General features: G+C 39.3%; 1 protein-coding gene across 2 annotated transcripts; it reads right to left on the reverse strand.

Moving 5' to 3' along the window:
• Positions 1 to 31,159: 31,159 nt before the first annotated feature.
• ZNF326 (zinc finger protein 326) lies at positions 31,160 to 58,445 on the reverse strand. Of its 2 annotated transcripts, XM_082054858.1 has the most exons (13): positions 58,291 to 58,445; positions 57,726 to 57,800; positions 50,714 to 50,840; positions 48,239 to 48,644; positions 45,379 to 45,577; positions 43,582 to 43,616; positions 42,543 to 42,630; positions 41,739 to 41,853; positions 39,831 to 39,978; positions 39,406 to 39,505; positions 37,919 to 38,049; positions 37,027 to 37,122; positions 31,160 to 31,945 (listed from the first exon to the last, which is right to left on the reverse strand). In XM_082054858.1, exons 1-13 carry the CDS (start codon positions 58,304 to 58,306, stop codon positions 31,709 to 31,711), a joined length of 1,773 nt encoding a protein of 590 aa, XP_081910984.1. In that variant the 5' UTR covers positions 58,307 to 58,445; the 3' UTR covers positions 31,160 to 31,708. The 2 variants fall into 2 exon arrangements, with proteins under 2 accessions (XP_081910984.1, XP_081910985.1); XM_082054859.1 differs by lacking the exon at positions 57,726 to 57,800 and having other exon boundaries at positions 58,291 to 58,444.
• Positions 58,446 to 67,527: the final 9,082 nt, after the last annotated feature.

A 67,527-nucleotide genomic window follows, 5' to 3' on the forward strand; every position in this document is an offset into this window, starting at 1 on the left:
GACAAATTAGTTTGAAGCCTCATCCTTCAATCCATGTTAGTAACATATCGATTCATAAGATGGGAGGTATCAGCATTCTGTGCATGGGAAATAGCCAGATCTTGACAGCTGCTGGGATTTTTTTTTCTTCTTCCACACTACCAACACGTCTGAAGATTTTCACTGCAAAGGAAAACGATGCCAAAGAATGGTAAGACTTCAGAAGAGCTGGCACCAGTTCTCAGTGGCTACACTCATACAGCTTTAAGAGACATCACTTCTGGAAGATGCTTAGGATTTACCTCTTTAAAAATAGTCTCCTTTCAAGCTTCTGAAATGACAAACTACAGACAGAGATGCATGGTGCCAGGGCACATTTTTTAAACTGCTGCTCTGACTCTTTTGGTTTTATCCTCATAACTACATCTAAAAAAAAAGCCTGAAGTGGTGGGAAAAAAAAAAAAAAGCTGGGAGAAAACAAGAAAATATTATATTTAAGCAAATGCAAAATTAAAGTCTCGGTTCTGATTATTTTGTGCAGAATATAAATCCTTAACACATAAAATTATCTTATAGGTTTTTCAAAATCAGGGCTTTATATCATGCAAGTAGATGTTAAATGTGCTGTGCAGAAATGCTGCACTGAGAGCAGCTGCTCATTCATAACCTGCATGGGCCACTCAGTCCTTAGACATTTGACGTGACCTGGTTGAGGGGATTTTTCACGGGAGTGTGCAGGAACACAGCTGCATGACTGGAATTAAAGCCAGTAGCATAGAAAGAGAAAAGATAGACCAAAATACTACCCAAATACAGAACATTTCAATTATCTATTTTATGTTTCTATAAGAGTGCAAAGCAAGCGCAGTAATCATTTTCAATTTTGGCAAAAGATTGCATTTGCCTTCCTCTCATCCTACCTTCTAGGGAACAAGACAGTTTTCAGTAACACTCCATCCCCAAAATGACAGTTTGCTCACTCTCCTGTGAACGTGTATATGACCAGGATTCAAGGGACAAAGCTGGCTAGATCATTAACTCTGCTTGGTAAAGCCCAGTCTGGCAGGGAGAGCAAGGAAAACACTGATCCATTGCTCCCCAAACACCCACTAACAGGAATCCATACACCACACTGTAGACTTAACCAGACTTAATTATGGCATATGAAGATTAATGAACTCCATAATTTGTGTAATGTGGAAAGTACTAGCATCCTGCACAATGAAGCAAATCTGAATGAAGAGGGCTTTGCTCTTGCAGAAAGATCCTCAGTGCTATGGGATGGGATGGAACCAGCCCTGACTGCATCTTACCCACCTCAGCAGCTGAGTACAACTTGAGCAACACAATATGCAAGGCAACTAATCCTTAGTGCCAGTTCCTGTGATTTTATTCCAAATCACATTAGTTTTAGATAAATTCTAGCCTGTGGTTCTCTGTCAACATGTAGGGGTCTTACGGAGACTGTATTAGTGCTGAAACAAGGGCTGTTCTGGAAATGATTCTGCCCAGCTTGTGAGGTAGCTCACTGAAACCTGCCTCCAGCAACCTACAGCCCCACAGTGCTCACTCTGCTGCCCGGGCTGCGCGACTCAGGTCTGCCGTTCCCCCTGCCCAGCCATGCATGGATCTGCCACTGCTCGTGGAACCTGGTGTCACCAGTCTGACAGCAGGGCCCTGGGCAGCACCGCACACCCAGCTCCGACAGTCGCCCTCCTCCTGGAGTTTGCAGAGCCGCAGAGCGAGCTGGGGAGGTGCAAGGGCTCCTCAGTCCTCCGTTCTCCCTGCACAGTTCCTATCTGACTAGCACAGAAGTTAAAAACCCAGTTCGTTCTGGGCTCCTGTGCTAGGTAGACACCTGAGGATTACATTGTCTCCTTGTCCGCATCAACTTCACTGGAGCTGGAGAGATTTTTCCTTCCTAAGTGACACCAGTTAGGAGTTATGCAACTGCTCACAGAACACTAATTAGAGTTCACAGAGGAAGTTCCTTCCACACAACCAAGCGTTCAGCTGCTTTGCATGTTTGGAGGGAGCACATCACAACAGCGCTGGATGCAGTTTAACCCAGCTTAAGTTCTCATCAGCAGCCACAAAGTAGATTCATTTTTCTAAACACTTCATTGAGAAGAGTGTCAAATGAAACATTTCTCCACCTGCACAAAGACAACCCCCATCCTGACAGCTCCGCAGCACAACTCAGATGGGGCTAAGAACTATCTTCTTCCAAGACCTACTGTGCATCTGAACTGCACATCCCAGGTCTTTCAAGTCTCATGTCTACACAAGACTCCTTAACTAATCTGTTTATCCCTGTAAACACTGGAGATAAAACTTCCTAATCCAAGTGAATTTGAGAAACAAGAGGTCAAATCAGGGGTTAAACTATCTCCTAAATATTTAGGTCAGAGATCAAATACATCAAAAATTACTTTCTGCATACCATTGCCAAAGTTTGTTTTGTTTGTAAGAAAAAAAAAATCCATTATGCCATTAGCCAGTCGAAAGTCTTGATCGCTCCTCTTCATATGTGGTGGATTTTCAGTAATGTTACATGTAGGCATGTGCTTTGTACAATTCATCACTGACACTACACTTCCACATCTGCTCAGCTGCTGTTGCCTACTCTTCACAATGGAAATCCACGATACACCTCACAACTGGCAGCATTCTGGCAGGCACTGCCCACACTTGGCACCATTTGGAGCCGAGTTCCTCTCATCCATCAGGGTCACACGCTTTTCTTCACCTTAATTTACACATGCATATGGACCAGCTCTATTCAGACTTGACTTTAGGTTGCACAGCTGACATGTATTTGTAAATATGTACACATGTGCACGTTTGCAATCTATTTAAGTAATATAAAAAATCCTGTATAAAGTCTTTATCTCCTGCAAAAGGACATCTAAATAATAGCCATGCAAATATCTATTTAAGTAAATGCTGAGATACCAGAATCATCATGATAAAATAGCTACCAAGAAAAGTACGCAATCCTATTTGCCCTCCAAACGGAGAGAAAAGTCCCCTTGATTTCAGTAGAAGAAGTTCTGACATCTAAACAGCCACTGTCCCTCATTGTCCTGTTAATATTTTGCAATTAAAAAAGAAGTAAAATATTATGAAAAGGCCAATCCTATTACAGGCTCTTCTCAGCTTTGCTTACTGCTCGCCATTATTTCCCAAGACTGTCATGAAAATAGAAGCTTTTGAAGCCAGTAGCCATATGTCAATTGTTGTCCTACTTTTACCACAGGCAAATACAGATTTCTTTGAAAATTTACTTTAAAAATGCTCCCAGGTTAAGACCTTGCATGCCAAGTTTCAGCCCAGGGAGAATTTTTATGGCCGAGTTCTAAACCCTTGAAAATAGGAAACTAATACTGCAAGGATTTAAAATAATAGAAAATGTTTCACATAATATAAATCTATAAGCAGAGTATTATATTTAAGTCTTAATATCTACATACTTGGATTATCTTATATCTTGACAATCACACTAAGTAATCTTGCCTCCTTTCCCCTTCCTTTGATTCAGTGTTTCATTCTTATGCATTAACAATGCTCTGGGCCATAAAATACTGTATTAATATTAGTTTGTCACAGTAGACTAAATTTAGAACAACTCATTAATATGGGAGAGTAAAAGGCATTCTGCCAGGAGTGCGAGTGACTCTATAAGCTCTTAAGGCTATAAGTTATGCAGATATGCCACTTGAACTAGAGAGCTAGCAATTCTTTTCGTTAGTAATAAGAGATTATTTTAGTTGAAGCCAATTCTATTTCTAATTAAGAAATGTGGGAAAAGACAATTTTACCATGGGATGCATCTCTGATGCGTAGCCAGAATAAGCCATACACCATCTTTCTCTGCTTTCTGGTTGGACAGGATTAGCGGCACATGCACAGAATGAATTTTCCCCTACAGTATAAAGGAAAAAACAACTTCGCTGTAGTATTTCATTTGGTACAATCATAATCTGTGTATCCAGAAGAAAGTCCAGCAATCAAAGCTATTTCAAAATAAATCTCAATGTTTAGAATTGCCCCAGTGAAGAAAGTTTTCATTTTTCACAAATATAGTCTTTCATTCGTGTAGTTTCATGCCAGTAATGCCTTCTCAAAGGTTGTCAAATATTAATTTTTTTAAATTTAGTCCCTTGCTATGCTACAAATATTCATGTTTAACACCAAGTAGCAGTTCAGGGGCTGACAACAGTATGTACCTTTTGAATGATGCATAGAAAGCAGCAGTTAGCACAAAGACAAAGCCACCAGATTGGTCTCAGGGAAACCCAGTGTCTGAATTTTTCATGATTCCTCTAGCACTTAAAGAATAAGAAACTGGCTACTACTGTTGGGAGATCAGCATTGTGAAGGTCAGAGCCCAAAAACATGCAAGTGAATCAGGTTTTGCCTGGGGAAAGTGAAAAGGGATTTAAGCTGCTTAAGAGAATTACGAAGATTTTTTTAATGTATTTTACAAACACTGTAGTCGCTAAACAATAGCTATAAAAATGAGGAGAGAATCATATCCACCTGCTATTCATTGCTTATAAGTGTCAAAAGACAGAGAAAAGACCTTTTCTTTATGTCTGAAGGCTTAAACTTCCAGGGATCATTCTTTTTCTTATAGACTTCCCATTACCCTTCTTTTGCCTTTTAAGAACTGCAACTACTTCAAAAGAAAATTGATAAATGGGAAGTGTAAAATAAGTCCAATAATTTCTCCATGCTTACAAAAAATGCAACTGCAGAAAAGTGATGTCTTAATTACTCCACAGTCCAGTGGCTTATGTATGTGTTTACTTTCCATAGCAGACAAACTTTAATTGAGCTCATAATTATTTCTAGAAAGTATAAATTCATTCCAGGGGGAAAAAAAAAATAACAGAAACTGCTTAGAAAAACATTACACTGTTTAAGGAACTGATGGCTTCACCTGTCATCATCTAGTTAAGCTCTTAATGAGTTATTTTCTATTCTTGGTCACATCTGATTTTTTTTTAATATAAGTCCCTTTGAACAGCTGGGAGTTACAGCATCCTTTGATCATGGTATTCTGAATTTTCAGTCAAAACGAGGACATTTTTGTCCTTACTTGGGCTATTTTTACAAGTGTATTTCTTCAAGTATGTTTTTGGGCATTACTTTGCAGGCATTCAAGGAAGCTGAACAATTAATGTATACATTTTTACATAAATGTTTATAAATTTAGTAAAGGGAGAAAGCTTTGCCACAAGAAACCTCAGCTCTTTTGAAGGCAGTTTTCTAATGATGACCCTTGGCATGCTAGCCCACATGGGATTCCTCTGAGAAGAGTCTGATGAAAATTAGTCTATTCTCATTTCAAACAGAATTTTGCTGAAGTCCTGATCAGAGCATCAGCATGGAGTCCAGGGAGACAACACACGCTACTTGATTCACTCCGCAGCCTCCCTCTCCTGGTAATTGTTGCAGGAACGCACAGTGACAAGACTATAGGATGTGAGGGGTCTGGATGTACTCAGGCTGTTACTCTCTGTTTAAAGATTTAAACCATCAGGGTATGATAAGGCTTTTTGATGTTCATTGAACATGGAGCTTGGGTACAGAAGAAGGGGAAAGGGCTTCACCGGAAGGCAATCATCTTTCAGAGCCACAGTAAGACAGAGAGAGGTGGGAAAATCTCAGTCTCAGCATAGACATGGAACAAAGGGAGATGAAAGGGCTCGGGTGAAGACGGGGCCAGATCTGGCTGTGAGGCAGAACTTGCACTAAAAGATAGTTCGATGCCTTAAAAAGCAGAAAAAACATTTAGTGTTCTTGCTCCATTAACATACACTTTTGGCTAAAATTTAACTATTCTGCACATTTTTTTACAGTTTATGTTGACACTAGGTTTAAACAATGCCTCTGGCTTGTTTTGAAATTAATTAATGAATGTACTTTGTCAGATGAACATCATTTCCTAATTATACAGAAAAGTATTAAATGATGAGCTATTTTAAAGAGTGGATACAATCTTTTCTTTCCTAAGGGACAAACCAGCTGGTGCCATACATTGCTGTATTGTGTGTGATGTTGGGGGAAGAAAGAGGGGACACAGAAATTTTCCTTGTCTTGACAAAGCAAGACCCATAGCTAGGTGTCTCAAACATGGAGGGAGAGATGTGACCGTCACCGGGTAAGGCCAATACGCCACCATTTCGTCACCCAGGAGGGAATGACTATTTCCAAGGATAATAAAGGGCCTAATCCTGCACCATGAATGGTGATGAGCACTTTTGACTCTCATTAGCTTTAAAAGCAGATGAGAGGAATCAGTGGGTCAGAGGATCAGGCTCTAAAATGAGAGAGAGATTTGAAGGAGTCGTCCACACAATTTCATACACCAGGAGGAGGAGAAAGACAGTTTGATCTGAGTATCACTCCTACGCTCTGGGAGTTTCACAGCACCTCCACTGTACAGCACTGTAATTTTGTAGGTCCAATAGGCATTTGCCAGCATTAGCTGCTCTGAAATAAGAGAGAAGGTAAAGGATTCACACAGAAAGCTGAGTGTTAAGCTGATCAAAGTTAGAGTTACAGGGATTTATATGCACCTTTCTAGCTAAGAAACACTGTCTGCTTTTTTATACTAATCTCAGTGGGCCAAATTTATCCTGATGTAACTCAAAGCATATCAGAAGAATTACTGCAGAGAAACTGGACCCAGTCTCCCTGTGATGTTATTTATAATCTGTATGTTTTGCTCTATAATAGCATATATAGTCAGAGGGTTGCCTGACTACACTCGCTTACAAGGGTGCAGAAGTCTATTGACATCAGCAAAGTTAATTCTGAGTTTAAGGAAGGAGATTTCACATCAAAGGAGTAACAAGGGCTATTCCTAAAAATCATTCCTATATATTCACTGGTGTTCTCAACTTGGCATTAAAAGTTATATTAGTACTCACATTAGGCTGTGCATTGTCCCTCAAATCTGAAGTTTGACACCCTTTTTCTAAGAGATAAAAGCCTTATAAGCGTCTGTTGTGAAACAACTCAGTCCTGCAGTCTGTCTTGTGAAAGCGCTCAGCATGTATGTTTGGTATCCAAGGTTGGCTTTCAAATCCAAGGATGACATTTTCAGAAGCATTCATGAAACTTAAGTGTGTAAGTCCTACTGGAAGTCAATGAGACAAGTCGTCTAAATCAGTTAGGTTTTCGGAACACTGGATCCTATTGCATTTCAGCAAGAGTTGGCTGCCTCCCAGCTAAGGCTTTGAAAAAAAATCTAGCCAACAAAATAACACTACCACAAATTGACACAAACAACAGACACAAGCTGTGTAAATGGAGTCTTTCTGTGCTCAGCCTACTTAGAAAATGGGAAGATTTCTAAAAAGTGATTCCTCTCTGTCCAGGATCCTCTCCAGATTTCATCTGAGGAAAGGGACACTGCAGTTAATGCAGACATGCCCCATGTCACAGCCCAGAAAAGGCCCACTTTACTGGCCACTGTCTTGGCCAACATCCACTCAGAAAGGAATGGGACTTTTTTTGGTGCCATTATCCAGAGAGGCATATGTACTAACTTGTCCGTCATCTTCTATGATTATTTGTTATTAAAATTTTGCTTCATTCGGAGAAAGAAAGGAAGTATATTCATCACCTGTCATTATTCTGAACAGCGCAAATTGAACAGTAAACCTAAGTACCTTCCAGGAAGCTACAGAGAAGACCAGAAGATGCTGCTACGCCATCCAAGTCTCCGTGGGCATATTTGATGTGGTGTTTAGTTGCAGGAAACAGAAGCTGAAGAACAGTTTGTTTGTTTGGGTTTTTTTAAAAAAAAAAAAAGTATTCCCTTTCTTTCATTTCCTTTAGTTGCTGCCATACAACATATTCATCTGCAGCCACCAAAGAAATCATGCATAGAACAGTAGCTCACCCAACCTCCTGTGGCTTCAGTCAACACTTCAGAAGCTGGGATCCAAAACACAGTCCCAGATCATGGATGTTCTAGTTTTTCCATACAGCGCCCATTCCTCAGACAAGTTAAAATGCAAGTTTGTAAGAATTGACAACCAACAGCGCTGAAAAGGGCCAAAGTTTGCATGATGAATTGCAGTCACCACAGGTACAAAATTTATAGAACAAAAAAAGCCACAGTGGGATTGACAACTTCAGCCCAGGGCTGCAGGAAGCAAGTTCTGGAAACACAAATTTAACCTGATTTCTTCTGACACAGTCAATTGTGGAATAAGTGCTATAATAGACAGACATTGTAACAAGAACAAAAATTGCACCAGTTGCTTTCATGTTATTATACTTCCGGGTGCTCTCACAAAAACTTTCCCCAGAAAATCAATAAAGCAGATTGTGCCCTGCAGTCACCCATTACAGAATTAAATCCATATGCCAACACAAAACAATGAAGAAAACAAAACTAACAAGGGATCCATTTGGCTTTGTTTGACTTTGCCTGCCAGAGAATGAGAATGCAAGGCTGGGTGTAATTTAATGCAAACCTTGGCCTATCCTGGTCATGCATATGACTGACCCTCAGGGCAAGACCATCAATTTTCTATTAAAGATCAGAGAGTTGACATATCAAAGTCAACATCGAGCTGAATAACTGCAGTAACTTGATAATAATTCTTTTGTGGATTTCAGAGTGGCTTTTCGGTAAAGTATCAGAAAGGTAGCAGTTTTCAATCCTGACCCAACAAGATCTGAATATGAAATAAAGGATTTGAGCTTGATCTCCCCATGATGTGAGGATGAATGTTCTGGTAAATGTTAACTTAGTGCTCTGAATAGCTCAGTAATAGATGGGTTTAGGCGGTAATAGGTTTAAAATGTCAACTTATTGAATAATAATTTCATGTTGTACAAATAGTACGTGTACAAAGGGATTCGTTTTGCAAATTTTGAAATAAATGAATGGATTTGTGATGTCCTTCACTGTTCTGGTCAGAATGTTATACAAGAACAGAAATTAGTTTTGCTTCAATAACTGTCCCTCATTGTTTCCCTGCATTATTCTGAGTATGTGTCGTAACTCATGAGTCTTGTTTACTTCTTACCCTTAAGTAGGTTGATGTAGGTTTTGGCCCCCATGACAAGAACGGTAATTATTCATTGTGCAAATAAATAATAAGATAGAAAAAAATAGACCTTAACAGATTTTTCTTACAAGTCTGCCACGCAAACTAAGCAGGACGATGTTAAAGCATCATTCCATCACTTACATCCAAACAATTCCTACCAAACTCTTACTGAAGCAATATCCAACACGGCCATCAGGTTCTGTAGCAATGACAATCCAAAGCATCCAAGCTGCTCCCTTTTTCACCTCACGATATTTCAGCCATTGTCTCCTGTGGAGTACTGCAAGCATACTCCAGAAGATGATGCCAAGCAAATGACCATATGGCATTTTGGAATACAAAAGCATTCCGGGAGACTTTTAATCTTTTAATTATATTTTTATTTACTTATTCGCAGCGTGCTTCCACCCAAATCTTGCACTGAACTGCTATCTATGTACACTTTCACACTTAAGCTAAAATGAGAATCACTTATGTAAGTTTTAATCCACTACGCTTCAACTGATACCGAATCACCTGCAACTGAATCCTACAAGTTTCATTTTTCTAACTGACCCTGAAACCATTAGTTCATCTTTAACTTATTAATCAAGAACCAAATATATAAACTGAGCCAAAACAGTTCAGAAAGTCATTCTTTATGAATCAGGAAGAGATGTGATAATGAGGAGGATTAGCTAAGCTTAGTTATTCCTTGTACTTCCTCTTGAGGAGTGCCTATAGCTGCATGGCTCATTCCCCAGCAAAAACTCACACCTCACACAGCTCGAAGCCTGGTCTTCCAGACTGGCTGGAGGACTGGTGGTTGCACCTGCTGTACTCAATTATTCCATGATCTATTTTGCACAAATAGCTTCATGCATTCAGATTGATTTAAATCTCCCAAAAAAAGCACGGGACTTCACGTCATTGGGCAAATAACCTTGTATGAATTTCAGATCGTGACTTCAGACAGTCAAGAGATTAGGGCACACTTCAGTTAGGCATGATGCTGTTCTTTGCTTCTTGACCCCAAGCTGTTGAGTAGCACGGCGACAAGGTTAAATAAGTTTTATGTTTCAGCCCAGAAAAAGCTGCTGTCATGGGCAAAGTGATTCTATCTAAATTGTCCTATGCTGAGAGAAAGAACCAAGAGCCTAAATTCCTGAGGAGATGTGTCCCAACCACACCCCTGTGGAAACGGCAGCTTGAAAGGCAGATCCTACTCAGAGACAAGGGTCGGGAGCATCCAGCCATTTCTATGGGAACCGGCTGCAATATCATAAAACAGAGAGTGATGATTTCTGTACAAGATCAGGCACAAAGAGGAGGGGAGAGGCTGGGCTGTGGAAAGCCATTCTTCACTCTCATACAAATATCTTAGAGAACAATATAGGGATTACAGGAAATCACAAGCCAAGTAAACTGCTTTTTGGATAAGTATTTTCCGCTTACAAGGCTGCCCCAAGGCAAAAGTTGCTCTTTAAACAGAATTTTATTTTAAGGGCAAATTTACAATTATAATTAGCTGCAATGAGCCGCCAAACCCAGAGGGAGGGCTGCGTTCAGGTCCTAAGCACAGTTCCTGGTGGCCTGGCAGCATGTTGCAGAGCCTCCACCTTGTCCCCTGCCCCCAAGAACACCCTCCAGACAGCTATGGGTTGTGCTCCTAAAAGAAACAGGGAGGGGAGCTGGGGACGCCGGTCAGAAACAAGTACATAAATAAAGCATTTTGAGGCTGATGACAGGGCTGACTAAGATTTCAAAGAAACTAGCAGCACAGAGTAACCTGAAAAGTTAACAGGATGAACCCCCAACTCTTGCTTCAGCTTTGCCTGAAGTCTTCCAAATTCAATTCATACGTATAGCACTTCAAACTGGCAGAAAAGAAGGGGAGGAAAAAAAAACCAAAACACAACCGAAAACCCAAGCAACAAAATACTATAGAGCAACCCCGACAGACTCGCGGAGGGGTCAGTTTTGAGAAGACAATACAATTTTAGCCTAAGATGTGCCAAGCTATACCTTAAGTTATGACTTTGCAAAGAACAAGATGACATGGGAGACCAATAAGTATCTTCAGCATGAACTAAAGAGTGGGAAGAAGCTTGAATTAGTGCCACTGGCACTAGGAGCTTCAGCACCAGAAGAACTCAAGGGAGATATCATCATTCCTGCGAGTGGGACGTTTGCTTTGTTATTACTTTGGTATCACCCTTTCCTAAAATGTTGTAGCTTGTTTCTGTTTCCTGCTTACATTAAATGCTAAAATCTGAGACAGTAAAACCAGAGCCTCCTTCCTGTAAGCTACACATTGGAGCCTTATTCAGGACTACAGCAAGACCACACGGTAAACTGAACAGTTTGACCCTGTCCCATAAGTGGGCTGACAGCGTGGAGAGTTCAAATGTCAAGCACATGGTGAAGTTCCATCCCCACAGCAGTTTACATCAAACAAACAGGATGTTAGATTTAGGTTGGGAGACATTATATCTGAATCCAGTCACCATTAGAGCCAAAAAAACTCATGGTGTACAGTGAACTAACTAGTGGTGCTGAGGACCCTGCTCATCCCTGGCTGCCCACTGACTTCATTATCTGTTATGAGCACAAGTGTGCTTAGATTTTATCCAAAATGATCGAATATACACTAGAAGTTCAAAAACAGACCAGGAAAAAGAAAAAAATAAGGAAAATTCAGCTTTCTTGGGGAATACGGGACCAAAAGAACTTTCTCAAAACCCATGTCTCCATAATCTGATCAGAAACTGTGGTGGTTACATTTTTCATTGGAGCTTCCAGTTGGAAATACGGAAGCATTTATAAAATCTCTCCTAAGAGCACTATCAGTGAAACCTTTCTCTCCAGACTCTCTGCCTGCTCTAAAAGAGCAGTTTGGCCAGGTAACATAAATGGTCTTCCTGAAGCCATCACCACCCTCCACATAAAAATACAACTTGTAAGAGCACACGGCTCCCCTCAGGTCACTGGCCTGCAGGAAACACAGCTACTGCTTGCGCATTCAGACAAATGCTTCCTGCCTCACTCCACAAAAGAATCGAAAGGTTCAGATCCTCCACAAAATGAGGGCTAAGCTGGTATTATTGGTGGAAATAAAGTAAAGGTTTCACCTTCTTTCCTGAAATATATCGAAGTCAAGCTTCTAGACAGATACCATCACTGAAGAGTGAGGCTACTTGGAAATGCCACAAGAAGCTGAAAAGCTTTTTGCACCAGAGCAGCCTCCCACTCGAAGGGTAGTTATTAGTATCCAAAGGCCTCCCCGTATTGTTCGTATTACATATGCAGGTCTCATCCTTTGGCAGAATCTAACCTTTATTTTTTCCAACCTTGGGAATAAAGCTTATGTCACGGGGGCAAAGCCTGCGGTGGCATCTTCCTCCTCCCCCCCTGCCATATACACAGCCTGGGGCCGCGCGGGCCGAGTCGAGGATGTGCCCTCGCAAGGAGAAGCACTGTGGCTGCTGTAAGGCCGCCCCAGGGATGTGCGTGTGCGGTCACGAGCACAAGTTTGGACACATCTGCCTGGGCCCTGGGACAGTGAAGCTACAAGGCTAGCGTTTAGCCTGTTTCTTTAAACAATCCAAGGACATTAAACAGCATCCTTGATGGTATATGAAAAGCAGGTGTTTTTCATACCAAGTAGTACAGAATTTATAGAGGGATGTTACACAGATACCAAAAGAACATTCAAGATACAGAACATAAATTGCACAGCTGAAATCACCAAGCTATATTTTTTAGCTGCAAACTTCTTAAACCCACATTCATTTGCCTCCACCAAAATATTTCATTCTCTTTGATTAACAAATTTTTCTTAAATGAGGTTTAGTCCTCCACAAATGTAAAATGGATGTGTGTTTTTTAAAGCACTGAAACTGATTTGCATTTCAGCACATCAATCTATCTGTAGGACAACTTTAATAAAAAGGCTCAGCTCTTTCAGATTATTTGGTCTCTGTGTTGGTTTTGCTGGTGCATATCAAGTTATCTTAAAAAACTAAGACAAACCATGGATCCATAGGTAATCTAAAAAGCACAACATTCATTCTTGTTTATATCAGTATTTTCAGCTAGTACATATCCATGATTTATTTGCAAACAAATTAATTAATGTTTCAGCAGCTGTTTGCAGCCAGTCTGTGATCTAGTTTAAACAGAGATGACACTTTTTTTTTTATTCCACAGGGGTAATTTCAAGTACTCATAGATTATATTCTTACTATCAGTCCAAATGATAAAAGAGTAGTGAATCCTGAAACAGCATGGCTGACTTTATAAGATCAGTGTGCTTCCACACATCCACTTATTCCCTAATGCCATCTTTCCTGTGTTATCTTTTAATTAAGGCTGCATAATGCCAGTTTATAAACAAATCTCTAAGTAAGATCAAAAACTGACATATTTTAAATGTTTTTCATTCTCTAGTTTGTGGTCTCCTGGGGGTGTTATTCTAAAATGTACATCTCTGTATGAAATGAGTTTTTTATTGTGTTATGTATAATGAAAAGAAATGTTCGAATATTGTTCTGTAACCTGACAACGAACAAACAAATGAAAGAACAAATGCTGGGTAGTATAAAGATAAGCATAGTATACAGTAGGTAGATCACTGCAGAAAACATTACTACACTTTGTGATTTTATTTCTCTGGTTAAAAAAAAAAAAAAAAAACAACAAAAAACAACAAACGAAAACACACTACAAGACAAAAATCCCCAAAGCCTCACTAGGCTAAATTTCCTCCTACTTCTTTGAAGAGACTACACAGATTTTGTTGACTAATTGAGATCAAACCCAGTTGTAAATCGCCTTGCTATCCTACAGCTTTAATTAAGCTACCAGAGGGAGCTGTTTATCAATTAACACTTGTTACAAATTATTAGTAATTATATGGACTTTGCATATATACTTTAGCCAGTAAACACTACACCACACTTCCCTGTGACAAATTAATTCAGATATAGCATATAACATTTTTCTTACAAAACCCAATCAGCACAAAAATATAAGGAATTTAGATTGGTCTGGGAAGACCTACAATAAGCCACAGTATTACTTTTAACTAAATGCAACAAATTTTAACATCTCTCATGCATAAATGTAGATAATTAAACCAAGTGAATGAAGTTAGTCAAACTCTTTTTAAACAATAGTAGCGTTCTTTAATGGGTTGCATGCATTTCCTTTTTAAGTAACAAACATCTTAAATAAGGAACATTAGGTAAAAGTTGATAATGTATTCAAACATTAAAGCTACCTATTGCTCTGTGCACTACATTCTGTGATAATTTTAATTGGCTTAATTGAGATGCACAAGTCTGATTAATGTTTAATTCCTTTATATTAAAAAAGAGAGAGTCAAGTAGTTCGACATTTCTTCAATTATGTTAGATCTTTCTAGACTTCAAAGGAATGTTACAGTAGACAGCCAGATACTGGATGAACTGATTAAAGAATAAAGACTGCTCATTATAATCTAAGAGCACAAAATCGGTTTGTGTAGCCTTTGAAAGTTGAAATTAAGAGCTGTTGAGCTAAAACTCAAGCTACAGTAATTAACCCAATTTATAGCCATCTTCACTTACCTGGTTGAGTAAGATTAGTCATTTGAAATGATCCAGTAGATTCACCAGCTCATTTATAATTCATTCTATGACCAATGAGATGCAACTTCACCCTACTGAAACCTTCATTTATGAGACAAAGATTTAGTGCCTCTACTTAATTTGTTTTTAATTACTTAGGACAGAACCTTTCTTTCTTATTCAGTTATGAGTAGAGACCTGTTCAAAATCTGCCTTTTTTTTCTACTTCCTCTTTTTGACTATGTAAGTAGTAAGAAGTGAAAGATTACAAAATATTTTGGAATTGCACCAGTGTTGCATTATAAAAATAAGCACCTTACAGTAAATTTTACATGAGTACCACAGCTGCTCTTCACTAATATAGTTTACTGTCAGGCAGAAAAGGAAAAAGGAAAGTCTGTTCCTGTAGACTGTGTATGGATAAAGCAAAACTACCAGGCATGAAAGGGATAACTGAACTTCTACTGTAATATTAGAGAAGGGGGCAGAGAAGTTTCTTTCTGTAAAATTAGCCTGTATTGGCAGAAGTTTTGAAGTTTGTCTCTATTGGCAATAAACACTGAATCGACCAATTTGAAAAGATCCTTGTCTTTTGACCAGAATAACAACTTGAAAAGCAAAGGCACTGCACTTGACTGAAGACGGACTCACCCAGGTCTCAATTATTTACTATCTGCAAGGCTTCATAATGAGAAAGAAGAAAATCTACCAAATTTTATAATAATGAATGAGCTTAAGAATAAAACTACACTGCTAAATTATTCACAGAAAGTAGAACACAAGCACTAAAAGAGGAGTCAGAAAAGCAAATAGATTGCCTGTTTTGCCAAATGATATCAACTGTGTTACAGAGTATATTTGATAGTCATGGTAATGACTTGATCCAAACCATTCTACACTTGGGCCTACATGGGAGCCCTACAGGCCAGCAACAGGCATATGAACTATATGAAAACACTCCCCTAACTAACCAACCTAAAGGTCTGCAAAACCAAAAATGACAGAAGAGTAAAAGAAGATTTTCAGGTGGAAGCAGTACAGTGGGCTAAAGGCATGTCAGAATGCAGTCAAACCTTTTAATACAATATTTTTTGACAATAGCTGCTCAATGTAACTGAACATGAAAAGATGTCAACACTTGATAGTTTCTCATCTGATGAAAACTCTCAGAGTTCTACTGACATTAGTTGGGACAATGATAATTTTCATATTCCAAGAAGATTCACCCAGCTGTTTGTAGCACCTTACTAGTACTTTGTTACATTAGGGGTTTAATTATAGAGAGATGCTGCCTTGTAATTACCTGTTCACCACAGGCAAAAGGGATTTTGCTTCTCTCCTTTTCCATATTAAAACAGAGGCCACTGCTCAGATAGCAAGCAGCCTCTTTCTATAATAGCGTAAGGTCCCTTTCTGTGGACTAGCAGATTTATAGTTGATTAATAAAAATTAAATGCAAACAATTACAGCATCAGACTTGCAACCATCTATCATGTCATTACAAATACTTAATCAAATTTGTGTAGGAATGCAAATGCCAGCTGATATAACCCTTAAAAAGAAGGTTACCTTCATTTCTGCAGGAAAATACATCAGTACTGAGGCAGACTGACAGCCCCAAATCTCAACAAAAATGCTATGGGACATGATTACTTAAATGAGATGATCTCTACACCAGAGCTAGAAGGAAATACTTTTGACAGATAAATTACTTCAGATAAGTTTTCTGTAACCTCTGGGAAGGAAAAAAAAAAGAAAAAAAGATGGAAAATTACTAAAACCTTATATCTTGTCTGCATCCAGCTACAGCAGCACTGAACAAGGAAATCAGCACATTCAGGAATCAGCTGTTCCTGCTGGAACACCGTCCATCCTACCACCACACTGCTTGAGGCTTTGTCTAGAATGTCTGACATACCCATTCCAGTGTAGTTCTGCAAAGGAAAGCCAGGAAGGCTCTGAAAACCTTTTCCCATAATGCTCTGTCTACATATGCAAGGCAAAGATTTTTGTATACATTTTTATGTCGTGTTCCTATGGCATAGATAGTACCTTATTAAATTACACAACAAGAGCAGGGTTTATATTTTTGCATAATACTCTTAGTTCTTTGGATGCACTGTGAGAGTTACTGAAGCACAGTAATACCCATTCTTGCTCTGTCAGTGTCCTTTGCTGGCCTAATCTCTCCTTCCCTTTAGGTAAGGACTACAATCAGGCCTTCACCCTGACACTCTGCTTCAGATCTTACAAATCAGGCAGAGCAAGGGGAGCAACGTTCATATGAGAGACCTCTGTGTCCAGGGAATAGTGAAAGAAGTATTGGTTAATCCAGAGAAGGCCATCATCTTCCTGCAACAAAGCTGCAACTCGCCTTTTAACAATTTTCTCACAATGTCTTTTGGACATGAAGCAGAACATAAAGACTGTTTCCCAACTGTGATTAAATAAAATGTTTTTATATTACTATTCCTGACTGTCAGTGCATCCTCTTACAGAGATACCATCTTTCATCCTAGAGGCAGCTACATTTTATTGATGGGTGATACCCAGTACAAAATTTTTTAAAGCACTAGGTATCCTTTGGTGGTAAGATATTATTTAAACAAGCTCATCAGCGTCTACCCTTGTTTTGTCACTGCCTGATCTGCCAAATTACATGTTGCAAGAACAGAAGGAGCAGACAAACTTAAAGTACCTTCCCACCTATCCTGTATGTTCAGCAGATGACAGGAAGTGCTTACAGCCATAGGAACACTCACATGGATATACGGTAGAGAACAAGCAGCCGAGGTTACAAGTTCTGCACTCACCCACCTGCGGCAGAGCTCTATCAGATTTCACATCTAATTGTGAAGCTTCCTTATCTGCTCAAAAATGTTCCTGAACTACACAGTACCTTTGAATTTTCATCGTTGGCTGAATCTGACAAAACTCTTGGTATCATATCTCCCTCTCACTCATCTTGAGCAGATCTTGTTAGTGCAGATTAGAACTTGTTAAAGATTAATTCTTAAAGCATCCTCAAGCTTTCTTTTCCAACAAAGGAAACATCAATTATAGGCTCACACATAAACTTTGCCCCTATCTTGAATACTGGCTGCCCTTTATAAATCTTAGATTTCTTCCCCTTGTGTGTGTTCAAAGGAGAGATTTTATTGCCTCCAGGGGTTGTTAAACTGATTGCAATACCACGTATTTAGAGCAGTTCAGTGGGAATTAAGCTGGTTCAATGCTGTCAGACCCAGAATATAGCTGTCAAATAGCATTACAAGTAAAACACCCTTGATAAGAAATAATGACCAAATGTCAATCTGTTTTTTACCAGCAGCACAACAGACTTAGCTCGCCAATGAAAAATGCAATATTTTGCACATTATAGTAGCTATGCTTTTGTGATGCTACATAGCAAAGGGTGTTTCAGTCTTTCAATTGAGCTTATTTTTGGATTATACAATTTGATCACAAAAATGTGTCTCAGACCTACCTTGGATTCAAAGCAGCAACGCTGAAAGTCTTGCTTTAACCTCCTCACTCTCTTTTGAAAAAAAAAAAAAAAAAAAAAGAGATGAACACCCCCCCAGACACACAAAACCTAACCAACAAACAAAAAAACCCCAAACCAAACCACATGCATTACAAATTTATTAATCTTATTTCCTAAATGTTAGCCATGCAGAAATTAAAAGAGCCAATTTGGCTTAGAGCTGCTCTGTGCTGTTACAACATAGAGGCTCAAGTTTTGGATTTCTGTGATTTTACACTACAATACAACCCATTAGGTACTGTTATTTTTCTGACTTATGGATTGTTGTTTTTTTAGTGGCAATATTAGGTACAAAATCACTACAATTCTTACGATTTATTTTGCAAATACAAATATTTGTCGCTTACATGAAAAATTAACATTCCATAAATAAATATTTTAATACTTAAATACTCACTATTCCTATTCCAATACTTAAATACTTACTACTCCAACACTTAAATCATCAGGGTACAATACAGCATTTACAAATATATATTCATTTTTGGTAATGCTAAAAACTTATACAAAATTGTTCCCATATATAAACAATGAGACTCTAAAACCTAAAATACAAAATTATCTGGACCTACCTTCAGACTCATCCAGATGTGATAGGGTTCAAAGTAATGTGCCTGAAAACTTGGTTTAGATTAAGCAGGAGATATTTCAAAATGTCTTCAATAATTTGAGGTTGCAGTTTCAGCCAGACTAAGCATTTCAAGATTTTGTCTGGGAGAGATGCATGAGGAATGATATACAAAGGAAGGACAATGAAAATCCAATGTAACGAATGAACAAACAACTGAGGGAAAACAAAATACAATCCAAACACTAAAGTACAGTAATACTAAAATGGGGAAGTCAAATTGTGGCATTGCATTCAGAAAGGGCACCTGTTGACAGCAGTGAACACCCCTGTACACAAGACAAAATTAATGCAATAGGTTTAAAACATTATTAGTACTTTGACAGAAACCTACAAAAATACAAAAAAAATAGTAAAACTTACAAGGAATGTTTCCTAGTTTAAACATCCAAAATATTTTCTACCTCTGAAATAAGTGGTCAGAGGACAGACAGCATCTTTGTGTTTACTGCCTTCAAACTTGGACCTGATTTTTCCATTTAGTAAACCTTTGCCCAATATTTTATCAATTTGCTATGAACGAAGAAGCCGAATTAATAAGCAGCTGACATGTAACTGAAAGAAACTTGCACAGGACTGCAAGTGTGCGTTTCAAGCATAGATGTAGAGGACAAAGAGGACAATACCAAGGACAGCTTCAATCAGGCTGTACAAAATCTCAATATTTCAGAGCTGGTGAACCACTACAAGTCCTTGCACACCTGCTCAATTCCCCATCTTCAGTGAATCTATGATATGAAAGTTAACTCTGAAAACAGGCCAGAATATTTGAGTAGAGGTTTTGGGGTTTGGTTTGCTGGAGTTTTTTGGGTTTGTTTTTGCTTTTTTTTTGACAGATATGTTTTAGAACAGAATGTCATAGTAAAGCACTTATGCCAGCTTCAGACTCTGATTTACCTTATCAGTCCAGGGCTTTGAGTTCAAACTCTCCCCTAAACTCCATATTCATTGTACATTAATAGGCAATACTAGTACCAAGCAACAGCACTAGCAACATTATAACCATCCTAAACAATAAAATATATGTTCCAACGTATTTAACGAAGTAAATTCTACTTTCTGCATTAATGATCAACATTCATTATTAACGGCTGAAGTACTGCACAGGGTATTCCCTTTTGGATGGATTCATAAGAATTAACTTCCACTTACACTTGCCTCTTTGCTTTAATGCTTTTTGTGTTCCTTTTGTGAAATGTTTACAGCTCACGCACTGATGCTGGAGGAGTAACTGATTTCAAACTCAATGTCATCATTTCATAACTACACTTAAGGAATCACAGGGGAATAGAGTGTCACCACTGAGTGATATGAATAATTTCACATTGTGAGATAAATGACGTGAAAATAGGGCATTTATCCAAAAATCAATCCAGAGCCACAGCAAGACTCCCTTTCATTTTTTACTTCCTTAATTGGAGTGAGAGAGATCTGGGTATGATTTCATTTTGTTTCCATTTACACAATGCAGTATGAAGTCTGTAATTATAGATTTTGGCATAAAACAGTACAAGTTTCTCACTATAGATGTTGAAAAGCTGTCCTTCAATTGGGTTCGTAAATGATTTTTTTTTCCTGTATTGCAGCTATGCCACAGCCAGTTAAACTGTACTGCAGGCAAGGTTTATTTAAACTTATTTGCATTTTAGTAAATATTTTTTCTTAATTGAAAACTTTATATTGATTTTGAATCATTGAGGAAAAAGTATCAAACAATGCATCAAACCGACATAATCATTATACAGCATGATAAAAAACAATTCCATAAAAAACCCTGTTTGATCTTTACTTAAATAAATAGAACTTTGCTGCCCTCTACCTGTCAATTTCCAGACTGTGGGAGAAGACAGAACAATCAGAACTATGACCACAGTCCCAGACTTGTCACAGAACACTAAAAAGAGCTCAGAATTCAGCTACAGTTACATGACCTGTCTTGATCAATCAGAAAATCAAAGTCACAATTATTGTCCCCATTTATTGAGTTTCGATGAGGAAATGCTATAAAACTATTTGGAAAAATAAAATAAAAGCCACCCAGCTCTTTTGCTCATGATTAAATATGGAGTGCACAACCAACATGGCAAGAATGATTTCTAAAGACTTCAGCTGGAAGTCACTGCCCCAAAATCACGTTTAATTATCTATCACTGGGGCTACTGGCATGGCTTCCTTCAGGCCTACGCCATTTTGTTTCTTTTCTGTTAAGTATTGCATTCAGTGCACACAGGACAAGACAGGAGACATGTTCTACCTCTGCTTTCTCTCACAGGGAGAGAACATACTCTGTCCTTTCACAGGCGATATTCTTCAAACACTCTAGGTTTGTTTTGCTCTGTTATAAAAGGCAAGATTTGCAAAATCAGTTAGAAGAAATCAGCCTGAGCCCCTACTTCAGTTAATTTTATTTCTGTTGCCCTACATGGTGCTGAACATACATGACTGCAATCACTGAAACAAAGGAAGAAAACCTCTCTTCCTTACTTTCCTTCTTCCATCAGAAATTCAAGTTGCATTTGTGCTAAACACTTGGTGACTTCTGGATCGGCACAATCATTACAGCACTCAAGTCAAACACTGTTCTTTATATAGCAACAAAGTTTTTCCCCTCCTTTTTAAACCTGTAGCTTGTTCATTGGTTCATCTTAAAAGCCCACTTAATTAAAACATCAGAGGGGGAAAAAAAAAACCCTCTTTGAGTCCCCACTATCCTACCCATCTTACCCTCTCACTGAACAGAGGAAGTATTCCTTGGAAGCTCTTAGCAATATCCCCAGTCAGTTTTACATAAGAGGGAGACTGAAACAATGTCCTTCATCATGATGATTGAAAACAAGGAGGATAAACCAGCTTTAAAGTTAAAAGCTAGGGAGACACCTTTCACCCCAACAGCACCTCACCTTTTGGTAACTGAAGCCATCGGCCAGAAGCAGGCACACATGGAACACAGGGAAGGTCTGCTGCACTGCCACAAAGTCCTGAACTAAGACAGATTACTTGGGCTACTCGTACCATGCACTATAGCACAGTAGGGCAAACATCCAGAGCGAGCAATTAACTTTAAAACATTACGAAGTGTTTGCATCTAGGGAATATAAACACATAAGCAAGATACACTTCGTTCATTGTACTCTGACTTTGAAAGTCAGTATGAAGGAGAACAGGGCAAGTTTACCTTTTTAGGTACACCCTTGATTTACCACTCTCTTCTGAGGAAAGCCGTCCTCCACACAGGAGAACCCACCAATGGTTGTTCCAATGTGTTTTATTCCAGTAAGATGAACAGCCCTACAGATCCAACTGTTACTAAAATCAAGGAACGTGACAGAACACGTTATCTTTCACTAGGTCTACCAGAAAAACTTCTGGGAAGCTTGGAGGGAAGAGAGAGAGCTCCTGCTCTGGACGGCTGACAGGATGTGAGAGCGGGAGGGAGCGAGGAGGCCGCGCCTCAGTCCCGCGCTGGGCCTGCTCCCTGGCAAAGCCAAACACCACTGATCATCGCAGGATTACACACGGATCTGCGCCACCACACAGGATAAAAAGCCTCCAACAAGTTCACTTGGGATCTCATTTTATTAACCACACTGCTGCACAGAAGCTACACCAGTGGGCTCCATTATAAAGCCTTAAGACAGAGAGCCAGACAGATTCAGCAATTCTGACTTTGTTTTTTAGTTTGTTTTTAATCTTGAGCTTTTTTTAAAGAACAAAAAACCCCCACCTTTTTTGTGAACCTCTCGGGGCAGGGGGGAACCAAACACAAAACAAAAAAAAACAACATACAAACACAAAATCGACCAACCAAGGCTTTCAAGAGGACTGAAAACCAGATGTGTTTCACATGCCACAAAATAACAATTTTAGAATGGAAACCATGGAAAGCCACATTGAAAACGCAAGGACTGAAACACTGAATGAGCAGCTCTTTCACTCACAGAAAAGGAGTTAAAGAACAGCATCTTCAGCAAAGTAACACAAATACAAAGGTAAGAAGCAGACATTTTATTTAAACACAAGTCCTGTGGTAGTTAAGTCATAGTAGTGACAAAATATGATTCTGTGGTATGCTTTCTCTCATGGAATCTTAAAATACTTGCAGCTGCTTTATGAACTTTCACAATTCCCTTATCCAAATGATAAGTTTAACCATTACTAAATTAACTTCTGCAAGACATCGGAAGTATTAAGAAGAGCTAAATACAAGTAGAGAACCCTCTCACACTGCCACACATTCAAGGTGGTCTTTCGGGTTTCGGTTTAGGGTTTTTTTGTTTTTGTTGGCTTTGGTTTTGTGTTTTTTGTATGTGTGTGTATGTGCATGGGGTTTTTGTTGCTGATGTTTTTTTGTTTTGGTTTGGGTTTTTTTGTGGTTTTTTATTTGTTTTGTTGTTGTGGTGGGGTTTTTTTCTTTTTCCTTTTTTGTTTACTACCCATGCTCTTAAATAGCATTCAAACAACTACGAAACCAGAAGCACCACAACAAAAACTCTTTGAAACAATCATTTCCCAACCCATAGAAGCTCTCCACACTGGGAGGGTGATGTAAAGAACCCTAACCCCTATGATTTTAAGGAAGTATTTTATCTTCACTGGTAGAATTGGAGCAATCTGCAGTCTGTTCTCCTGAGAAGGGCTTACGATGTTTTCTGACTCACTCAGAGGAATGGAAACAGATTAAACAAATTTTACGAGCACAGTTAAGGATTTCATCGTAGTAAAACAACAACTGTACTCCACCATGCCAAGTTCAACAAAACTAAAAATAGAAATATAATATCATTAGGGAATATCACTAGAGAAACATCTTAGAAACATTCTGCATATGTATACTTTTAATTGTAATGTTAAAAGAGGTTAATCAGGTTAGTTTTATGACAGACTGCCAATAAAGTCCAAAAGAACTTTACAAAAGATGGACATTTACTTAAATTCAGGGGAAAAAAAACCACAAAGCCCCTTACAACTATTTTTAAGTTAGGAAGATCTCCACAATAATCTTGGAAAAAACAAATATGGCCAAGCTCAATTAGGAAAGAAAATATGGGTCCAAGGAGCGAAACAATTAAAAAATCTCTTACAGGGAGTAGAGGTCTGAAATACAACTAAAGTGCTCAAGCAACCTTGCATTCTTGTTTTATAGCGAGTGTCTTAGTCACTTAAAATTTCAGGCACTTTAGTTTCTGTAACACGAAAGGTACATTGAAGTTAGATCTGTCTGGACTTAAGCATTCAGCTCTATAACTGCATCTGGATTTAAATAATAGTTTCTGCATTAAAAATACTAGAAAAAAGTTTTAGAAAACTTTGAGGTGCTGAAGAATATATTTACTTAGAGAGCTTGTAATATCCCTTATTTAGATCATCTGATAACAAAATCCACCTTAATTCAAACAGCTTACTACAGTTTAATAATCTTTAATTCTTTCAGTACATGTTTATTAGGGATGAATTTATATGCTTCCATATTAAATTTGGGTAACTGAATCCTTGTTTAAAATATTTTTTTAAAAAGTCTCTAATGACACACACATGTAAGGTTTAAGCAGGATTTTCTCGCTGTCTTCCTGAATCCCCACCTGAGGAAGGACAGGATAAAGATGATGAGTGTGGACAACCTTACAAAGGAGACTGAAATACAAGTCAAATGTGACTTCTAATTTCCATTGGTTTGTACTCCGTAAGTAAGCTACTCCTGTTTCTTCTGACAGAGCAGAGTCCCGCTACCTTTCTAGAGGAGCTGGACAGAAGACTATCAGCTCTTAAAAATATGCACAAGAAACTAATGTGAAATTACAGATTTAAAGTAAAGCAGTTTTGTTCCATAAAAGTTCCATCTTTTCTTTATGGATTAGCTTTCACAGAGGAAACTGGAATCATATTTCTATAATATCAGAACAACTATCAGTTTTGTAAGAGTGGTGTGGATGAAGTACTCAGCACTCGGTCTTACCGAAGCGGGCTGGGTGCTGCCTGGGCTGCGTTACTGTCACTGCAAGCTTTGCCACTGGCCTTGATGTGCTGGAGACTCTGCACAGAGCATGCTACTTCTATCAAAGTAAACTTCTATCATCAACTGTTGTTTTCTATAGACTGGATATATTTTTCTGGCAAATAGCAAATCACTAAACTGAAGCAGTTTAATCTCCTTTAAAGCTGCTGCAGGAAATAAAATCAGTGTGACAATTGTGTCAGCATTAAAACTGCTTGGATAAGCCCAGCATAATCAAAGGCTGATAGCATATGTGTAACAACTTGCATTCAAAAATAGCCCTTTACACTTCATTAATCTCAAGGTTTAAAACAGATGATGGAGGTTTATGAGAAAATGAGTACTAGCTTTCAAGCAGATCCTTTCTAAATAATTTATAGTTAAAATACATGTCAATGCTGCTCTATAGACATGAAAATTGCAAAAATAACACAGCACAAGTGAATATAGCTGGAGATTACAAGGAGATTGCAAAGTCTGTAGGGCAGGGATCATCTTCTGTCTGTTCTCTGAAATGCCTGCCAGGCTTTTGGTGGTGTGAAAACACCAAGTATAAAGTAACATTTTCATCAGGCATGTGTAGCATAAAGGTCAAGCAATCAATCACATTTTTCAAAATATGTCTCTTTCTGTTACAACATGAATGTTACTATTTCACTAGAGTATTTCAAAAACAGCTGTTATTTTTAAAAGTCAGTGTTGTATTCTCATCAAAAAATCCCTGGAATTAGAAAACCTATACAGCTGTCCTCCTTATCTCTTATCCATGTGACATAGAAATGCAGATTGTAACTGCATTGTGCAGATCTGAGCAGAGAATGCAGCCTTACAAGGTGGTAGATTGAGTCTATTTCTTCTCACTTAAAGTTACATTATGCTAGACTTAAGGCATGCTTTATTTACATGCATTCAATCTCTAGTGGGAGTTTATATACTGTGCACTGGATAATTCTCTAAGTGAACAACAGTCCAGTATCAAGAGGAGTTTCATGCAGAATACAAATAGAAAGCATTAGACGACTACCTCCCAGGGACAGCGAGTTCCCCGGGCTTACGTTGTGGCTGAGGATTGGTCGATCCGTTCACCCTCAGGGGCTGTCTGGAATTATAGATCAGGGACCTTATTGTCATACCCCAGCTGCTGCACAAAGCCACTAGAAGAAAGGAGATTTACGAGTATTTCAGCAGCACTGAACCAGGGATACAGAAGCTATACAACTGGGAGTACAGTGGCTCTAAATCTGTAGGCATTATGCAAAAAGAAAATGCAGAGTTTGGCAACAAGGGAGCTCTCCCAGAGCAATAGGGCATCTTTGTAAATTCTCTAAAGAATAAATTTAACAGTTATTAAAGAACAACACCCTGTTATTGCAGTCACTGAACTTTACATCACAAGGAAAGATGCAAGGGATTTTCAGAAAGACATCTGTCATTTAACAGTGACAGTGACCTCAGCACTGACGAGCAATTCAAATCCCCAGTGATGGAAACAAATTAACTCCTTGGTACACAGTGGGTTGAGAACTCCAGCACCAGAACTGCTGCACACTGTAACAGTACAGCCTACAGAAGGTTTTAGCTTCAGACAAGCAGCAGGCAGAATGAAATGTATTTTTAAAATTATAATTGCTGTACATAAAAACCAATTATGACATTATGTAACATCATTCTACTGACTGTATTCAAAACGTGTAAAGGAATTTCAGTGACAGAAATAAACCCTTCACTCAAAAACATTTATAACATAGCATTTAAGGACCAGACACACAATTAGGAAGGCCAACACCTTTTATATATACACCCATTTAACATGATAATCATGTTTTACCAGGAGGGTGTTCAGCCAGATTCAGAACTGAGACACTCCAGAGATCCTGCACAGTCTTTTCAGTAGGAACTGCTACAATGTTGGCCTGCAACCTGACATGACCCTAACTCCTACACACAGTCCTAAGGAAACCCACAGAGAAATGCAAAATCCGCCCGTATATTCTAGACACTCAGCAGAAGCCTGCAGGGTGAGAAGAGGGCTAAGGCCAGTCACTCCATCCTAGTGAGTCTATGACACCTATGGGGAGCAAAAGACTGGACAAGAGGCTCTAAGGAGTAATACAGCAAGATCTTCAGCCCTGCTAGATTCTGCACAGTTCCACATAGAGAACTGGCACAACACAATATGAAGTACGCGTCTTTCTGGGAAAGGCACCGTATTTGTTACCAGACAAACCTTCACAGTTCAGGAAGCCAACTACGTCTGTCCAGTGCTGTACACTACTGTAATCAATACTACCAATACTTACATTGGAAAGCTCTTCCCCTCCGCAGAGTCAGCTGCACTGCTTGAACACTGACTTGGCCTCACAACACCTGAACTGACTGTTCACTTCTTCCAAAGGAAAACATATGAGAGACACATGGCTGAGTCTGGCAGAGAACTCAGCTCTCGTCACTGTTTACAGTGTCACCAGTCTTTTGAGGAAGGAGATGCCTGTGTAGCATCACAGATTGCTTAGTAGTAAATTGGATTGTTCCTTCCACCTCCTCCTCTTTTTAAAGTTTACGATGGCATTTAACAAGTGTGTTACTTATCAGTAACAGAAACAAAAGTTTACAGCAATACACACAAAGGTTGAAAAACAGGGCAATATCCTATGGAGCCCCACACTATACCAATGATAACAGTTTTAGGCTTTGGAAAAAAAAAAAAAAAAAGCTAGAGACTGCATACAATTCACCCTTGTCTGAATAATAACAGTTAAAATAAGTTAGCTTTCTAGAATACATATTTTAGCCCAATGAAAAGGTGTTTGATCATCAAGCAAAACAAAGTTGACATCAGCTAGCACAACTACACAAAAGTCATCCTCTCCAGCCTTATAAATCTATGGCCTTAACGGAGTACACCACTGTACTCCAGGTAAACAGTGAGTGCATGCTAAACATCTGCCATCACACTCCCCTCCGACTGATTAGCTTCCAGACGGATGCCTGCAACACAGAGTAAAATATTCAAACAATATAAAGCACATTCGGTTCTTAATGCAATGGTGAACTACCACATGTGTAGTAGCTGCATGCTTATTTTAGCTATGTCCTGGGAAATTCAAACAAGCTCCAACATGTTTCAGCCATCTCGATGTGAAAAGAGGAAGACTGATTTACAGGAACTCTTGAAGGAACATTACCAATTGATGGTTTAATGGTACAGCAACCTTACAGACTCGTAACAAAAGTATGCGGACCACAATGTTACTAGCTGGTGATGAACAACATCTACCTTATGACCTTGCTTAAGTGAGAAGATTAAATACAATAGTACATTGACCAAGATGCTCTGTTTTAAATAGAGCACATAGACACTTGCAACACTTTTCCTAAGTCCATACAGCTGTTCTGCTCTCAATAATCTTTCAGTCACTTAAATATGCAGTAGGTTGTGCTTATTGACAATATATGAATTTCTCCTCCCACCATATTATTCATTCTTAGCTTTTTTGGTACCCCACAAAAGCTCCCAACATTCTTGACTTACCTTCAGAACTTTGGGTATATAGAGAACCCTACAAGCACATAAACAGTTCGGAATACACATGTTCTAGAGTCCACTAGGAAGATGCATGGGGTAAAGAGGAGTGAAGATGGCAATTCTCCATAAAAGAACAGGCACATCTGGTTTGAAGACTCAAATGTTTGACCTGCAGGGGAGCACAAAGGCAGGCAGGTTACTTATTCCTTGTTCTCCCATAACACTTGATACTCTTCAATCCTGAAAAAAAACAACCACACTTCTGCATACAGGCAGAACTTTGTTTTAAATCAGAAGGAATCACAGGATAGTAGGGGGTCTTGAGGTCTTGTTAAGCAGCTTTCTCTTTTATGTTTTTGCCTCAGCTGATTGTGATGCTCCAGTTCACACTCTAGGTATTTATTCTTTTTCCTGTGGGCATCAGCTTTGAAGTACCAAAGGAGGGGGATAAGGAAAGCTTAGATTTGTAGAATAAGATCAGAAGCTCTTTTGTTTTAGATGTTGGACTTCAGTTCATACATATTTTTATTTATACAGACAGGCTTATTCATTGGCTAGCTGTATTTAAAAATCAGTCAAATCTGTTTAAATACATCTCAATTGAGCTGCAGGACTTAATACAGTTATAATTACTTTTAAAAGCAAGTACAATACTATAAGCCTAGAAACTTTGGACAATTTTAGAAATTAACTTCGAAACTAATTAAACAGATGGTATGTTATGCATTTTTATACTTAACTCTGAACAAACCTTCATTGCTAACAAACCTGATGTAAAATTTCACTCCACTCACATGATTTGAGGGACTTCATTGCAACTTTTAGACCCAAGAGAATGTGGGACTTACCAAACCTTTCCTTGCTTTAAGTGGGGAGGAAGCATCTAGGAGAGACTGGCCTTTGGTGAATGCAAAGGGAACTGGAAAGGTCTCTTAGCAGAGATGTGTAAATAAATATACCTGTATATTCCAGCAGGCACCTTCGTCCTGAATTGCCTAGAATTGTGCACTTTATTTCTGAGATTCTGAAACAAACAAATGCAATCTCCACTCAGCTTGGAACAACTGGTGGGGGCCTCAGCTTACCAGGAATCCGTATCATCTGGAACAGGCAGCCATCGCTCCCTCTGAAATTATTTCCACACTTGGTTAATCATTTAGGAAATTAAATTAGTTTGATGGAACATTAGCTACAAAAAGGACCAAGAGACTCCATTAAAAGCTCTTCTTAAGCCTACAGAAAAGCATATTTTTGTCCATTATAATCACAAATTGTCCCCCCCTAGCCCTCCCTCATCTGTCATCTAAGGTAACACTTCACACACTTCACAGGTGAGTACCACCAGTATACAGAAGTCAGTGATGTATTTTAGATTAACAGTGAAGTCAAGAATGCTTAGAGTTCAAAGATCCTGAGGTCAGTGGATAAAATGACCACAGCAATAGAAAATAAGTACTGAGATCTTAGGTAGAAGGGCTTATCTTAGTTGATTAGAAGCAACTTAATTCTTTCCAACTAGTAAAGGAACCATAAACAATAAACTCACTGCAGAAATTTGGGTAGCATCTCAGTTCTCTTTACTGCAAACAAGTTCTCATGCTAAAGCTCTCGCCAGTTTCTAGAACACTGATACAGTTCCTGTTAACTTGCTGGGAAGAGATCAGCATCTTCCTCTTGCAGGGCAAGAGATCTACAAATAGAACACATAAATAGTTGAGTGACGAGCTTGTAAGACAGAAGGGGAGATTACACCTTAAAAGTAATGCAAATATGAATCTTAATCCCAGCCCTAAAATGGAAAACAGGACAATGAGTGTTTAGAGATCTAGGGAGTACTCTGTTATTTTAAGCTTACAGATCCAAAAGATATGCTGTTGAACCAGCTGCAGGCTTAAGACATCTTTCAACCAACCCGTGCTAACTTGTAGTTCCAAGCTAAGTCTTTTACAGCTGCAACAACAACAATCAAGTCTACATCAGGTTGATTTTTTTTTCCACAGAAAAATATAAGCCGCATAGAAAACAAGAGGTCAAGACACCAAACTCCATTTCCTCTCTCTTTCCTCATAACGTTGTATTTTACTCTAAAAGGCAACAGCTAAATTACTACAATACACAGCATTCTTTGGAGTTGACTGCGACTAGACTTTCTGGTGGCCTAGTATCTAAATCGAGTATTCCCCCATAATACTTGCATGCTCTCCTAATTCTACAACAGATCACTGAAAAAGTAAATTGGTTCGCATTTGAGGTTAAAAGTATTTTAATTCTATCTAACCTCTGTTCACTCTTTGCTTATACCACCTGTATACAGCCATGGCTACAAAGTAACAGAAAGGTTCTCCAACAGAAAGGTGCATAAATTTCATCTATGATGAGATTTTGAAAAAAATTCCCCACAACAACCACAAGAGATCATACAGTCACTTCTGTTAAGTTACCCAATTTAGGTTAAAATAATGCAAAATACTTAGCTGTCTTTAGAAACAGTTAAATTGGGCATTACAATTCCAGTTCTCATTATCCAAAAGCTAGATTAGAAGGAAATGTGGAAGGAAAAAGTGCACTTATATATAATTTAAGATAGACAACAGTGCACAGCATATAAATACAGTGAGAACATGCTTCCCCTGGACATACTACGAGGGCTGAAGTGCTCACCTGTCCCAGTAGGTAGGGTCTGAATAGAACAAATGGGTCACTATGATGCAACCACAAGTTTTAAATAATTTCACACATAATATCAATCAAGATTTTATCTGAAACCAATTCAGAAGTCAGCATGGGAAAATACTTGAAATACTTAACGCTTTAAACAGTAACATTTCTTAAGTGTTTTATTGCTACAAACTGGTACATCTTATCACAAAAAGCTACAAGGCATATAACAACACATACTCTATTATACAGAGTGCAATGCAGTCCCCAAAACAGCCACACTCAACAGCACAATTTTTGAAATTCATTCTGTACTAAGAGGTAAATATAAGCTTATGCCATACAGCATTTAATATATTTACCCCACAGTCCCACCTCTTTTCAACTGATCAGACCAAAAATTACTATATCCAACTTTCAATACACACACCAAAAAAATAGGATGCTTAAAAAAATATACAACACAATGTTTTAATCAGCTTTAACAGTCACTTTGCTATAAAAAGCTCAACTAAAATAGTCTTAATTTCATTTTAAACAAAATCAGAAACACGGAGGAATTATATAAACAAGGTCTCCACGGAATGGAATGCATGCATATGGTGGGGAATCTTCAACAACTTCATTTCAGACTATTAAGAAGTCTTGGCCACTTTAGAGCAGAAATAAAAAGCTGTTTTGCCCCCCCACATATTTTCATTTTCTTGCACTTAGTTATCTTCAGTGTGGTCTAAAGTGAAGTCAGTTTGTTCTTCAGTTTCTTCCGCTTCTTCCACTTCTTCTGCTTCTTCTGCTTCTTCCGCTTCTTCCGCTGCTTCTGCTGCTGCTGCTTCTTCTGCTTCTTCCTCTTCCTCTTCCTCCTCACCCTCAACTGGCTCATCAGCTTTGTCCTCTTCTTCTGTCTGCTGCTCCTGAGCCTGATCATTAATTTCAAAAGGATTTTCACCCTGAAGCAGAAGATGGAAAGCAAACATTTTTATATTTATTTCAAATATAAAATAAAACAATACTCCTCATTTCAGTGAATGAAAATGGCAGCCACTAAAAAATGCTATGGTATTTTATACAGCTTTTTAATAGTTTGGGTTTGTTGCCCTTCTATTTTTCTTCAAGAAAATCAAAGCAGATTTAAAATCAGCTACACCTTGGTTTTATTTTATGCACCCTGGAAACTGCAATCCCAATAAACTGTTTCATTTAATGAAAGGAGAAAAGTCACTGAGAAAAAAGCCGAAGTACGCTACACCCAAATTTCAGTTCAACATTCAGTAGATTAAATTACATGTTTAAGCTTCAACATGTTTTTATTTAAAAAGACAGCTGCTGCTTCTTTCTTCCCAACTAAAACCAAATCTGAACAGTTTCATTCTGCTTTTCCTTATTTGCAGTCTTTATTTATTCTGAAAAATTCTATCCAAAATGTAAACTCTTCAGTAAATGAAAAAGAAATCTAGAATTCATTACATTGACTAGCTTGAAATTAATTCCTTTGCTGATCCAGAAAGATTAAGTAGATTTCTTGACAGTATTTTAAATACGCTGGCATTCTAGTTTCACATTTTCTCTGTTCCATACAATAACTCAGTACAAGACATACCTCAGCTTTCACTTGTTTCAGCTATTTAAGAACTATGAACAATCAATAAGCAATCAAGAATAACTACATGAAGTATTACGAGTTTTTTTGCTAAAGCTCCTTTCACATTCACACATCTGACGGAACTAGCCTGAACATATGACACCAATCACTAACTACACCAGGATTGGAATTTCAAGAATATTATTTAAAAGATGATCCAAAAGAAAAACTGAGTACTAGGCCCCTTATCTTTTTTTGCTTAAATATTTTTACTTCAGTTACATTTTTCTGGTAGGGTCTTCCAGTGGCCCACAAATCACTCTAAAAAATAGAAAGCTCTAAGAACGTTTAGCAAATGCCACTTATCAAAAATTTTGTTTCCTTGATATACTGGAATCAAGAAAAATCATAAATTCAGATTTAAAGAGTAACCCAAAGAAAGTAGAGTTCTGTGAGACCATGTTATTCCAAGTCCCAGGATAATCTTATGCACAAACTTTACAATGGCCAGCCTACAGCGCTTACCGCCTCACCTGTGTTGAGCCCAATCAACTCAAAGACAGTGCTGCCATATATAAACTCCTTTAATAAAGTAGTATTTAAACTTCTTTAAGATATTAAGTTTGTCTGTTTTAGAAGTAGATTCTCATACGTAAGGGTCAGGTACATAGAAAGCTGGTATCTAACTTATCCAAGCCCTATGAAAACAAGAAAACTCCCATCTCAGTTAAAACTCACACCACTTTTAGAGGATCCACTATTACTGTTAAGTACCACAGGGCTACAGAACACCAGGGAGTATTTCACTGAACAGGTAAGTGTCCAGCATTGAAATACCAAGATATTTACTATCTCAGTAAACTGTCTCATGAAAAAAGCATACAGAAAAGCAAGTGCCCAAACCGATTCAATTACAAAATCAATGGAAAGCATAGTGAAATAAAAAGACTGAGCTTCCAAACCTTAACCCAACAACGATTAGTACAACTTCCACAAAATTCTACCCCTCTTTTTGGACAGAAGTGTGAAAGACCTCCTGACTGCAAAGCTTCTAGTGTAATTTTAATTGGTTCAGCCAAATACTTTCAATCACATTTGGGTACAGAAACAAGGATTTCCAAAGACAGACAGAAATAAGTTAATTACCAAGTTAATACTCCACCTGGTTCACTTCAAATACATGCTCATCAGTAGACATTACAGAGGGAAGACAGGTATACTAAGAATTTCGTATGGCCTAATAGAGAGCATTGTTTCCCCGCAAAAGAAAACAAAAGGTGGCCTTTCTCTGTAAATGATTCACAAGGATATCAGAAACCCTTTTTATGTGTCTGATACATGGAAGGATTTTAATCTTTCCTTTTGTCTAGGCTACGTGTAATGATGAATTGTCACTAAAGAATGTCTGTCTACAAGAACTACTTTCACCCTCCTGTAGGCAACTCCTGATCGTCCCTGACACTTCAGGACAAGCTACAGAAAATTGTTACACTTAATTCCAGTGGAGACAGCACGTCGTTCTTGGCCAGCCTAGGAGAACTGGATTCAGCACACTGCTTCTGGCTGAACAGATCTCTATACAATAAGAAAAATAAGTTGCTTCCCCCAACTGTTTTTTCAGAATAAAATGCACTTTTCAAGTTCTGAAACTAAGGAAAAAGTTACTGCCCTCAAGGGGAAGATCCTAACGACTGCACTCTTTCCCAGTGTTGTAGCATCAGAGGCATCCAGCACAGCATGCAGAGCCAATTTTGATGCTAGTTGATTTTGACAGCCACACTGGTCCCATGTTCCCAGATGGCTTTAAAAACAAAACAAAAAAAAAAAAAACAGAAAACACGAACATAGGCACACCACTGAACTGTTGCAGAAAGACTTTATGATGACTTCAGAGCATAAAAACACAAGCAGATAAGTAGTTTATTCCCAAGAGATGCATTCTTTGGGTTCCTTGTCTCTAGAATATTTAAACTGCAGAGAAAGTTTAAGACTGTGAATTGGTATTTACAAGCCAAGCTTCGGGATTCAAGTGTCCCCAGAAACCACTCTGTCTATTTATAACAGGTTGCACAAACCTGACCCAAAAGATGCCAAAGTCTCTCTACCTAACTGGTAAACTTTAGAATGCCTTCACTAATACACATGATCAAGCAGTCCTGGGACACAGTGACAGAAAATGTCAATCTCTATATATCCAATATATGCAATATCCAAGCAGCTTTTAATCACAGACATCATTCTATTTAGGAAGTCCTAAGTGGTCCAAAATTAGAGATAGTCATGACTTCATCAAGTAATCGACTTTTTGTCTGAGAAACAAGATGGTCTTTTTTTCCTCCTTATTACAAAGGAACTTGCTACAGGTTCACAAAACTTCCAAGATTATTATTTCAGAGTGGCCAGCAGGTGGGTTGTGGTGGATTTCTCCCCTTGTTCCCTCTTTACAATGTGGACATAGGAGAATAAGCAGAAAGGAAGAACTATAAAAAAATCATATGAAGAGCACATTGGAAACATAAAAGGGTCCTACTACACAAGACCAACACTGGGGAAACAGAGGTGTCTTTAGAAGAATGGCCAAGGTAAGAAACAATGCTTTCAAGGTTCTTTGATTAAAATGTCTATGATGAAGATATCAAACAAGAGATTACGAGAAAAGTACTGGCCTCAACAGAAAAAGAACTTCCCTAATTCAACTTTATTTGGGATATGCACCTCTTCTAGACCACACATTAAAAGAACAAACTTCCCAATATGCACAGAGAAATCCAGTAGTGTAATAGAAAAGAAATATATATATATATATATATAAAATCTTTTTTGCTCACATCAAACTGTATCAATAGAGATGCATTAAAAAAAAAAAACCAATAGGAGTTGCCAACGTGCAATTTTGTTCTCCTTTTGTCAAAGGCATCTATGATGTTGATGACCTGCCTTTGCGACTTCATACAGATCTACATAACAGTCCCACACGTTTTCCCTGCTCCAAATTTCATTCTTCCATACCACATATGCAGGATAGACAACAATTTCCAAAACAGTGTTGGGTTTGGGGTTTTTGTTGGTTTGTTCGGGGTTTTGTGATTGTGGGGTGTGCAGGGGTGTTTCCCCAAGCCAGCATGCCCCGCATCTCCAAGCAAGCTACTTTTGCTTGGAACAAGGATTGCCTTATCTCCTGGAAGACCGCAAGCACCAAATGCATGCATCACAAGCTCTGATTCATCATATGCAGTGTGAAAAACCTGGACTCCTTCAGTCTGCAGTTGGTTATACATCTGGATAAGGACGAGAGGGATCTGCACAACCAGAAGCTAGACATATCTCACTGAGCAGGTGCTGCTGAAAGTGCATTAAGTTCAATCCACCTCAGGAAATACCAGTGCTAGGCAGTCTGAAAACATCAGTGATCTGCTTCTGAAGACAATCTTGCAAATTCTATCCTTCTCAGTTTTGCAGCTGATGAATGGCACATTTCCATTCCTCCTTTTACCAGTCCCCCACTAGGTGGCTGTATGGGACAACGCACACCCGGACATAAGGAACGCCAGAGGAGACGGCTGGAAATACACACAGATACTCCAGGCTCTGGTACCTTTTCTTAACATCTACAGAACAGTTGTCTGAATCTGAGTCACACACCCAACCATGCATAATTTTGCAGGACATGACTAACTGACATTTTAAAATCACAATTTCTGCATGGGCGCACACATTGTCATATTTCTGCAACACAATCTTGCTTTGTCTGAAAAAGTATATTGTTTGGGCATAGGCAATATTATAAACCCATTAAAAGCAACTACCAGAAAGAGCTAACAATGGTACTACCAAAAAAGCCACCTCACCGGCCCAAAAGAAAAAAAAAAAACACACATTTTGCTAAAGTGAATTCACATACATTTCTCAGGCCACATATTTGCAACACAGGCTGCCATAACTTTTAAATTCTCATGACAAAAACTGTTGTAAGCTTTCATTTTTTGTATGTTGCCATGAATACTAGAAATTCTATGGAATAAAGTAGCGAAGTAGTGTGTGCATTGTACTTTAGTACCAAGACACACGCTGGAGCCTTTGCTTCTTAATGTAAAGATATTCTTTTTTTAAGTGTTTTGTGCTCTGCAGTTAGTATTATAAATAAAGACACCACTGATGCTTTCCTAAAGCTGGATTTTTTTAAATAAGAGCATCTAATTAAAAATTGACTCAATATAAAATGATAAACCAAAAGCTGGTAAATCTGAAGGTGGCAATCTTTTCTGCAGTCGAAGTCTTCTGAGACGATGATCTGAGACTCACAAAATACATTAAAAGTATTTTCAATCCATGAGCCACCCAGAAGGCAGAAACAGATACCAAAGCACTGAGGTTTAACTCCATGAGCATGGAGGAAGCAGTGACATACCAAGCATTAGAGATTACTTTTTTTTTCTATCTGCATCTTACCTTCACATACAGCTCATACCGTGCCTTGACTATAGGATTATTCAAGATACTGGTGGCAGTAAGAACACTCTCCCTTTTTATTTGTTCTCTGTAGGCCTAGGAAACAAATTTCACATTGAATAATTATCATATACCTATTACAACTGTCACACAAATTTGAATTCATCATCAGCTTCTGTAAAGAAAATAACGAACGTACTGCAGCATGAAATGCTCGTTCTTGGCATTTAAATCCAAACCACATAATAAGCTCAATTAAGTCTGGGAGTGTTTGTGAGTTTGTTGCTTTAGTTTGATGAAAAGGTATATTCACATCTTGCTTATATAATGAACTACAACTACACGCCTGTCTACAACCACAGCTACTTGTTCTCATCAAGAGATAGCATGCATGCTTTTCCATCCCAGCCTAAAATATTGTTGAAGATGTCCCTGCTCATGGCAGAGGGGTTGGACTAGACGACCTTTAAAGGTCCCTTCCAGCCCAAACCATTCTATGATATTACATAACCACAGAAGCTATATACCTAAACAAAACATTACTTTGGCAATCTTGCTTACTTGTGGCAACTGTGATTTTTTTTTCCACTCACGCTACTCTTTCAATTTTTCTACCAACCTTAAAACGTATCATTATAAATTGTAACAGGGACCAATACCATACTACTGCTGAGTCTAAACTGCTCTCACTTTTCATCAAATTAAAAAGATGACAGCCAAGCAAAAACATGCTGGTAACATATGTACTACATTTTGCAATCTGAACAACAAAATCTTTTCACCACTTAATGGCAGCAATACAAATTACTTGCATCATGTGCTGCAACACTTGTCACCTACTATTGACTACGCTTGCCATTTTTAATTTTTAAATTAACATGTAATATCTTACTTGTTTTCCTTTTGCGTGATCAGGAGACTTTAAGTGCTGCTGAACGGAACTGTGTAAGGCTGGAACATACACACTGCAAGCACTGCAGTGAACAGTCTCAACTTTCATCATATGGTCATCAGCAGTAACCCCTGTCAAAGAAGATGCAACAACTCATTAACACAAAATGTGTTACTCTAGGGAAGAAAAAGAGGGGATTGGTTGTTTTGTAACAGAAAATTAGAACTCTCAGTTGTTAAACACGTCAAACTGAACCAGAGGGGCATATTCACTGAAATTCAGACATCAAAACTAGGCTGAAGGCAATGTTGGAGGAAGCTTTTCACTTGGATATTCCTCTACACAGACTATCAGAAACAGGTAATTATGTTTTACTGTCTGAGGTCATAATATATAAACGCCTTCCTGCCCAAATAAAGGGAAATGAAATTATTAAAAAAAAATCAAATTTAACTATTTAACATACAAAAATGCCACCTATTTAAAGTAAACAGTAACTAATATCCTTAAAATACATTTTGATACAACAAGCAAACAAAGCTTCACCAAAGCAGTTGGCTTTACTTTACCCCTCATAAGAGCAACTATTTATTTCCTTGCCTGCCCTCACTACCAGGAAGCAGCGCAGGTTCCAATTCCTCTTGCAATTTTAACTATTAGTTTGCCAACAGAACACTCTGATTATAAAGGCAAACATGCCCTCTAGTACTTAGGGAAAGTATAATACACAAAAAGAATTTGCAAGATTGTTAAGATGTTGGCTATATCGGTCTTTAAGTACCTTTTAATATTTAAATTTGAATTAAGGCCATATTCAGATACAGTTATTGCCCAAAATAAAGGTATTCAAAAGATGTCCCCTCTGGCTCTAGCGCATCTTTTCAAAGCCCCCAAGCAAAGGATAAAGGAGAACGATATGGCACAACAAGGCAGGGACACACAAACTGCTGTAGAAAACTGCCTGTAGAACAGTCAAAAAACCCCCAAATAATCAGGTCAAGAAGTAACTTGTGTAGCCAAGGAAGCACTCCACCTCCTCCTTTTATCAGTGTCCCTCAACACCACAGCAACTATCCCACTTATATTATTCAGCTCCTTGCCATCACATTTGACCATTATCACCTCGCCCCCTTATTACGTGCTCTCTTCCCATCTATCTGCATCCACCTGTGGCCACTATTCGTGCATTATACTGAATAAGACCGTGACAAAACCCACATAATTCCGTTTGACAAGCACCCAGCACAATGTCACCTTACTTTCTGACAAGGCTACCTGGATAGCAAATATAAGTTTTGCTATCTCCCACTGTGCCTATATTCCACATTATACCAGAAATAAAGCAAGGGATCCCAACCAGGTATAGAAAAAGTGTGAAAACTAATCATTTGAATCCAAACATTTTATCGATTTCGAAGAAGAATGAAAGGAGAACAGGACAAGCGGAGCTCCACAGTATGCACTTTCACACAAAAAGCATTGCTCACCTTCCATTATATCTTTTTCAGCAGCTTGAGCATTTTCCGTTTGGTTATTTGTCTGTTGCTTACGCATAGCTGTCTTCTTGAATTTATTCACCATACACTCCTACAGAGAATCAGAAAGAAAAAAAATGAACACACTTGATATACAATTGTTTATAATCCAATAGCAATCTATACTTAAAATATTACTCAGACTAGCTCTTGTAATAAATAGCAATTAACTGCTGTTCCTTCTTAAGATACTACTTTTAATTGTAAAAGTAACACTATTTTACAGACTGTCTTTGCTTCAATTTTTACTAACGTACTGTGCCAAACATCATCTGCAAAAGGAATAATGATAAATTAAGCATATTTTGAAGATAAATGGTAAATTGCAACTACATTCTTACGTAGAAGTATTATATAAGTCAAAAAAATTGTCTCACATGAAGAAATTCCATCACTACTTTGTCAAATTTGGTTTGTTTCTGGATATGATCCAACGTTTCCTGGTGAGCTGCACTCTCCAGATGTGCCTCAATTTCTTTTTCTTCAAATGTTCGAAATTTGCAAAATGAGCAAGTAAAGGCCATTCTGTTAAGAGAAATACATTTAATAATATTACTATTAAAGAAACATTCTTCCCTCTCTCCTCAAAACTATGAGGACATGCAAGCTTAATAAACAAAGGAATGGCAAAAGTGCTTTTGAAAAAAGCCTAAGTGAAAAGGAAAGAAAAATAAAAAAAATCCAGTATTTTACCATTATGAAGGGTAACTGCCACAAGGACCAAATATAAACCAGGCCAGTCTCAAAGTAATGAATTATCAATGCAGAAGATGAAAACTGCTGAAATCAGAAGCTAGCCATTTAAAAGCCACGTTATTCTGTGAATGTATCTATCACAGCCATCTCTTGTCACTGTGTGTAGTACTTCATAGCAAAGTCAGCCCATGATTTCCAAACTACAAATAGTCAAAGGCATTCATTTAAAGCTCATTTTCCACATAAAAACAATATAATTTTTATAAGGAAATATGGCTCCCTCAGTACAACAAGGAAAAGGCTCTGATGCTGTCATCATATACCACACTGACATAGAACAGCTTTGTACAGTGCCAGCCAGTAGCCTGCTTGGCTGTGTGTGCTGGTTTGACTGAACATGGGTTAATTTTCTTCATGCAGTTAGAAACCTTTCTTTTTCATAGCTAGCATGCTCATTATTTGGATTTAGTTTGAGAATAAGCAAAGAGCACCCTAGCACAGAGCTCATGTTTTTATTGCTCTGGTCTGAGAGCCAAGGCCACTGAGCACCCTGCTTACAGGTGTGAGGCATCGAGGAAGGGGGGCATGGATGGGGCAGAGCTTGATTGACATCCAGACTGATCAATGAGAATATTCCATCCCATTAGTGTCATGCTCCAGATTTAAGAGTGGGACCTTCTGGTTTGCTCTTCCTCTTGCTATTGAGCCAGGGGAGTTTGCTTGGGACGTTTAGCCCAGCCTTTTGCCATCCTGCAGAGGCCTCTGGGCTTTCCTGCCTTTTTCCTCTCTTTTCTCTCTCTGGGATTAGCTGTGGGACCGGGTGCTGCTTGCTGGGACTGGCTGCTCAGTTGTGGACACAGTTCATGAGGAATTGCCTTGAGTATCTCCTTTCTAATTTTTTTATATTCATATATATATATATATATATTTACTACTAGTGTAATAGTATTTCATTATTTTATTAAACTGTGTTTATCTCAACCCAAGTTTCTCTCTTCCCTTTTGATTCTCTCCCATTGGGGGCCAGGGAGGGGGGTGAGTGAGTGGCTATCCTACTTGCACTGGTAGCTCGGGTTAAATCACAACACTGTGGCAAGACTAAGTTACAGAACTATCTACTTATTCTTGCTACAAAATAGCTCACCACACATATAAAACCAGAATAAATTCAATTTCTAACAGTTTATTAAGTCAGCATGTATATATATTTAAGTGAAATAGACACTTCAAAAGCAGTACCATTCTAAGCTGCTTCTCAAGTGTGCACTGATGCATTTGTGGGGGAGAAGGTGTTAGGAAATTGTGTATTTTCTGATAATGCAGAGGTCCAGTGAAACATCTAAGCCACAGGATTTTGGTGCTGGGTTTAGGGGTTTTGTTTCGGGGTTTGGTGGCGATCGTTTGGGTTAGTTTTTTGGTTTTGTTTTGGGGATGAGGGGTTTGGCAGGTGGCAAAGGGTGGGCTTTTTACTCATTTTTTTATTTATTGAAAAATTAGTCCTAAGGGTTTTTTCAGGAAAGAAGACATTCTTACAACAGGATAAAGGGAAAGAAAAACATTGCACATAGGATAAAAGTTACAGCACGAACCTGTATCCATCACCGTATTTTTCACTGTTTTTTTCCCTTCTACGCCTTTGCTTCTCTCTTCTGGCCTCAATTCGCCGCTTCTCTTCTTCCTCACTTTTAACTTCTCCTTTGCCATCTTAACATACAGTAGAGGTTTTTAAAATGTTATGTTAAAAACAAAACAACAACAACAAAGGTATTTGTCCTCAAAACGCAGAGAAAGACCCTATACCAAAGTGTTTCAAAAGCTTGATTTAAAATGCCATAGGGTTTTGCTTTGTTTTTCCTCTAAAGTCAACCAATTTAAACACTTGCTCCCAACAATGCAAACTTAGTAGTTTAGGCATTACACTTTAGATTACACTCATAAAAGTAAGGAAATTCAGAGTTAAACCAAACCCTGCCTTGTTCTGCCTAGGAAAACATTGAGTTTTCCTCTGCAACTCTAATCAGTTGGCTGCAAATTTCCAGCTCTCCTTACCAACATATAATATGGGATAAACATAATTTAAGCAAAGGAATGTCAGTAAGTAGAGAAGACCACTTGCATTAATTTCACAAAATTAAAATAAGTCAACAATGACAATATAGAAACATGATCAGAAAGGCAGAGACGATAAGCATGTAAAGAACAAAACAAGTGATGGATGAATGTTACAAATTACCATGTCCTCCGTGGTCCTAAATTTACAAACTCTCTTAAAAAAAGTCATGCTACTCAATAACGATTAGAGGTCATACATACAGGCTTACTGAATCTATTCACCCACAGTCACACAAATACAATACCTACAATACCCTACCTGACAAAGGAAACCAACTTACCTCCAAAAGTCTGATATCCAAGATCGTAAGCATCTCTTGTAAAGTCTTCATATATGACAACTGCACCACTTGTGTCCACTTCAATTTCCTAATAAAGTCAAATCCATACATTTTGTAAGAAAAAAAAAAAAAAACAAAAACACAAAACAATGCCATTCTAAATCTACAAAAAAAAGAGACTGAAAAGAGACTGACAATTATTTCCAATAATCTGTTCCTCGTGATTTTTACCAGCTATGACAATTGAGGAAAGCAAATTGAGTCTAGTTAGACTCTGCGTACAAACACTTCAAGCACACCTTAATATCTTGAAGTCTTCGTGAATTAGTTCACAAAATTCTCATTGTCTTCTACATAAATATTCTGACTTCTAAGTCAGACTTTAAAGTACTTAGTTGAGAATATGTGATACTAACACCTCCACTCAAAAAGAAGGAAAATAACATTCCAGTCTTTTAACACAGAACCAGGACATATATATAGGCTTAACTCACTAACCACATTCTTAAATACAGTTGCAACTGATCTTTCTGTAGGTAGGAACTAATCTTTGTATCCTATCAGAGAAGACCTGTTAACAGAGGTTCTTTTTTTATTTACCCTCTCTCCTACATGCTTCCTGTGTCTTATCCATTCTTCTTCACTGCTGTTAAGTGCAAAATGGCACAGGGATTACTAAATTTCTCAGGCCACCCAAGCAGGTGACAGGTTTATGAATTCAAGCCAACTACCTATGACAACATGAGCAATGTCCATAGGACAGCTCTCTGTGTGTTACAATAATAGGTACGGCCTAGAAATACACTTTAAAATTCATTTTCCAGGCTATCTGCACAAGACATATCTTTCACTCAAGACCAGACTAGAGACCAAAATAAGACAGATTCAGATAAGGTGAAGAAAAGAAAAAAGTTCAGAGAAACTTATATAGTTAAGTGTTTAATTTTTACACCTCTAGCTTAACAATTATTAATCTTATGGTATACTGTACAAACTTCTGAAAGAATCACAAATATTTTCCAGTTCTGGGAATCTTTACCTCTATAGTAGAATCCTGGAAAGATGACTTCATGTCTGTAAACATAAAATGAGAAAGAAATAAATAGTGCAAAAATGCTGTCATCGACAATTCATTTTAAGGCAATAAGAATTTAGGAAAAAATTCAGCTTGTTATGCAGCTAGGACAGTACACATTTACAATCTATCATATTTTAGTAATAATACTAAACGTAAAATCAGTTACTCTTGGGCATATAATCACCTAACTCCACAAAACAAAAACGTCAAGACTGAAGGACAATGTCATTTTGACATATCTTTTCATACAGATATTGTATATTATATAGATTATATATACCAATTGCATCCAATTTTCTGTTAGTTGTTACCCACTTTTCACTTTTTAACCACATGATATTGCTTAGATCATCTTACAGCTGAAGTCTCAGAAAACCGTATTAAGCGACCCAACAGTTTCTTCCCCCCAGTCTCAGAGCCACAGGACAGGCTGGTTAAAAGTGTATTCTAGTAGGCACCATCTACTCCACTTCTTTAAGTAACTTCAGTATTATACAGTATACTGGTCCTTAAATTGTGGAAATCAGTGAGGGGGAACAGATAACAAACAAGAAGAGCTCTGTCTGAAAGCAGTGCAGAAAAGGAGAACCTACAGGAAGTACTGAAAGAAGAGCAGCCTTGATCCGCCTGGATGTGTATTTTACAGACCACTTCATCACACCACAGCTGGCAAGTCCAACAATAATGTTGTCTACACAAAAGGCAGAGGAAGGTGTTCTATACACCCAGTGTCTGATTTTTTTACAGTACTCTTGAAGTTAAAAACAACAGTTTTATAATACACAGTAGTTTAACTAGAATTACAAAATAAAAAAAATAAAATTTTCATGTGGAAGTTTTTGCCAAGCCTGTTTATTTACCTTGTCAACTTTTTTCAGGTGTGATTTGAAAACAAAGAATATAAAAAACATACAATATAAAAAACAAACTATATAAAACACTGCAGATGCAAATTACTGAGGAAAATACAAGCGCAAAGAAACCCTAAAGTATGACTGCTGTAGACCTTGTTCATAATATCTAATACTCAAATTTACATCCCTCAGAGCAAGGGATTTACTCAGACCTCATTGGTGAGTTTTTTCTCCAGCTTTGACTGTAGAATCAGAATTATTAGAATTATAAGACATCTTTAGGGAAGCCAAGACAAACCAGGCACCACTAGTATTTTGCAATTTATATTTCCAGTTCTTCTCTTCATTAAAGAATTTTATTTACAAGAAGAAACAATCTCTCTCTGCCTTTCATAAATTATTCTGTAACAGTTTCCACTGTTTTCTCAGTTTGCCTCCCTTTCCTTCTCCTCTTCAACCACACCCCATGCCTTTATTTTAGCTCCACTGCAGTTGATGCGCTACTTTTTATACCCATCCAAGTATTTGGACAGCAGGGCCCAGCTCATGCAATGGCACATTTTAATATGGGTGAGGCATCATCACTTAAGGCAACCTGGGATCCGAAATTATTTTCAGTGGTGAAAATTTGCCTCCAGGAAGTATAAAGTCTGAATGCAATAGTCTTCAACAGACATATTTAAACACACCAAAATGTCCTATTTCATTCAACAAATTGTCTTTGCAGTAGAAAAGCTAGAAGAATAAATTCCTTAAATCTGTTGTGGGGTACTCTAAAGGTAGAAAATTAATTCCAAAACAGCACATATAGCCCTCTTTCTTAATATTAAAACTAAATAATTCCTAATGAACTGAAATAAAAAAAGTCATTTTAGCTTTAAGAATCATGGCACTTGTTACTTACTAGGTGATTTTTTCTGGGTCAGCTTCAAAATAGGTTTTGTCATTTTGGGTTTCTTGATAAATGTCCCACCAGGTTTGTTATATGGCTGTGGTATCATTTTTCTTTTTATTCCTCTTGCAGCAGCTGCTGCAGGACTGGGTTTGTTATGATAGTCAACAACAATTCCAGGTCTGTGCATTCCTCCAAAGTCTCCCATATGCTGAAAATTTGTGAAATCAATAGAAAGGTATTAATATATGAAATCAATAGAAATAAAACCATTACTTGGTACAATAAAACTGCAAATTAAGTAAAATCTGCATTCTATAGCAAAATGCAGGGGAAATTTAAGCTCCCAGTTTGATGCTGTGTTTTGCAATGGCTTTGTGGGCGTTTGTCCAGTGGAATGAATACATATATATAAGCTATGTTTCTGCTTATTCAGAACCATTGTCCAGATAATGAACATGTCTATCAGAGATCACATCTCAGCCTAACATCCTGGCTCCTCTCTTCAGATTCTCTAGATGATGTAGGACTTTTCCCTCTGGGAAAACCACAAAGACTACCACCCAGTTTTTGACACTTTAGTCAGCAGTCATTTAAAAAATGGCAGTTTCTTTATGCCAAATGATTAAAAGTGATTTGAAAACTGAATACAGAAGGTTGTCCAGCCTGAAACAGCAATTAATTGAAGGAAACTCATTCTTTCTTGTACTTTTCTCTCCACTGAATTCAATAAATTCAGAATTAAAAAGGTGGGTCTGGAGGAAGTGATATAAAACCACGGCAGCAATAGGAATGAAACTTCAGTTGAAAGACTAAACCTTTCTATTCTTTCTAAAACACTGTAAAGTCACTTGTGGACACTTGTTTATGAAAGTTACCTCTCTGAAGGCACAGATTAAAAGAGTAATCTGAAGAGGGAGAATTTAGGTAGCTGCAATATTTTCAAAAGTGCTAACATACTTCTTAATATTAACTCAATTATTCGATTAATAAAGGGCAGAAGAGAGCCCACTAACTGGATGGGTGACTTGGATAAGCAGAAATATTTGTATTGCCATGAGAAGAGAATTAGTATTATGCTATCAAAGTTGGAAGAACATAAAAATAACTGCAATATACTGTGTGAAAAATATGACTTCTCTTTTTTTTAAAGCAAATTTTAAATGACAGTCAGGATGTACCAAAACAGGCACTTTTCTTAATCAGAAGTCCATGCACAAGATCTCCATGTTAATTTATTTAGTTGAGATAGCTACAGAACTACCTAGCATGTACATTTATACTCTACACATATAAATTTTACATGAAGTATGCATTTGGACAACTCTTTTTTTTTAAACAGATAGTCCATCTATTAAAGGTGCAATGCATTTTACATATGGTAAGTAGTTAGCCTTCACATTCTCCTTTGTTATATAAAAGTCTAAAAAGATAAATTTCAAAAGCAAAACAAAAAAAGAAATAAGGCTACTTGGTTGTAACTCTGTATAAAACTTTCAGATCTAAATGACTTCTGAAAGGATGGCATCCAAGCTTAAGAATCTCACACTTTCAGCTTCACAAGCAGAGAAACAAAGATTAGAATCTATCTATTTCTCATACCATGCTACATGCTAGCTAGCAGCCATGTGCAAATCTGAGCTAAGATTTGAATATGGCAACTACAGTAGTCAAGAATGCTGAAACAAAACAACCACACAATTAGGCATTTAAAAGACCCAGTTAAAAATAATCTCTCTACACTTCAAGTTACAAACAAGTTGTATGCTTTAATATTAAAGAATTGCTTCCCAAAGAAATATGGCACGCTTAAGAATTTTAAAAGTTACTCCTAGAGGCACAGGCAGAAAAGTGTTCACTGAACGCTTTGTGCTTAAAAAAAACAACCAGAATTGGGATTATAAAAGCAAGATAAAGGGACACCATCAACTTAAAGTTAAAACTTCTGACAGGACTTTTTTTTTTATTCTCTCTGTTGTATTTTTTTTTCCCCTAGCTCATTTAACATCAAGCATTATTTCTCCCAACTGTGATCCACTATTTCTTGTACAGTTAATCTTGCCGCTTCTTGGACATAAGCTTCTGCATCCTACACTGGAAACAAATCAAATGAAAAGGAGTTAGAATGTTAAGTCTTCAAAACAAAATTAATACAAGTAACAGGACTAGGCACACTATCTGGAAATTAATCTCAGTTCTGCAAAAGGAACTGATTTCAAGTTGATGATGTCCCTTTAATCATGCTTTAATTTTGAAAAAGGTCACAATAACTGCTAACCACCCGCCTTTGCCATTTCCTCCACATCACCCTTCCAATACCCAAGTCAGAGTAAGAATTAAGTTCAACAGACTTGATGTTTGATAAAGCATGTGTTCAACATATTAACGAATTAGCTAAACCTTTACAGGAAGCAAGAACTACTCTAGTATTCACAACCTGCGTTTTATTTTTTGCTTATACATTGCACCTTTAACCTACTCAAAACTTCAAAAGGCTTTGAATTAAACTTTCGCAATAGTCAAGTATTTCCCCACCAGCAGCAAAGATGCTAGTGTTTACAAGGAAAAATGCAAGTCCTTTTAATCCCTTTTAGACCAAACCTATTACTTTTATCCTCACCTTTCAAACAAAAGGAGAGATTTAACAAACCTTATCAACTAGTCTTCTATTACTCATTACTTTCAACAGAAGGAGGGACAGGGTTCTGCTTGAAGACAGCTTCAAGGGGGTAAACACCATTGTCAACCATGATAGTTTGCTTGGACAAAAAACCCACACTGTACTGCACAGTGCATTCATTTTAAAGCAGCGGTCTTGAAAGGGTTTAAAAGAGTGTCTAGTGAAAAGAATCTGAAAAGATTCTGTACTTACTCCTCGGCCTCGGCCTCTGCCTGTTGATGGTCCTCCAAAAGCATCATAGTTTCTGCTTCCAAATCCACTTTCAGGATAAGCAGGCGTTCCTCTCCCCCGAGAGCCTACAGGTGCAGGCTTCATATGGGGTGAAGAAAAACTGCTGTAGGAAGAGTAACTCTCTCTTCCTCTGTCCTCCATAAACCCAGGCCTCAATTTTGAACGGGAGTAAGGTGCTTCCCAGCTAGACCCGCCCTGGTTTCTACCTCCGAAAGAGTCAAGGCTATTCCGGTAGGAGTTGTCAAATCGACCACCATAACTACCTCCGAAGCGGCTTTGTTCGGGTTCATTATAACCATAGCCAGATCTGTACAGATCTCGCCCACCCAGAGAAGACCCGGAGTCGTAAGACTCATAAGGTCCAAACCTGGAAAAGTTGCACAGTGAGGAGAAAAAAAAGTAAGCTTACTAATGTTATACATTTCAAAAGACAAGTTATCAGTTGACATTTATCAACTAAAAATCAATTTATTACTATACTGGTCCGTACAGTTGTGTTATTGTTTAATCTTGATTAGGGCTGGGCAAACACACCATGACCAGATAGAAAGCTATCTGAGCCATTTTTGCTACAAACAATTCTAAAGTTCAGTATGCCTGAACTTCGTTTACTTAAATTTTCAGCAACATTTTCTAAAACATTACTAGAGCCCAGCCCTAGTCTCACAAAAATAATCACCTGCAGACATTTATAGGCTAGTCAAATGCTCCTTTCTTCAAAGTCATGCCCTCATATTCTAATACTTAAGCAGCAGTTAAAAGGTGACTTAGTTGTGAACTATGGAGAAAAAATTTATTTTTTTAGTGGTACAGTTGCGAATATTAAACACCTCACAGTTCTAATTTTAAACAAAAATACACATGCTCTTCCATTTATATTTGTACTTTTTGGAAATTTTCTTTCCTGCAAAATTAAGTCTCCCAATCAAAGAGTTCATGGTCTTCAGTGTATCCATCTTTCACTTGCAGACCATTAAGTCTAGCAACTCAGGATTTTGTAAGTCTATCCCAATGCATGCACAGTGGACACAAACACAGTCCTTGGAATTTCAGAGTAGAGTAACAAGGAGCTGAAATCTTTACTTATCTATCAAGAGTTTTTTTGGGGGAGGGAGGGGGGTGGTAAGGGAAGGAAGAGGGTGTCAGACTAGAAATCATCCATATTTGTGACCACTTGGAAAGGAAAAACATTAGTATCCCTGCAGAGTTATAACAGGGTGATTCAGCAGGAGCTGGGAAAGACAACCCCTTGACTGAAAAAATACAAACTAGAATGGACTCAAATTACTAACTGAATCTGTACTAAACTGAACGGCTTCTTTTTAAAATCTAAGTCTCAGAAGACCCAAAGCTACACAGAAAATGACATAATCTACAGAAAGAACCCATGCACAATATTAATGTTATATGGCAAGAGACATTTCAGTGTTCAAGTAGTCATTCAACCTCAATCATATGCAGATTACTGTATGGTAGGTACAGCTCATTCCTGATTCTCTGCTCAGACTTTTAAGTCAATCTTAACGATCATCTTCAAACAAAGTATACTTAACTGTTTAACAAAACAGCAAAACACGACACTTCTCCTGCCTCCCTACTTAGTACTGTCCTTGCCCAGTGGCACCACGGTGACTAGAGAAAAGAATCATACAAAACTCTGGCTGCAGCCAGATAAGAATTCAAGGGCGCGCACAAGAAAACCATCAGATTATTTAAGTTTTCTTCACATTTTATTTCCTCCAAGATAGAATCACTACTCTGAAAAGCATGCTTCTTTGAATATGATATTAAGACCTAAATCAAATCAGCTGCTCCCTACTGGTTTTATCTGAAAGAGCAACAGTAATAGTATCCCAGCATTAAATACACAACTTTAAGACCACTGCATCAGAATTTTTATTTTTAGACCAATCCATCTTACAAAACAGCCCAGAACATGCACACAGTTATGAGTGTAATCAGTACCTGCCAATGAAATAATCTGGACATGACTTTCAGATTCAATACCAAGATCATTTGAGCACTGCACATTCAAACCAAAGAACATAATACCCTAAATGTTCCTTGAAAATGGAATGTTGATAGATTCAGTCTAAGGCACCAAACCAGTTAGGTCTAGTCTGCTATGTCAGAAATGGTATGTCAGGCCAATCAGCTACAAATTGCAAACCATTACCAAAAAATAAAACTTCCCATTTTCATTCAAAGACGCATTGTTTCACTGTCAAACTTTTCCACTAAAATGCTGATTATTACAAGAATCTAGCTCTTACGGTTTAGTATTTGCCAGTATTTATCGAACACGAAGACTCAGAACGAAAGCGTTCGTACAAAATCATAACAACATGCCTCAGGAACACTTAAGTTAGAAGACAGAACAATTTAAACTTAAATCAGACTTGATCAATTCTTGGGACAACTGAAGGATTATTTTACCTGTTACCACCACCACCACCTCCTCCGCCTCCACCTCCATGGCTCTCCATCCCATAAGATTGGTTAAGGTAAGAGTCCATGGATCGTGGGCCACCATAGCCTCCATGCCCATAATCACGGTCCATGTCTAAAAAAAGAGGAGAAAAATGTTTATAAAGCAAACAAGAAGCCTTATTAAGTAATTTAGCTTAAATTCTTAAGTAAAAAGTTTCCTCCTTGTCACAGTGCTTACAAACAAAATACAAAACCGTCAGCTGCAAACCAGTGCCTTTGTCATCACCTGAGCACCTCTTAACTGAAATCAAGTTCATATTTTTTCCCAGTAGTGGATTATTTGTTCCATCAGCTGGAATTCAGACGCAAGTTAGATTAACAGAATTAAACGGAGAAGCCCAATGTAGAATATGTCAGAAGACAGCGGAGAATTAAGACCACTTCCCTCCCTTTAATAATACACACAACTCACAAGCATCTGCTTTCTCTATCCAACACCACAATAAACCTCCCTTCACACTGACACAGACCTTGGGTGAGGGTTACAGGCTGTCATGCTGCAGTACAGACTCTGTATGTAGGCCACAGTCAAACATAAGAATTTTCTCCGCTCTAGCACAAGCCAAAATCCACCCACATCAGCTAAGTTGCAGCAGTTCACCAACTACATTAGGATGTTGGTATTTTATAGCTGAACTGATGTCACTTCATGACATCTTTATATCTTGTAATGAAGTCTGGCAAAAGAACCAATTTCTTCCTCAACATTGGAACTCCTATGTAAGAGTTCTGGTTAAATAACTACTCCAAGTCAAAGCAGTAAAACAGTGTCATAGATCTGCATAGGGAGCATGATCCCCTGTGTTCCTGCAGCAGACAACTTGCACTTCACTAGCATCCTAGTGACCAAAACTGCTTCTGGGTACCAACCAACAGTAACTTTTGGGTCACACAAAGGAAGCCTGGCAAGTCAAAACTCACAGAAAAGGTTAACGTAGAGAAGGAAAACACAGTGAACACAAGAAGAATAAAACCATAACCACTCAAAGACTTGTCCACTCTGACAGGAGGGAGTACTGTATTCATTTCAAAATCTCCAAGTGTAAACCATTTACTTTGCAGAAGGATAACAGGACAACATGCTCACTTGAAGTTCTAAGAAAATTTACGGTTTAAATAGTAATTGTGTGTGCATATGAATTAATTAAAATAGCTCTGGTGATGAAAATAAGTATATTATTTCCTGTTTGTACCTGTTTCTTTGTAAGCACCAGGCAGCCACTGTAACTTACCTTCTTACATCTGTCAACAAGAATTCTGCAAATGGTATTGAGCTGACTATATCACTTTTACACAGATGTTCTTCGCATGCCTGAATACACTCCAACAAATTAATGTCTCCTGCTGATTTTTTCTTTTAATGATCATAGGTACTTTCTAAAAAAATTAAAGAGTATATTTCTGAAAGAAAAAACTTTGGACAGGGAATTCACACTGCACCTTTCCATATTCTGAACACACAATAAAGATTCAACAGCGAAGCTGAAAAAAAATGCTTTTCAAAATACTAATTGCATAGCACCACACAGCATCAACTTAAACTGCAAAAAGTTAACTCTTTCTAGAAATGGCTGAGCCTTCTAATTGAAGCATCTAACATTCGTCTCTGGTATGACTGAATGATCTACCATCTAATCCTGTGGAATACCCTCAAGACTGCCTACTTAAAGATGCAGGTCAGTAAAAAGAGTAAAGTAGTCAATAAAATAATCTCTTTCACAGAAATGAAGGTTAGATGATCCCATGGTCAACCTCAGACCCAAGGTATTTTTTTTTTAATACAGTATATCTAATCAAAAGACACTGACATTCTGAAAACTGAAATATCTGACCTGAAAGCATCCAATAATTTCCCTTAGTTTCACCTGCTTCCTATTATCTACAGACCCTGAGATGGCACAAAGGTAATTAGCTTAAGACTTGAAGAGGTGAATCAAATTACTCAACAAGGAGAAACACAACATACTGTCGAGATTCCTGCCACTGCAATCCCATTCTGTTACAGTGTAGTAAGCAGTGACCAGTGTTGTCCATATGCCAGAAGTTCACTAGTGGGGAAAGAAACCCATTCACATGCAAATGAACTCTTCTAAAAAATAGTTTGAAGCATAGTTTTGAAATAAATTTTTAGTCTAAAATTTTTAGTATGAACGCAAATACTAAAATAAGTTCTACAATCACAGGATAATTTCTGACACCCACTTCTGTTCAATACTCTCCCTACTTATCCATAGTTCATGTTATCTAACATTAGCAGATTTGCTGTAGAGCTATGACAGTCCCTAAATCTTCAAATCACTGACTTTAGGATATCACCACCTCCTCCCCTACAGTGAACAGCTTACTCATCCTTTTCAGACTCTCTGCACTGAATTTACCTATGTTATAACACACTCATATTTGAAAAAGTTTAACAGGGGATGCAAAAGGTACAAACAAGTGAAGAGGGATGATCACTTGCATAATTTTCTACTACAATAAACTGGAGGTAGAAACTGAAACTTAAAAATAACAAGCTAAGAAATTAATTGGATCCTTTTCCACAGAACAGATACTTAAATCCTGAACTACTCTATGACATGAAGTTACTAGAAACTTACACAGATTTAAGAAAGAAATTGGATAAATCCACTAACAAGAAATTTCAAGGAGGTTGAACACAATGACTAGGTCTCTGGTTCAGAAAGTCTCAAGCTGCAAACCAGTGAAGGCCTATAAAGATACCAACAGAGTACTTACACTGCTCCTTCCACATCTCCAAACAGTGACCTACAAGATATTGTTGAGGTAGGACAGACATGTCTTCGACCTGACCTAATGAAGGTGATCTTATGATCTCCTTCCAACTATTTCAATAACTGTCCCAGATTGCCAAGCAGTTAACCTATCATTCCAGCCACTAGCCTCCTGGTTCAGTCATTTTGTCAGTGGCAAACTTTACTGAAGATTTATAGATTTTACACTTCATGCCCCGAGCTTGACAAAGATACTGCAGTCAAACAATAACTGCAATATTTCTTCAGGCATTAACCTTTACTTCAAAAGTCTGTTTTCAAAGTAAGCTTTAACCTAAAAAGGGGGAAAACATACAAAAAGACAGTAAATATTCATTCAGGTGAACTAAAACAGAAAATATTTCAGTTTCTGAATGTAGTACCTGAATAATAATCACTTGCACAGCTTTAGCTACTACAGTCTCAAGATAAATAACTTATTAGTTGGCAAACCTCACAATCACAGACAACAAAATCCATTCATGCTGGCCTCTTTCAAACTTTTGATTCTTTTTCTACTAACTAAAGCAAGACAGAGGGACCCAGAACATTAAAAAAGCTGCATCGACCTGTAGCCTGCTCCCCACTCACTGCTCATAGAACAGTTTGGGTTGGAAGGGACCTTCAAAGCTCATCCAGTCCAACAACCCTGCAATGAGCAGGGACATCTTCACCCAGATCAGGTTGCTCAGAGCCCCATCCAGCCTGGCCTTGAATGTCTCCAGGGATGGGGTATCTACCACCTTTCTGGGCAACCTGGGCCAGTGTTTCACCACCCTCATTGTAGAAAATTCTTTCCTCATATCTAGTCTGAATCTCCTCTCCTTTAGTTTAAAACCATCACCCCTTGTCATGTTGTAACATGCCCTGCTAAAAAGTCTGTCCCCATCTTTCTTACAGGCCCCTTCTAAGTATTGAAAGGCCACAATAAGGTCTCCCCGGAGCCTTCTCTTCTCCAGGCTGAACACCACAAATCTCTCAGCCTGTCCTCACAGCGGAGTTGTTCAAGCCCTCTGATCATCATGTTGGCCTCCTCTGGACCCTCTCCAACAGGTCCTTGTCTTTCCTGTACTGAGGGCTCCAGAGCCAGACACAAGACTCCAGGTGGGGTCTCATCAGAGCAGAGCGGCAGAATCACCTCCCTCGACCTGCTGGCCACGCTCCTTTTGATGCAACCCAGGGTACAACTGGCCTGGGCTGCAAGCACACATTGCCAGCTCATGTCCTGTCTTTGACCCACCAATACCCCCAGGTCCTTCTTGGTAGAGCTGCTCTCAATTCCTTCATTCCCCAGCCTGTTTTGATACTGGGCATTGCCCATTGTGTTAGCTCTGGCTGTCACCATTGGTGGAGATACCTGTGGAGTTGCCTGTCTATGTTAACCATTCCAACTAAATCTGAAATTCTTTCCCATGCCAAGAGAACACAGGCTTAAGCACTGAAGAAAAAACACCAGGAATTGTACTGCCATGTTCCAAACTGTGTAGTACTTCAGCTTCATTCAATTTTAAATAGTAACTGTTTATCAAAGAAACCTTCAAAGAAACATTGTATTTGTGTATCCATGAACACTACAGAGTGAAAAACAGTAGACAAAAATAAGTGGTTCATATTTGCTCCTGAAGTTTAAAAATGAAAGAGTAAATATCTGAAGTGATGAAGGTACTGACAAAGTATCTGAAACAAAGAGTTTGTTGAAGGAATAAATCAGGATTTGGTATGTGCAGCTTCTTGAGTAAATACAGTGTGGACAAATAAGCTGTTGAACTAAAGTACCTAAATAGAATAGCAAAGAATAATCTCACTTTTCATTTCTAGATTATACTTAAAGCCTACTAGGGCAGGGGAGAAGGCAGAAAAAGTTTTCAAAGGGGAAAAAAAATATACTACCTCCAAAATAAAAAACAATGGGACACTAAAAGACAAGTTCAATTTACAAATTAAAATGTTATTATGTAGGCATTCCTTCAGAATTAAAAAAAAAAAAAAAAAAAAAAAAAGTGGTATCTAGTGGAGACACCATTTAAAATAGCTGCAAAATAAAGAAAAATCCAGTTTTCCTTAGGAAGAGAAGTATGAAGTTAATCATGTACTAAGTAAGACTTGAAATCCCTTGGTGCAAAGGACTCAATTTAAAAGAAAATGCTTAAGATCAGAGAACACTGAAATCATATTCGCAGCACAAAAAAATAAATCATTTTCAATATGTTCTCTATGTGGAACATATGAAAAGGCTAGAAAGATGAGCGAGAGATCGTGCAGTAATAAATAATAAATTGAAAAAACCTTCAGTAAAATAAAAACAACCTTTAAACAACAGAGAAACAGAAGTAACAGCTTCAAACAACCTAAATATCCCTATATTTTAAATTCTTAATCCATAATGACTACAACAAGCTTAAGGATTCATTATGCAAGAGTAAGCAACACTTTTCCAGGCACATTACATTTTTCACAACAGCATGCCTGCTGTAAGATCACAACCTTGTCATTAGATACAGAAGTTTTAACACAGACTTCCATGCAAAACGAGGAAACAACCCAACAAAGTAGACAAATTTTAGAAATAGCAGCAAAAGCCATTTCCCCTTCCAGATTAAAAGGACAATAGTTGAAGTAAACAAAATATTAACATGAATAGTTGATATTTCTGTAAATAATCCTGTTAATATTATTAACATAATTTATTCTACAGGCCATGTCACCTCTGTCTCAAACCAAGTTACCAGCAAGGGATAATGATGGAATTACAGTGGCCGCTAGCCATCCAATGAAAAGTGCTTCACGCTGGCTAAAAGTTTCCAACAGGAAGAACCTTGCCAAGAACTCAAGTGAAAACCGGGAAAAGATGAAAACCCTCAACATCCACCCTCTGTTGCCATCTGCTGGACCCCTACAAAACAGCCTTTAGCCCCCTGTGTAGAATCGGGGTAAGACAAAGATCTATTCACGCCTTACTAGTGTATATACAGTGCATAAACATTAATGTTAAATGTTTCGAGCTGCATACATCATAATTAAACTTATTAAATAAGTATGAATAATAGCTTAATTATCACAATGAAAATTATTATTTGAGTGGTACATGAAAGGAAAATCTCATTTGTAAAACATACGTTTGATTGGTTACTTCTCACAGGACGAGCCTGGATTCACTTTAATACTACTGTCATCAAACCTCAGAAAAGCAGGTTCTGTTGTAACATTCACTGTAGCCATTAACAAGATATTTAAACTGCTACTTAAGAAGAACCTTATCTAATAAACATCTAAAGGACATTTAATTAGGAATCAATATAGAAGATCAAAAAACAGGGCCATAGCTTAAATTTAATTATTTTACTATGAAGAAAGATAAATGGAAAATAGTACCATTGGCAAATAAAAAGCTAAGACTCAAGGAACATATCACAAAAATTATACTGAAATCAAAGATGTGCCTGTAAATCAGCCAGCAGGACTATCAGGGGATCCAAAAGGTAACAGTTATTAGGTGACATCTGTAAATGAAGCTTGGGTACAGTTTATGGTAAAGTTCTTAGATTAACATCGCTTTAATACTTGCTTACATGCTGGCAATAGATGTCAAATCATTTCTTGAGTCTTACTGAACTCCAAATCTTCTTACAAAAATATGTGCATTCCTTTTTGTAGTATCTATGTGATATTTTCGATAATGTAAAAAAAAGAGCCAGCCTTCGCTGTATTGCATTTACTTTATATCCTTTCTATATTCCTTCCCAAACTCTTAAAAGTAACAGTATTTACAAAATAACAAAAATTAAAATCGAGGAGTTCCAGATTCTGTTTTTCCCATGTCTATGTAAGAGGGGGAAACATCCTCTTTCTTTTTGAAAGAAGTGGTAAGAATCTAATACAGCAATCCGTAAGAAAACAAAATACTGATTTATGCAAAAAACATCATCACATGAAAAGTTTATGCTACCCCCAATCCTCACTCCTTGATCTCACAGTTTCGATTTGGAATGTGCAGGAGTTCATGTTGACATGCCCAAGATGAAAATCGAGTCTCACTCCCAGCTAGTTATAACTGCTCCAGAAAACAACACGTGCAGTCAAACCGCATTACGCACTTTTAATAACCCATTTGTTTTTTGCTTTTGCCAACACTGACTGTTCAGCCCCAACGCTTTTTACAGGTTAGACGTATTTATAGCTCATACCTGAGACTGACCCACTGGGCATGTTCACACCACAATGCATGGGGGTATCTGGGAATCTCCAATCTCTGTCTTCAGCTGGAGAGGATGGGTGAGTGAGAATGACTTAGTGCTTGGCGAGAGCCGGAGGGGAGAGGCAGGGAGCCGCCACACGAGGCGGCTCTCTCTCCTGCCGGATCTCCAGGCTCCTGACACGACCCCCTCACGGAGCTCGCCCCGAGCTCCCCCCGGCTCTGCCCGCGCCGCCCCCGCCCGCCGCCTCCCGCTCGCCCCCCGCTCGCCCCGCGCTCCCGGGCGCCTCGCCCCGCCGAGGGCCGGCCCCGCCCGCGCCGCCCGCCCGCCCCGCCGCCCCCCGGGAGGGCCCTCCTCCCGCGCAGCCCTCCCGCCGCCGGCCGCAGCTCCCCCGGCCCCGGAGAGGCGGCGAAGAGGAGGACGAGGACGCGGATGTGGATGAGGGGGGCTCCGTCCTGCGCGGAACAAAGCGGCCGCTGCCATTTTGAGACGCGGCCGGGCCCCGCGGCGGCAGCGGCGGCCGGGCCCGACCTTTGCTCAGGGGGTGCGCCCTCACCTTCCCCGTAATCCATGGCGGCGGCGGGCCCTGCTCTCCCAGTCGGCTGGCAACGCGGCGGCGGCTCCGGCTGCTCTCAATGGCGCCTTCCACCACAACGAGGCGAGGCGGGACCTGCGCGCGGCAGCGCGGCCACGGCGTGCGGCGATTGGCCCGGGCACCGCGTCACGTGGGCAGGCCGGCCTGCAGGGAGACGCGGCCCGGGACTGGCGGAGGTGTCGCGTGAAGCACTGGCGCAGGGTGCCCGGATGGGCTGCGTCACGAGGCAGGCTGCGCGGCGGCCATGTTGGGTCTTGGCAGACGCCATTTTGCGTTCTGGCGTCGGGTCCTGCTGTCATTGGAGCTGCTCCAGAATTGGCAGTGGCGAAACTGTTACAGCTTTACCTTCCTCCACACACACGCCGGGGCCCTGGTGAAGTGGCCCCTGGGTGCACAAGTACCAAAAACTGCCCTCATGCAGAGCTAACAGTGCCTGGCAGGAGCGAGGCCTGGGCAGCTTCTCTGCAGCTCCACAGCCCTGGGCATGAGGTCCCATTCTGTGGCCCTGCCAGCTCCCTGCGGAGACTGCTGCTCTGTTGGACAAACGAAATGGTTTTGCAAAATAAAACCCTTGTTTAAGTAGCGCCACCCCTGTAATGCTCCATTTCAATCAACCTAAGGTGTATTAACACCAGTTTATCTGTCAAACCCAAGACAAAGAACTTTAGTGCCTATAACTGAGGCTAACAATAAATACAGGCTTGCATTTTAAGTTAGTTGCAAGATACCACCTGCTTGTCTATGCAGCCAAAGATTTAAGGAAAAAACACTTTGCCCCAGACAAATCATCATACAAAAAACCCCCAAAGTCCTACGCGAAGATCAGATGCAGAGAAGTATTTCCTTCCTTATAGTTTAATCTTTTATACAACCCTGAAAGAAAGGGAGAAACAAAAAAAAAGAGAGGAAAAAATTAAAAAGCATGTGAAGGAGATAGATGAGCAGATCTGGTACAGAAAACCAAGGAATAGGCCTCTGAGGACAAGCTGTGGGTGAACTTTCAGGCTGAAAGGGAGGGCAAAGCCGCTATGTCCTAGCTTTGATTTTGTTGAGGAAACAGGGCTTATTTCATTTGTGGGTGGCTGACAGGGTGGCATCAAAAACTCAGGATATCTTCCCATCTGAAGAGTAATAAAAGCCCCATTGCAAGAAAGGAAGATTTGACTCAGCCAGGTCCAGAGTCTAGGTTTTGTATTAAAGAAAAAGCAAAGTCTGGCAGGGCAGTCACAGTTTCCCTCTCCAAGCTCTGGATGGCAGCAGCTGCGAACGTACTCGGGCTGCACAGGCAGAGCAGCTGAGCGCAGCTTTCCCTCAGGAGCTGCTCTCAGGAGAAACACATGCAAAGAACAGAGTTATTCCCCACCAAAGAGAATCTGTACTTTGGCTTCACCACTGACTTCTCAGCCAAAGATAGGTTATGCTTGGGCAGAGCGGTGATTTCAAGGTCCAAATAGTCCGCGCACAGACTTGTTTACACACCCACCCCTTTACACATACACCCTTGTGCGGACCAGACAAGTTTCTTGCATTGAACATGAGATTCATACAATAGGCATTTTCCTATATGCTCAAAGCTGTGTGCCTCATGTTTGCAACATCGCAGCCTCTTTTCTGCAGCCTTTTTTGCACTGCTGGGTGCAGCGCTGCCCAACCTGATTGTAGTCTCGTGCTTGTGAGCAGCAGCACGGTGCAGCATCACCCTGTATCATGCATCACACAGCCCTGAAGATGGGAGCAGACCAGCATGGGGGCTGCACAGTTCAAGGGGCTCCTGCTGGAAGGCACCAACTTGCCAAGGGCCTACCCACCACTTCACCACAACACAAGTTGTGTCTTCTCAAGAGAAAAAGAAAAAAAAAAAACATATTTGAAGGTTTTACCTGTGCAAGAAAATGCATGGGCACAGCTCTACACATATTTGCAAAATAAAAAATGTGAGGAATTAAAAAATAGCATATATGTACAGAGAGTCCAAAGGCTGTCCTAGGTAACAATGCAAAAAAATGTGGTGGGAATAAACGGATTTTCCCAGGTGGCCTGAAACATGCAGCAGTCAAAATTGTAAAGTATCATCTCTGCTTGAGGAATTCAATACATGCTACAGGATGAGTTGCTGAGGAATGCACTAAGTGGATTCTCACCCCTTTCCAATGCATCTGACTGGGCCAAATGAGATGGCTAATGAAAATGCTATTGAATAAGCAGCTCTGAAGGGAGGAAGTCATGCAGAATAGATAGATTTGTGATCACTGTAAGAACATCTGGCTAATGGTTATTCAAAATAAATACAAAGATCGAGAAACACTGATTCATCTGAATCAGCTGCCCCTGCGACTATCAAAGGTGAATGTTTTAGCCATTGTCCTGGTGCAAAACATCTGAATCAGTTACTCTTAAGACTATCAAAGGTGAATGATTTAGCTGTTTCCCTGATGCAAAACCTACTGAGGGATTCAACAAATGAAACGCTCTGGTAGCCACTGCAACCTGAGGGGACTATTGCATAAAGGAGAACAGGATTTATAATGAGGTGCCTAGGAGGGAAACACTGGGATTAAACAGGAGACTATTAAAATGATACAGGATTATTATGAGGTGTTTGGGGGAAGGGAGGAACAATGGTACATCAGAGAAGAACAGAAAAGTTTGAGGTGGATTGGAGAAGCGGAGTAAAAAGGACCATTTTCATGTAAGCAGGCTGCTGGCCAATATGTATGTGTGACTGATGGGCACTATCTGTCCTATCTTCATTTTAAATCCTGTTTTTAACTACCTTCCATGTGATCGTGTTCTCTGTTCTTTGTCTGTGCATGTGATCGGCTCATGAACTCCAAGCCAAACCAGTTGGTGAGTCAAAGGAGCAGTCTGGGAGATGTGTACTAGGGGACCCTTGAAGGGGGTTTCCCTGAGCACCACCCTGCGTCCTGTGTGTCCCTGTGCAGACCCAGGCTCAGAGCAGGCAGAAGCAGGGCCAGGGCACCTAACACTCCCCATTTGTAGGATTAAGGACTTGATGCCAAAAAAAAAGCCCCCAAAGAAACCAATTGTTGAAATCAGCAGAGATTCACAGAGACTTCGGGAAGCTCTGAATTGAGCCCATGCACATCATGGCAAGGTTACTTATAATCTATATGCAACCTCCCAGTGTTATTGAGAGAATTACTGCTATCCTGTGTGTTGCTTCACCATCTGAGGAAGTTATTGACAACAGAGGTGGTTGTTGTGGGGACAGCACTCTGTCAAAGAAAAGAGGGTACATGACAAAGGGAACATCCGATTGTGAAAAATTTGTTTTCATACCAGCAGGCACTTCAGGCACAAGACAGAAGAGGAGGCGCTTTCACACGCAGCCCGGCAGACAATACAGATTTGGGCTTTTAAAGTTATTGTCTCAGAACCAGAAGCTCAGGGAGAAGAAACTGGATCTGGGGGCAGACCAAGGCTACAGCAGGTAGCAGGTTTTTTGGATTAAGTGCAAACAGGTCAGCAAAAGCGTATTATTTTAGACTTAATTATGATCAATGGGCCACTGTTGGTTTCAGGCTTTTTAAAACAAAGGCTCCTTGTTTCCTCCTTGAAGGACTCCAAAAAGGAAAAGATCTAAGCAAAGCAAAACAAAATGGAGACATAGGGAAAGAAAGAGAACAGACTAGTATTGTACATTCATTCTCAATGATCTAAAACATGAATGTTTTAGTTCAGTGTAGAAGCTCCCTGTGCAACCTTGTTCTGTTCTTGAATTCATATTCTGCTGCTTCTTTGGGTTTGTTTTCTTGGGGTTTTTTTGTTTGATTTTTTTTTTTTTTTTTTTTTTGTAAATTCTTCAGAGCAGTATGAGGATAAAGCAAGGAGTGATTTCTCCAAGCACACACAGCAGCACGGTTATTGTGAAATACAGCTCTTCCGTAGTTCGATACGGTAACTGCCCACACCCTCTCCTCCTCTTTCCAAGTGCTGTGTTTTCTTCTACCCTTTCATTTAAAGCATTGTCTAAAACCTGAAGAAATTCTGTAAAATTACTATCGATTGCTGCTAACAGTGGTTAGCAACCAGGTACCAGCAATTGTGGAGGCCTGACACTAACAAATCATCCATATTTCATTGCCGTGGTGTTGATCTAAAGCTTATCAACAATAAGGGGGGATTTCTTCTGGCCTTTGATGAAAGCTTTCTGTCTCTTAATGCTGTTTAGAGCAGGTGTGTTTGGCATAATGTTTCAATCTACAGGAGCACGTCTCTCCAGTGCCGTTAAAACAGCATTCACAGCAGTGGGATATATTTTCTTTACTTATTTTATAACATACATCTCCACTGACACTTGACGTTTTGAGGAGATGACTTTCTTTGCATTTCAGGATTATGAAGATTGGGGCAGGAACATGAAAATTGCATTGTTTTTTTTCTATAACAAGAAATCTACTTCCCTGTATTTCTTCTGAGATATTAACATAGAAGCAGATCTTTCCATCTGAGCCTTGCAGAAGAACCATGGTAACCATCCAGAGCCACGCTGATTTCAGTGGGCTTGTAAATCTGTCATCACAGCATAAATCAGATCCATAATATGGTGTTTCCAAAGCTGAAATATGGCCTCTGTATATATATATATGATACACCACAAGCATAAAAAATGCCCTAAAATTCAGCAGAAGAGAGTGTAAAAATCGTAATGCAGAAACATACTAATCATGTCATCCGTTCCTACAGGGGAAAAAAAAAACGAAAACAATAAAAACAAATAAACAAAACCACCACCATAAAAAAAAACAGACACTAGAAGCTTCCAAATGTGCCATAGCAGGGACCTGCTGGAGCTCGCGTGCTGCTGCAGCCCCATCAGCATCCCACACGTGGCAGTGGGCACTCACCAGAAAGCAGAAAGAGTAATTGCTATAACTTCTGTGTCGCGGTGTCACAGAGTGAGGGCAGCAGAACCCATTTCAGGCTTTGGCTTGGTTTCGACATGATTTCTAGCTGCTGGTTGGTTGGGAATAAAGAGAGGATGTCAGCTTCATTATCACACATCCCTAGAGGAAAAAAGATCTCTGCAAAGCAACTTATTAGTAATTGGCAAATTATCAGTGAAGTGCCTTACTTTTCTTGCATGCAAATACTTATGAGCAATTATGCTTATTGCGTTTTAGATTTACAACTTAGTTTTACTTTGCACTCCTTGCAGGCCAGCCTCAGTTACTATCTAATCTTGCAGGAAAGTGCTGCTGGAGGTGTGTAGGACTCCAGCTGGGCTGTTTGCCCTGCAGCCTCCACACGGGGCAAGTCAGAGCTGTGGAGGTGCCCTGAGCAAGGACAGAACTGGGCTTGTCATTGCTCGGTACCCTTTCACCATCAGCCAGCCAACCGATTCCCTGGAGCACTTTCTTCAGCTGCCTGTTACATGCCCAATTGCTCCCATGTTACAGATGCTGGTGCCAGACCCCCTACCTGACCTTCCTGTTCTTCAAAAAAAAAGCCAAACAAGACATATAACTAGCACAAACACACATACTCATTGCCAATATTTTTTAACGCTTTTGTATAGGTGCTTATATATCAGACAGGCCACAAACCCAGTTTCCTCACAAGAAACTTTGCATTTAAGTAGATTTTATGCATATGCTCTCGCACACGCACACAAAGTAACTGAAATAGCAGTGTGCCATTCACATCTAGGGTTTATTCACGCTGTTTTCTGAGAAAGTTTGGCCAGTGCACATACATTTAAAACACCTCTTAGATGGAAGCAGCATGTACGAGAAACTGTGAGGTTCCAAGATAAAAAATGTGACGATAAATAACACTTGCAGCACACAGCAGCAGTCAGATAACTTATCTCAGAGTATAAAGGCACGTTTATGTACATGCCCCTTTAAAATAAAAGTCACCATTAGCTAGGATACTGTTGCTGTGACTGAAGAGAAGAACGCCAAATGAGAGATGTGAAAAAGCACATCATCTTCTAGGGAAAAAAATAACAATTGGGTGATATTTTTTTCACATGTCTCAAGTGGTTGAGGCCTTTTAAGGCCAAAGGTTTTGGTCTCTAGTCCTTCTTGTGACTGTGGTTTGCATCAGCAAATCCATGGGCTTGCTACAGAACAAAAAAGAGAATCCTGAAGCGGAGAGTCCGAGATAGGAAGCGACTTACTCCCGGCAATCCCCCACAAAGAGAAGAAAGTAGCCGTGTCCTCTTTCTCACACTGTGTGCATGCTACTTCCCATGCACTTCATAGATGACAGGAATTTCAGCAAACACATTACTATTCAAGGCGCATAAAACCCGCATATGCTGCACATGTTTCTGGATCAGGTTTGTGCATGTAGTGTGTGTTTAGTGCAATCTGAAAATTTAATGCCAAAAATAATGCTTCTCTGTGCTTTCTATTTGTCGTGCTTTGACTTAACCTGCACTGAGGAACCTCACATCCAAACATTCTGGTTTCTATGAAACATCTGATGATTACACACTCTGTTAGCTCAACAATTGTGCTGTTAAATCCACTTTGGAGCCTTGATCTGAAGACAGAGGGTAGGTTGATTCACTGCAAAAGGTGGGTGCTGTGCTGCCCCCTCCCAAGTCAGCAGCCAGGGTGTCAGGGAGATGAGTGGGTTGGCACTGACAGGGGTCTCATGTCCCCCCAGCTCTGCCCTGGGAAACTTTGCTCCAAGGTCTGAAAAATGACTTCTGACCTGGTAACTCTGCCTGCTCTGCAGCTCTGCCTTGCCAGGAGTCAGCTGCTCCTGCTGGGCCCAAAGCAGCTCGTCCAGAAAATGATAGAAAGCACCTGGTCAGCATCAGCTTTTGCTTCCTCCTCATCCTTTTCTTCCACTGCACTTGCTACTCTGGGTCTCAAGTCCTGGCACGAATGCAGAGATATTCTCCGCAGCCTCAGCATATTCATCAGTGTGAGGATCACAGTGTCTGTCAACATTTCCTCCACAATACTTGAGAGCACTCTGAAACCAGCACTAGCTGCCTCTCACAAATCCCAGTGAAACATGGATTTAACTCAACACTGTGCCTTAGGCTTGTTTACCCCCAGGCATGCAGTTCCAGCCAGCTTTGTCTGTGGTCCCAATCCAGGAACACTCTAAGTACAGATAACCTCATCTAACCATTATAGCTCTTAATCCAGATGCACAACATGGATTTTCTGCACAGGTGCACAAGCTCCCTTTTTGAGGGCTTTTAAAAATCTCATCCTTTCATCCAGTTTATGTGCAGCCAGACAAACAGCTGAGTCAGCTGTCCTGAAATGACCTTCTGAGGAAGGACAGAAGTGAGCACTGGGGGGTGACGGAGGCTTCAAGGGCAGTTTTTTTCTCACCTATTTTTGCTACCAAGGGACATGTAAACTCAACTCCCACCAGGTTAATGGATTCACCCCATTCACTGCTGAGACTCCCCTATACAAAGCCCAGAAGTATCTTAGGTAGCTGTGAAGATTTGTATTTTTCCCTTCTAAGTGGTGTATGTTAAGCATTCTGGGACAGAAAGGTCAAATCAAGATGCAAACAAAAAAGAAATGCATGCATTCCCCCTTCCTGTCAACATCTACCACCCAGCCCAGTCTCTTTCAGTCATGGGCACTGGTGAACTGGCTTTGTTACGGGCTCCAACCCAGAACTCCCCTGTGCCTGGGATAGGTCTCTCTTCCTTTTTCTCTCTGCTTTCCCAGTTCTGGCTCCAGCAACTAGAAGCAAGCTAGCAGAGACCTACAGCATGAGGGATGTGTGTTTATGTACTTCTCCATGAGAGGCAAAAATCAAATGCAAACATACAGGTCTAACATAACATTAGGCCTACATACCCAGGGTACTTCAGAGCACCAGGATTAGTGCTCCACAAAGCACCCGGTCTGCCTGGCCGCCTGCTGCATTCCTGCACGCAAAATACCGGGGTTTGGAAATGGATACACCATGCATAAAGCCTGAAACTGGCCCCTAGCACCCTAGTTGCCCAGCTCAGCCCCACGAACAAAGGGCAGCTCCAGCTCCGTGTGCCCCAGGACCGGACGCAGGCTGGACTGGCTCTAGTTTTTTCCTCATATTATGTGTAAGGAATTTTTCTGGTGTTGTGCTTGTTCAGTGGAATTTGGATGCGGAGCCAAAGATTGCTCCACAACCGCCTCAGAAAAGCGTGATTCATCAGATGGCATTTGCAAGGGGCCATCCCAGTGCTTGTCCCCTGGAAAACCCCCGGCTTAGGCCTGCGGAGCTCTCTGGTGGCAGTGCTTGTGCAGGCGGGGTTCCACGCGGCTGGATGTTCCTAGCAGACGCTCATACACTCATACTGTCTTTTTCAGTGTATGGCTGCAATTTTAATTTCCTCATCTAGAACAAGCTTTCAGTTCCACAGAAAAGAAATGGTTTCTATGTTATTTCTGGAAGCTTATATAACTTTTTCCACTTTCTCCTTTCCTCTGGGCAACACCTCCCCTTTGCATAATTTCATTAAGATGTATAAACTTTCCAAGATATATACCAGCGTAAGGAGAGTGAAAGCAGCAATCACAGGCAAAAAAAAAAATCCAACCAAAACACCGCCACTTTCCACCCAAGTTACACAAAAAAGTTGCAAAATTCCTTGGTACCAGAAGCATGGGGAATCAGAGCCACCTACTAGCAAGTGGAAGTGGGGTTCCTGCGTGCACAGTCAGGGCCATGCCAGAAACATTAGGGAAGGTATTTTCACAGTCACTTGAAGCAGAGTCTCAACACCCCTTGCTGACATCCCTGACACTGCTATGCAAACCAGTGAAATTAAAGGTAGCACTGGAACATCACTCTGCGCTGTGATCATAAATTCCCTTGGCATATACGTTCCCCTCAAGTAAAAAGGTCAGAAATCCCTATGTGTTTATTTAAAACAGAAACCAGACTGTTGTTAAATGTAGGACAGGGTTGCTCAGGACATCAGCCGTAGGATGTGGGGTTTTGAATCAGAACTTCACATCTTCTCAGATTATGTTCACCTGAGGATCTGAGTAAGGATAGGGAAAAAAAAAAATGAAGGCCCTATCAGGCCCGATTCCTTCAGCAAATTAAATTTGTAAACTGACCACAACAACCAAGATCATGTCCCACTTCTCCAAGATCCATTCAGCCTAGCGAGAGCTGTGCCAGAGCAACTGTCTCTCCATGGACCTCTCCTCCTTGAAGAAGACACACAAGCTGTCCATTTAAAGCCACTTCCCAGAT

This window comes from Streptopelia decaocto (assembly GCF_964273445.1).
Source record: "Streptopelia decaocto genome assembly, chromosome: 5".
NCBI lineage: Eukaryota > Metazoa > Chordata > Aves > Columbiformes > Columbidae > Streptopelia > Streptopelia decaocto.

What these genes read in the sequence shown, in the direction of transcription:
- ZNF326 (XM_082054858.1), bottom strand. An exon ending in GGTGGTGGTGGTGGTAACAG is followed by an intron (nt 48,645 to 50,713) that starts GTAAAATAATCC and finishes CAACTTTTCCAG; the next exon opens with GTTTGGACCTTATGAGTCTT. An exon ending in TAGTGATGGAATTTCTTCAT is followed by an intron (nt 39,506 to 39,830) that starts GTGAGACAATTT and finishes GATTCTCTGTAG; the next exon opens with GAGTGTATGGTGAATAAATT.